The 72,089-nt window shown below is 44.9% G+C and overlaps 4 protein-coding genes across 10 annotated transcripts in view; 3 read left to right on the forward strand and 1 right to left on the reverse strand.

Moving 5' to 3' along the window:
* Positions 1 to 1,308: 1,308 nt before the first annotated feature.
* On the forward strand, positions 1,309 to 1,950 carry LOC105198616. Its single transcript, XM_011165386.1, has one exon. The coding sequence runs from the start codon at positions 1,309 to 1,311 to the stop codon at positions 1,948 to 1,950; it is 642 nt and encodes a 213-aa protein (XP_011163688.1).
* Positions 1,951 to 33,302: 31,352 nt separating this feature from the next.
* On the forward strand, positions 33,303 to 36,067 carry LOC105202980. Its single transcript, XM_011171676.1, has 2 exons — positions 33,303 to 33,959; positions 34,058 to 36,067. The coding sequence occupies exons 1-2, from the start codon at positions 33,303 to 33,305 to the stop codon at positions 36,065 to 36,067; spliced, it is 2,667 nt and encodes an 888-aa protein (XP_011169978.1).
* Positions 36,068 to 44,533: 8,466 nt separating this feature from the next.
* Positions 44,534 to 45,460, forward strand: LOC120358337 (protein transport protein sec31-like). The gene has a single exon (XM_039452252.1). It carries the CDS (start codon positions 44,534 to 44,536, stop codon positions 45,458 to 45,460), a length of 927 nt encoding a protein of 308 aa, XP_039308186.1.
* Positions 45,461 to 69,946: 24,486 nt separating this feature from the next.
* The window catches only part of LOC105198614 (metalloendopeptidase OMA1, mitochondrial), a 199,584-nt gene continuing 197,441 nt past the window's right edge, over positions 69,947 to 72,089 (reverse strand). For 6 of the 7 annotated variants that reach the window (XM_026139378.2, XM_039451796.1, XM_026139380.2 and 3 more), the window contains one exon: positions 70,113 to 70,268. In XM_026139378.2, coding sequence (XP_025995163.1) covers positions 70,252 to 70,268 — 17 coding nt within the window. In that variant the 3' untranslated portion in view covers positions 70,113 to 70,251. Of the gene's footprint in view, positions 70,269 to 72,089 lie in introns of all 7 variants that reach the window. The other variant, XM_039451793.1, reaches the window with a different exon arrangement.

Below are 72,089 nucleotides of genomic sequence, written 5' to 3' on the forward strand. Positions count from 1 at the left end.
AAGAAGAGGAAGGAATAAGAAAAGGGTCGGGAAAGAAGGGGATGAAAAAAGAAAAAAACGCGGGGGAAGGGAGAGAGAGGGCATAGGAAGGGGTGGCAGGGAGATAAAAGGAGGGGAGATAAAGGAATGGCATTAGAGGAGAGGTGCGGGAGAGAGAAGAAGAGAAGAAGATGATGAGAGGAATAGAGCAATAAAAGTGGTGTTTTGGAATGTGGCGGAGTTAGAAAACAAGGACGTGGAGAGATATTGCGGAATGGGATATAGTAATTTTATTGGAGACGTGGTTGAAGAAAAGAGGGTGGGAGCGAATAAAGGAGAGGCTGCCGGGGGGATATAGGTGGAAGGCGCAATTGGCAGAGAGAAGGAATAAGAAGAGGAGGGCGATGGGGGGGATGTTGATGGGAATAAAGAAAGAGATAGAGGTAATAGGAGTGGGAAACGGAGAGTTAATGAACGGTTTGATGGTAGGGAAAGTACGATTAGGAAAGGAGATATGGAGAATAGTGGGGGTTTATAGTAATGGGGACTTAAAAGAAAAATGGGAGATATTCAAAAATTGGGCAGAGGGAAAGGAGGAAGGGTACAAACAATGATAGGAGGGGATTTTAATGCGAGAATCGGGAAAATGGGATGAGGAGAAATGAGAGAGAAGAGGAGGAGAGGAGAAGACAAAAAGGTGAATGCGGAGAAAAGATTTTTAGTAAATAAGCTGAAGGAGGGTGGATGGTATATATTTAATGGTTGTGGAAAAGGAGATGAAGAGGGGGAATAGACATATTCAGGGGGGCGGGGGGACTCGGTTCTGAACTATGTAATGGGGGGGGGAATGAGGTTTGGGATAGAGTGGTAGGAGTGAAAGTGGAAGACAGGGTGGAATCGGACCATTTTCCGCTGGTGGTAGAAATTAAGAAAAGGGGAAAGGTGAGGAGGAGAGAGGGGAGGGGGAAGAGGAAATAAAAGTGAACAAAAGAAGGAAAGAAGGAATTTGGGGAGAGAATGGAGGAAGTACGAGAAAAGAAGGGAGACTGAGTCAATATTGACTGGGAGAAATTGAAGGAGGAGGTACAGAGAATACTGAGAGGGGAACAGAAGAAGGACGAGAGAGGCAAGAAGGGAGGATGGTGGGACTTGGAATGCAAGGAGAGTAAAAGATGGGTGAGAAAAGAGCTGTGGGAGTGGAGGAGAAAGGGGGAGGGGGGGAGAAGTAGGGAAGCAAAAAAAAGCACAATAAATTGAACAGAGGGACAGGTGTGGGAGGTGATAAATAGAGAAAGAAGGAGAAGGAGGAATGTGAATGAGGGGATCGGGATGAAGGAATGGGTGGAGTACTTTAAGGGACTGTTGGGAGGAGTAGAAAAGAGAGTAGTGGGAAGGACAAGAAGAGAAAAGAGAGAGGACGAAGGAAACAAAAAGGAGCTGTCAAAGAAGGAGATAGAAAAGGCGATAGGAAGGGCAAGAGAGGGGAAGGCAGCAGGGGGGGACGAGATACCGGGCGAGGTGTGGAAGTATGAAGAGGAAAGACTAGAGGAAGCTATATGGAAGATATGCGATAGAGTATGGAAGTGTGAGGAGTGGATCGAAGACTGGAGTGAGGGTATGATAGTCCCGATAAGGAAGAAGGGAGAGGGGAAAAAAGTGGAGGACTATAGGGGAGTAACGCTGATGCCGTCATTATATAAGATCTACGCAACGATAGTAGCAGATAGGGTGGAGGAGGAGATTGAAGAGAGAAATAAAGTGCCACAGAATCAAACGGGGTTTAGAAAAGGAATGGGAACAATGGCTAATATATATGTGCTAAACTATTTGGTGAACAGGCAGCTAAGCAAGGAGAGAGGTAAATTAGTGGCCTTCTTTATTGACTTGAAAGCCGCGTTTGATTCTGTGGACAGAGAGGTGTTGGGAAGGACAATGAGGGAGAGGGGAATTAGCGAGGAGATGGAGGTGTGAGGAGATGATGAGGGAAACTAAAAGCAGTGTGAGGGTGGGAGGAGAAATAAGCGAGGTTTTTTGGACGGGAAGGGGGGTTAGACAAGGGTGCCCATTAAGTCCAGGGCTATTTGATTTAGTGATGGCGGACTTGGATGAAAACATGAGAAAGGAACTATGGAGAGAAGTAAGGGTGGGGGAGGGGGAGAAGGTTTATACGTTAGCATATGCTGACGACATAGTTCTGTTGGCTGAGGATAAGGATGGAATAAGGGCGATGATGGCGAGGTTGGAAAGATATATGAGGGGAAAAGGGTTGGTGGTGAATGGGGAAAAATCAAAAATAATGAGATTTGGAAAGGGAGGGGGGAGAAGGAAGAAGGTTAGGTGGTGATGGAAGGGGAGAAAGGTGGAGGAAATTAGGAGTTATAAATACTTGGGATACATATTCCTGAGAAACGAGGGGGAAAAAGTGAAGGACAGGGTAAAGAGGAGCGGCTACAAAACAGGCGGCCAAAAAACTGGAGGAGGACCACCGGGCGATCATCGACCCGCAGATTCCCCTTACCTCCGCCAGGGTACAGAAAGCCAATGAGGTAGCAGAGGATCTCTGCGAATCGTACAACAGAGAACCGATCAACGCAGTCGCCGCCATTATAACCCAGGGGCTGGCGTCGATTGCGAAATCGGTGAAAAGATCCGGGCATATCCAAGGCCCAATCAGAAGGGATCTTTGGGATGCATACGCCAGACTAATGGCGTGCACAAACTCTCTCCTGTCCAGGAAAGCAGTCAAAGACGAAAGAGCCCTCCAGGAAAACGCGGAGTCGCGCCTGCGAGAGGCACAACGAGCGTGGGAGAAGGAGAAAGAGGAGATGAGACACGAGCTCGCACTCCTGCAGGCGAGGAACGCCCGTCTTAAAGCCAAGGCCAAGCTTGACAGGACGGCGCAGTCATCCCCCCCTGGAGAGAGCTTGGTCCTTACCACGGGAGCGCACATGAGTTGCTCGAAGAATGAGGAGTTGCCGGCGGCTCCCGCCGAGCTCTCCCAAATACCTGACGTCGAGATGGGACCTCCAATGGAAGCCTCCCCCCCCCCTGGGTAGCTCCAAGGGTGGGAAAAAGAAAGACAAAACCCGTTGTCATATCTGACAAAATATTAAAGGAGCCTATCTACCGTCCGGCCATTGGCGGGGTTCAGCGTCAGCTGTCGAATGCGCCGGACAAGAAGGCGGGCGAGACAAAGCCGGTTCGAGAGAACGGTGAAAACCTGGGCGTGAAGGGCAGGCAGCTCCCCGAGACCACGCTGAAGGCTAAGGTCCGGGAGATCTTAGCCCAAGTCCTCCCGGTGGTCCTCTGCAAGCTGGGACTCCCTTCGGAAAGCCAGGGGGTCACACAGAGCAGAATTGCCCCCCAAGCGATGCCCATGGACACCAGGGAAGCAGCCGGGGCCGTGCCCTGTGTTGGAAAAAAAGCCGAAACGCAGCCTACACGAGCGGCCCTGGAGGCACCATGGACTCGTGGTATCCAGGTCGCAGTAGAAGAAGGCAAAGGAGGGAACGACCGCGCAAGATAGCGCAAATCCCCCGATCGGAGCACTTGCCTCCAACGCCGGTGCCCCTAAAGAGGCTACCAAAGGAGCGGGAAAGAAGAGGAACAGCGCTGCAGTCCCCCTTGCTGCGCCAAAGAAAAAGGCGGAACCCTCCCGGTCGGCCGGGTCGCTCAAAATTAGGCCGGCGAACACAGCGGCGGTCTCGGTGACTTGCTCCGACCGGGATAGTTACGCCAAAGTGATGCGTCTCGCCAGGGGGGAGATCAATCTCGAGTCCCTCAGGATAGCTGACCTATGGCCTCAAAGGGCCGTGACTGGAGCGCTGATCCTGGAGATCAGGGGCAGCGGCAACGCTGAGAAAGCAGACGCCCTGGCCAACGAACTCCGTAAGGTCACGGCCCACCGAGACGACGTCAAAATCGCCCACCCCTCCAAATCAGTTGAAATCAGAGTGACCGGTCTGGACGACTCTGTAACGACGGAGGAGGTGGCGAGCGCTGTGGGGAGCATTGGGGGCTGCTCCCCGCAGGACGTCAAGGTGGGAGGGATCCGCCGGAGCTCTAACGGGCTTGGCACCTGTTGGCTGCGTTGCCCCGTGAAGGCTGGAAAAGCAGTGCTGGCCGCCCCACGCTTCAGGATGGGGTGGCCCAGTTGCAGGGCGACGCTGCTGCCCTCACGGGGGCTCCAATGCTACAGGTGTCTGACCGCCGGACACACGCAAGCGAACTGCAGCAGCCAGGTAGATAGAACTGGCTGCTGCAATAGATGCAGGAGCATTGGTCACCAGGCCAATGCTTGCGTTAATAAAGCGTGCTGCCCGGTGTGCCTCGACAGGGGCAAACCGGCGGACCATAGAGTGCCGAGCAAAGCCTGCTCCTCCACCTCTAGGAAAGGAGAAGTGTCACGGGCCAAAGAGGCGCAACCCGCGCTCAAAGGCCCACAACAAAAAACGGGAGCGACGGGGGGGACAAAAGGGGGAACGGGCTCTCAACCCCCCTTCAGTCCCTCCCCTCCTCTCTCGGTGACGGCTCCTTCCTCCTCCAAAAAGGGGAAGAAGAGGGCGGCCAAATCACAGTCTCCCCTCTAAGGACCCCTCCCCCTCAGGTGAAGAGGGCTAACTCATGGAGGTGAACATGACCAAGGTCTCGGTCGCCCCTAGGAACCCCTCCTCAAGCGAGAGAAGGCTCCGGGAGGCAGCGGTGTCCCTAACACCCACAGAAGTAATGGAGGTAGAGGAACCTCGGCCATCAACTAGTAATGTCTAAGAAGCTCCTCCAAACAAGTCTCAATCATGCCAGGGCTGCACAGGACATTCTGTTGCAGTGCCTGGCGGAAAGAGGTGGAGGTCTAACTATCGCCGCTGATCCATATAGGATCACCGTTGACAACCTAAATTGGGCCGGGGATACCTTGGGCAGGATGGCGATAGTCAGCCAGCACGCACGCAACGCCCCGCCGATGCTCCCGGTGGAGTCCGGCGAGGGCTTCGTCCTGGTCGAGTGGGAACCCATCGACGACCTCGGGTGTTACTTCCCCCCGAGTCTCAGTCGGGGGGAGTACGAGGCGGCCCTGAAGCGGGCGGGAGAGGTCATATTCAGGCGCTCTCCCAGACCAATCATCGTGGGAGGAGAATTTAACGCTCACGCAGTTGCGTGTGGGTCCCCAACCACGAACTCCAGAGGCCGCCTCACCCTGGAGTGGGCGGCGGGACTCGACCTTGCGTTATTGAACCGAGGTCGGGTCAGCACCTTCGTGGGTGGCCGCGGAGAATTCATAGTGGATCTCACGTGGGCCTCTCCGGACGCCCTTGACAGGATCAGTGCCTGGAGAGTGGAGGCCGCACCCCTCGGGGAGCTAACCAATCATAGATTGATCGAGATGGAGGTGGCCTCCACACCCGCAGAGGTACGGGTGAGAATACGCCGACAAACCGCAGAGAAAAGATGGGTCCTGAGAAAGCTCGACCAGGGGGCCCTCGAGGTCAGCCTCGCAGTATCAACGTAGGCTGACCGGGGGCCGGACACCGAGGCTGAAGCGGATGCAGAATAGCTGTGTGACGCCATGTCGCGTGCGTGCGATGCCTCCATGCCCCGCAGTCGGCCAAAGGAAAAACGCGCTACCTACTGGTGGTCCGAGGACCCAACTCGCCCAACTCAGGCAAGCTACAGTGACCGCCAGGAGGGCTTTTATGCGCGCCTGAGGCCGGGGCATGGAGGCAGAGGTGGAGGAGACGAAGGCGGCCCTCAGAGACGCCAGAAAAGCGCTGAGGGTCGCCATTCGCCGGGCGAAGGCTGAGGCCTGGGAGGAGTTTATCTCAGGCCTCACAAGGGAAGGCCATACAAAATGGCCGTCAACAAACTTTGCCGATGGGCCCCTCCCCTCACGGAGACGTTGAACCCCCACTTCCTAAAGCGGGTGGTCGATCAGCTGTTCCCCACCCGCGGGAGGGACATACCGGCCAGGTCCAATCCCCCTCCGGGTTGGTCAGAGGAACTGGGAATCAGAGACTACAAGTTTGAGGAGGCCTTCGCCCGGATCAGAAATAAGGGCAGAACCCGTGCGCCCGGCCCAGACGAAGTCTATGGCAAAGTCTGGGTCCGGGCCGCACCGGTGATAAGTAAGGACCTCAAAAAGGTCCTCACCCAATGTTTTAGAGAAGGCGTCTTTCCCAGGAGATGGAAGAAGGGTCGGCTTGTCCTGCTAAAGAAAGTGGGAAAGCCAGCGGAGGACCCCTCCGCTTACAGGCCCCTCTGCATGCTGGATGATGCGGGCAAGATCCACGAACGCGTGATTGCCAACCGCATCATCCGGCATATGTCCCGGATAAGTCCCAACCTATCTCCCGACCAGTTTGGATTCCGCGAGGAGCGCTCTACGGTCGATGCCATACAGCACGTTCGCGCCCTCGCGGGGTCCATAACAGGGGAGGCAAGAGTAGCGTTGGCGGTGTCGCTAGATATCGCCAACGCCTTTAACACCGTCCCGTGGGGCAAGGTAGTGGCGGCTTTGTCCAATTACTACGGCCTGCCGCCCTACCTCGTCGAGACGGTGAGGGACTATTTCCGGGACAGAACGCTGGAGTACACCGACAAGGAAGGACTCCAGCAGCAGAGGGACATGACGTGCGGCGTTCCGCAAAGATCGGTTCTTGGGCCCCTGTTATGGAACGCCGCGTTTGACGTTGTCCTCCGCACGGGCCTTTCCCCCGGCTGCCACACGGTTTGCTACGCTGACGATACGTTAGCGGTGGCTGGGGGGATCTTCTGGGAAGACGCGGTTACGAAGGCGAACTGGGCGGTGGCATGTGTTGTCGGCGCAATCGAGGACTTGGAGCTGAGGGTGGCCCCACACAAAACGGAAGCCATCTTTTTCCACGATAGCTTCCGGGGGCGGCCCCCTCCACAAGCCTCAGTCCTCGTGGGTAGAACCCAAATCCAGGTGGGGACAACCCTGAAGTACGTGGGGTTGACTCTGGACGGCCGGTGGGGCTTCGTCAAGCATTTCGACGACATTGCCCCACGGTTGGGCAAGAGAACCAATGCCCTCAGAGGTCTGATGCCCAATCTCCGTGGCCCGGGTATAGGTGCGAGATACGCGTATATGCACGCAGTCATGTCTGGTGCGGGGCGATGTGGGCCAGCAGCAAGATTAAGAAGCATTTGCATTCAGTGCAAAGGCTGCTGGCCCTACGCGTTGCGCGCGCTTATCGCACCTCTCCAAACGACGCCATAATGGTTCTGGCGGGAGTGCCACCAGTACAATTCCTGGCAACGGCCCGAGCTGCCACGTACGCTCGGGTCAAAGCCTCCCGCCTACGGGGCAACGTCATCCCCTCGAGAATCATGGCGTCGTGGAGAGAGAGCCCGTCGGCGGGCGATCGAGGTATGGCGAGACCACCTCGTCGAAAACCCGCCGACAGTGGGCACCCGGGTTCTGGAGGCCGTCCTCCCCCACCTGGAGGAGTGGGTGGACCGCCCATGGGACGGTCTATCTTACCAAATGACGCAGGTGCTCACCGGACACGGTTGTTTCGGTGAATACCTGTGTCGAATGGGGAAAGAGCCGACAACGCCACCATTGTGATGCGGAAAGGGACTCTGCGCAGCACACGCTGGAGCATTGCCCAGCGTGAGACAAGCAGCGCAGAATCCTGAAGGACGAAATCGGAGAAGATCTCTCCCTGGGAGCCGTCGTTGCTAAGATGGTCCTCAAGGAAAGTTGTTGGAAGGCGGTCGCCTTTTTCTGTGAACAAGTGATATTGCAGAAGGAGGCGGCCAAGACGGCGAGAGAGAGACAGCGAGGAAGAAGATCCGGAGCGGGTGGCAGGCGACGACAACGACGCCGACCCAACCCCCGTGGAAATGGTGGTAGAGGCGGGGATCCCCGCCCCCCACGTGATCGACCGGGCCCCCCCGACGGCGGGGGTCCCTGAAGGAAGCGCAGAAGGACCGCCGACGCTGCTGCATCCCCCTCCCTCCAAATCATTGAAGAGGAGTGGGAGAGCAACGGAGATACTCTCGCTGTCGGGGGTGAGGAGCTCCTTGCCTCCTCTGCTAAAAGCCCTGCCTACGGGACCCGAAGCAGAGCAAGGCGGTCCCAATCAAGTCAGGCTCCCGGCGGGGCTGACCCTCCATGACATCGGGGGAGAGTCCCCCCCCTCTCGTCAGAAAAGGGTTGGCCCTCCCAGCTCCGCCGGGGCGAGGGAAGTGGGGCAAGTGCCTCCTCCCCCCACGAGAGCAACGGGAGCTCGCGCCGACATAGCGCAGCTAGGCCCGGAAACCATCTGGCGGGGGTCGGACCCCCGGGCCTGTACCCCCAACACCAACAGGGGAAGAGGCGGGGGAAGGACGGTGTCCCTCTCTCCCAACCTAGGACAGAACTAGGCCCTTAGGCCCTGCCAAGAGTGTCTACCGCTAAGGCGCCCCTGGCGAGAGAAGTCGGCCGTTAACAGGCCGACCGGGTCGGGGGGGCTCCGGAAGTATGCTGCACGCGTTTCCTCCCAGTTATGGACCAGGGCAAGACACCCGGAGGGGTTTTAGTGGGTAGGCCCTCGCCGGCACATCGCTGGTGGGGGAGAGCCCCACATAACCGCCAGGCCTCCCCCGAGGTCTGGGATATGCGGTAATGCATTTCCTCTCCGTTACAAAAAAAGGGTAAAGAAGAGAATAGCAGCAATGAGGCAAGTATGGGGTATAGGGAAGAGAAAGTTTGGGAGAGATTGGGGGAAGCGTGTATGGATGTTCGACGCTATGATATGGACGGTGATGGCATATGGGGCGAAAGTGTGGGGTTGGAGGGAAAGGAAGTAAGTGGAAAGGATTCAAGAAAGGTACTTAAGGTGGTTGCTGGGAATAAGTTGGAGGACGCCGGGATACATGATCAGGGAGGAGCTATAACGGAAGAAATTAAGAACGAGGGCGGGCAGAAAGGCATGGGGATTTGAGGAGAGGCTGGCGGAAAAGAGGGGAAGTGAGCTAGCAAAGAGATGTTGGGAGGAAATGAGGGGAAGAATAAAGAAGGGGGAAAAGCTTTCAGAGTGGGAGAAGGAGAGAAAAGAATTTTTTGAAGAAAGAGGTGCGGAGATGATAAAAGTGGAGGAGAGGAGAGAGGAGGGAAAATTTGACTTTAGGGAAGTGGAGGAGAAGGACAGAGAAGAGCAAAGGAGGGAGAGATGGAACAGAATTGTTGGATCGAGGTATAACAAATGGTATAAGAAGGTGAAAGGAGAAGGGATTCCGGGATATCTGAAGAAAGGTTGGGCGGAAAGCAGATGGGCAAGGATAGCGAAGTATAGAATGGGAGAGGGGGTAAGAGAGGGGGTATACTGGGGAAAAGAGGAAGATAGACTATGTAGAGTGTATGAAAGAGAAGTGGAGACGTGGGAACATGTGTGGGAAGAATGTGGTAGCTGGGGAGCAAGGGGGTCATGGGAGAAGTGGGTTGGAGGAAGTATTAGGCGAGGGGGCGAGGGGGAGGAATGGGTGTTAAAATTAGAGTTTTAGGGAAGGGGGTGGATTGGAGACAGGGGTAATAGAGGGGTGGAGACAGAAGAAGAGAGAGAGAGAGAGAGAGAAAGTGAGTGAGTGAGTGAGTGAGTGAGTGAATAAGTGAGTGAGTGAGTGAGTGAATAGATGCTGCCTAGGAGGGGGGATAAAAGTGTAAATATGTAAATATGTAGATTTGATTAAGGAGGAAAGATAGAGGCACAAAACTGGCGACGAAAATGGAGGTCCCGTGTGTGTGTATAAGGCGAGCGATAGGTTAAGATAAGATAAGATTATGATAGGTTTAAGAATAGAGTATAAGTTTAGCATATAAGATTAGAGTTAAGTATACTATATAGTGAGAAAGATTTGTAACCTGGAAAGAAACAAATAAATCAATTACTACTACTCAGTCTTAATCGTGCTCGAGCAAGAATAAGACGTCGTCGTGTGTAAGACAAAAATTTTGTCACTAAAAAATCATGAGTTCTAATAAAAAAAAAGTTATTCTTTCTTCTGAGGGGGAAAAAGAGGAAAACATCCTCTCTTCTTCCGAGGAAGAGGAGGAAGAGAAAGAAAAAATTGTGGAGGAGGAAAAAGAACTGTTTGCCGAAATACAGGAGAACTATAATATGATGCAATACCTTCTGCACCTTCTCCCTCCGAACGCAAACATAAACAATATGTGGAACTTAATGCAATCAGAGATCCTCGATGTCTTCGGGAAAGAAGAGGAGGTGCACGAAGAGGAGGAGAAAGAAGAAGAGGAAGAGGACGAAGAACATATGTTATGATAGTGTGGTGGAGTGGTGATGGTGGGTGACGGAGTGTGGCGGCGGCGGCGGACGGTGGGCGATGGTGGTGGCAGGCGGCAACTGTTAAGGGCAGTGGTAGCGGAAGACGGATAAATTTTTAAATTATTTACGAGGGGGTAACCACTCTTGAATTCCGGTGTACAACCCGCTAAAATTCTGTTGAATTTTTTGAAGTCTGTTAAATTCTTCAAAGTCCGATGAAGTCCGGCGAAGTCCGGCGTAGTCCGATAAAATTCGACGTAGTCCGATGAAGTCCGGCAAAGTCCGGTGTAGTCCAATGAAGTCCACGAAGTCCATGAAGTCCGCGAAGTCCGATAAAGTCCGATGAAGTCCGACGTAGTCCGATGAAGTCCGGCGAAGTCCGGTGTAATCCGATGAAGTCCATTGAATTCCTCGAAGTCCGTCGAATCTGATGAAGTCCGACGAAGTCCAATAAAGTCCGATGAAATCCGACGTAGTCCGATGAAATCCGACGAAGTCCGGTGTAGTCCGATGAAGTTCGACAAAATTCGCCGTAGTCCGATAAAATTCGGCAAAGTCAAACAAATTTCGATAAAATTCAGCAAATTTTTATTCAGCGATAAAGTACGGTCAAATCCGTAAATTTGGCGATGTTTTACAATCTGTTTTGACTCTTTTATTGTAATATCACATCTACATTATAACTATATTATAATTTTCATTAAAAATTTTAATTTATATTTATTTTAACGCTATTTTTGTATTTTGCACTAAAATGAGTAATTAATTAATATTTTTAAAAAATTAAAATGAGATATTGCATTAATAATTATCATAATTCATGATAATTTATTGAGATAAAATTATCAAATTCCATATCAATAAATTAAAAAAGTAGAGTTACAGTCTTTTACCGTCTAAATAATATGTCTAGAAAAAGCACCATAATTATATATGCGAAGGGGATTATGTGCCTAAGTTCGCCATAGTTTAGCATTAACTCATACAAATTAAAAGAAAAAAAGAAAGAACCTCTGTATCGTAATATAAATACCTATTTATGTACTCTACCCCGACCAAAATATAATGATTTATTGCCATATATTAATCCAAATATTATTGAAAAACTTTTTTATTTTGCGCAGCTCTGGAGGTAAAAATACAAAACTATATACTTAAGATTATATGTGTATATTTACTTGAAAGTAAATATTTTCACTTAAATAAAACAAATACTTGCACCAAAATATATGATTTAAAAGAAATGTATTTTTCTTTATTAAAAAAAATGTTTCTCTTAATATAACTTATGTTATTATTATTATCGTTTGATAATTAAGAGCCCTTATCGTTTATAAATTTTTGCTAATTATAATAATACATGTTACCTATCCTTTCTTCTTTGTAAAAAATTGGTCAAATTCGTGTGTCAAGACAAACACTTTATAAATATCCATATTTAGAAGCTTCGATACGTAAACAAGTGCACGGTACAACGTACCACTATGGTATGTTAAAATTTGATGGATGATTACAAAAACGCGAGCGACGGCGCAAGATCTAATACTGTGCAGCCTCCCATATCCGAAATAGGAAGACAAAATTGTTCAGATAAGGGAATTTTTGGATAATAGAATAAACATATTTTTATATAAATTCTATGTAAGTATTTAAACAGGAACTTAAATTTTTGACAAAAAAAAGTTCATATATGTACTGTATACTTAAACAGTTTATAAACATTATTACAAAACGTTGTTCGGATAATTGAATATTCAGATAGTAGAATGTTCGGATATTAGAGTATTCGGATAATGGAACTCCGGATATGGAAGACTCTACTGTATTTGCCGTCTAGTACGTGGAAACTATGTCATCAACTGTGTGGCAAAATCGAAAAATATTGCACGTTATGTTCGATATACAAAAGCGAATATCTGCAATACGTGCTTATGATCAGACGCACTGGATCTTTTCCACGGAAATGCATGAATGTCGACATGAAAAGCGCCAACATCGCTAGCAATATGTCCAAGATTAAGAAGTTTTATGTCTAAACTACATTGCCCAGTGCATGCGCACAAAAATCATGCTTTTCAACGACCGAGAAACATAAATAACTTTGGACGAGAGGGTAACCACTCTTAAATTCTGGGTAACCACTCTTAAATTCAACCTATTAGAAATCCATTGAATTTCCTGAAGTCCGTTGAATTCCTCAAAGTCCGATGAAGTCCGTCGAAGTCCGGTGTAGTCCGATGAAGTCCATTGAATTCCGCGAAGTCCGATGAAATCCGGCGAAGTCCGGTGTAGTCCGATGAAGTCCATGAAGTCTGATAAAGTCCAACGTAGTCCAATTAAGTCCGATGAAGTCTAACGTAGTCCGATGAAGTCCGACGTAATCCGATGAAGTCCGACGTAGTCCGATAAAGTCCATGTAGTCCGGTAAAGTCCGGTGAAGTCTTGAAGTCCGAAGTCCGGTGTACACTTATTTTCCGAGTGGTTACCCCCTCAATTATTTATTATTTATTATTATTATTATTTCTCTTTTTGCGCGGCGGCGGCGCGGCGGCGTTAGCAAAATTCGCCGCAAATGATAATAATAGGTCGATTTAAATTCAGACACCGCGGATTCCTCCCCCCCCAAACGGCGGTTATCTTATCACGTGCATAGATATGCCGCTGCCGACAAAGCACCCCTGTTTTTATAAACATTGGCCAGTACACTGCCTTTATTTATCAAAACTGATAACGATGCAAGCACGTGTGCGAGTCATACCTACTCCCCCGCACCCACAGTTTCCAGGCACACCTCGCCCCCTCCCCTCTCGTTGTTCCTGGATTCAAACCGGCATAGACATACTACTAAAATATAAAAAAATGTTTTATACAAAAGTTTCACAATAAAATTATCTCTATTTATTCATGTCAATATTTTTTTTAGAATAATCTTTAAATATTTATTTAAAAATACTTTTTAAATAATTATTTTCTAAAAATGTTATTAAGGTGAATAAATAAAGGTAATTTTACTGTAAATCTTTTGTATAAAACATTTTTCTGATATCTCGAATAGTTTCCAAGTTATAATTGAAAAAGCTGAAAACCGCTGTATACATAAGGGATGATTTCACCCCTTAAAATCGAATATGCGTCGCAACTGATAGTTTTTAAAATCATCTAATTATGTTACCTAAATGTGTATTAAGTTTCATTGAAATCATAGGGATGTGACAACCTTGAGACATACCCTTGTAAGTCTAAATATTTGATTATCAAAAATATTTATTACAATAAAGATAAACAATTATGACTTGGAGTCAGTTTTGAGAAAACAAGACATGTTTTGTCTGCAAAAGTAAGATTTATATAAGACATGGATAGAAAAGTGAAAATAAGTTTGTTAATACGCATTCGGCTTAAGTAATTTTATTTTGTAATCGTATTCATATATACTTGTAACGGTACGCGGTTTCGGTACAACGGTGCGGTTCGAGAATTTCGGGATCGGGCTCGGATAAGGCTCGTTGGTTGGTCAGGCGTTTGTAATGATCATACCCAGTGTTTAAAGTAAAAAGAAATAGAAAACGATTTATTCATAAAATGAGTAGTAGACGTTGACAAAATAATAAGCGCCAAATAAACAAGAAAAAAAGAGTAAACAGAAAAAAGAAAGAGAACGGTTCGCCGGCGTCTAGCTAATAGCTGGTAATCAAATTGCGAACTGAGTAGTGATGCGCAACGGAATTACGCAAACGGAAACTAAAGGTTTGTTCACAATATATAATCAAACAAAAAAACTTACTTATACTTAGGTTCAGCGGAAATAGAACTATTCGCGGAATACTGACAGGTTACGCGGGCGGTTTGCCCGTACGGTTGGAGGAACCGTGGCGTGGTCGCAAGTACGTGCGGGGGCGGGGCGAGCGCGGTGCACGGCCGGTCGTCTCCGCAGTTTTCCCGAGCGCGCCCCTATGCAGATGGGTGGAGGATTGACAGGGCGCGGATGCCCTGCCAATTTTAAGGTTTCGAGAGCGACCCGGTTTTTCTTGTGTCGAGGTACTTGAGTACGACGATGATTGGTCAAGAATGCTCGGCCGGTGATAATGACGAGAATGCTCGTCGAGGATCTCGGACGGGATTGGTCGAGAATACTCGGCCGGTGATAAGAACGAGAATGCTCGTCGAGGATCTCGGAGTTGACTGGTCGAGAATATTCGGCCGAGGATAACGACGGGGATGCCCGTCGAGGAGCTAGGAAGCGACGAAAATGCTCGGTCATCGGACGGATCGAAGAGTCGGACGGATCTAATCTGTGCGTTCCCACTATCGGCTTATATATCCGAACGCGCGGTTGGGTGCGCCAATCCACGCGCTCGGTCGGCCAAGCCGGAGTGGGAGTGTTGCGGAACGCCACGGTCGGCGCGCTTGTCGCCGCATGATTGCGCCGCGAGGTTAGACTGTGCGCGCACGTGGCTTTTCGCTACAGTTTATATCGCTATTTATTAATGAAGGACGACTTAACTACTATGTTTACAAGGGTTTGAGAAGGAAACAATTTAATCCTTTTTACTTTAAACAAAACAGGAAAACCTTTAATACTTTTCACGACCTTTACACAATACGATACACGAGGTAAAAAAACGGTTTCTTTTATTAACAGTCTTCTTCTATATTTCTCTCGCGTTCGGAAAAACATCCAGTCTGGTTTTGTCCAATAGAAGAACGCCACAACTAATCTCCCCTCAGTGGCTCCGTATCTGGAGTCACAAAATTAACTTTGCGTTCTGATTTTCTTTTTGGTATTCCTGAAGGTCCTTAGACAGGAGTGTCTCGTGTAGGCGTTTGAACTACGTCTGCTCTTTCTATGAACGCCGATTTGAGCCTGTCTGTGTTGATCACCGCCGGCTGGCCTTTGTAGTTGACCCTGTACAAAAAATCAGATAATCTTTCTATTACTTCAAAAGGTCCTTCGTATGGCTGCTCTAAGGGTCCTTTTAAACGATCGATCCTGACAAAGACGTGGGAACAGTCTTCCAGCTCTTTGTGAATGAATGTCCTCTGTTTAACATGATGCGTTGTTGACATCGGTCTTATTTGTCGTATCCTCTCTCGCAACTGTTGTATAAACATCTCCGAATGTCCTCTTGGTTCATCAGCTATGAAATATTCTCCTGGTAGTCGCAACGTTGTCCCAAAAACCATTTCTGCTGCGGATGTTTTAATATCTTCCTTCCAACTGTTTCGAAGTCCCAATAACACCATAGGAAGCACGTCCATCCACTTTTTTGTGTTGTGGCACTTGATTTAAGTAAACGATGCCATCGTTCTATCATACCATTAGCCTGGGGGTGGTATGCTGTCGTCCGAATTCTTCGACTTCCTATAAGTTTAGCCATTGATTCGAATATCAGTGATACGAATTGCGATCCCCTGTCAGTTGTAATCACACTGGGTGCTCCAAATCTTGCGACCTAAGTCCTGAAAAATGCGTCCGTAATGGTATCCGCAGTAGTGTCGGCTATCGGTGTGGCTTCTGGCCATCTTGTCGTTCTGTCGATCATGGTCACACAATATTTATATCCTCTTGAGTTCGGCAACGATCCAACTATATCCATATGCACGTGCTGAAATCGGTTTTCAGGGGTCGGTATCTGTTCCGGTCTCCTGTGATTGTGTCTATGTATCTTTGATTTCTGACACGGTAAACAAGTTTTAGCCCAGTAGGCAATATCTTTTTGCATCCTTGGCCAAACGAATTTTTGTGCAATTATTTTTTTTTGTTGTTCTTCCACTCGGATGTGCCAGATTATGTGTGTTGTCGAATATCCGCTTCCGTAATGATGTAGGTACATAAATTCGTATTTGTTTATTGACGTCACAGTATGGTTTTTTCTCCTCCGTCCAGTCGAAATTATTTCAATAAGAGGGATATCTCTGTTTGCAATAACGTCTTCAACTTCTCGTCTTTTTGTTGTTCTTCATAGAGTTCTTCTGTCAAGACTATCACTGGCATATTAATTTCGTTTACCCTTAACAAAGTGTCAGCAACTTGATTTTTGTCTCCTGCAACGTAGACTATTTTAGTAGTCATTTGACTTATAAAATCCAGTTGCCTTCTCTGCCTTTCTGAAGCTTTATCGGAAGCTTGTGGGAATGCATATTGCAATGGTTTGTGATCTGTTAGGCCGGTCACATTTTGTCCTTCTGTAAAATGTCAAAAAAATTTTAACGCTAGATATATCGCTAAGAGTTCTCTGTCATATGTACTGTATCGTTGCTGTGTTTCTGACAGTTTTTTTGGAAAAGAAACCTAATGGTTTGTAATCTCCGCCTTGTTCTTGTTCTAATACTGCCCCTACGGCTACGTTCAAGGCATCAGTCTTGAGAATTAGCTTAGCGTTTTCCTTTGGATGAACTAATAGCGTATTTTCGCTTAGACGATTTTTGCTTTCCTGAAAAGCTTCTTCCGCTTCTTGAGTCCATCATGTCTTTTAGCTCCTGTGAGGAGCTAAAAGACATGATAAACGGCCGGTAGAATGGACTCAAGAAGCGGTATTTATTTAAGGGAGTTAGTATAGCTGCAGCATCCTTGATGAACCTATGATAAAAATTTATGATTCCGAGGTATCTCCTGAGTTCGCTTACGTTTTTTGGCTTTTTGAACTTCACTATAGCTTTGACTCTTTCAGCAGTTGGGTGTATACAGTCTTTATTTATGGTATATCCGAGGTATTTTACCTCTCGCTCCGCAAATTTGCTTTTAGTTACGTTGATTGATAGGCCGTAATCCTTTAAACGCTGAAATACTAGCTTGAGATGTTTCCGATGTTCCTCTTCGTCTTTGGATGCCACTAGCAGATCGTCGATGTAGCTACGGCAAAAATCAAATCCTCTAAGCACTGTGTCCAGAAATCTTTGGAAAGTCTGAGCCGCGTTGCGTAATCCAAATGGCATCCTACTAAATTTATATAAACCAAATGGTGTGGTTACCGCAGTTTTATGGCGGTCTTCCTCGGCCACTGGAATTTGATAATATGCTTTTATTAAATCTATTTTGCTGAAAATCGTACACCCGTGTAATTGATGCGCGATATCTTGTATATGCGATAGTGGGTACTTATCTGCAACTGTAGTGTTGTTTAATTTTCGGAAGTCCCCGCATGGCCTCCATTCTCCGCTACTTTTTTGGACGAAATGCAACGGACTTGCCCACTGTGATGAGGAAGGTTGACATATCCCTTGTGCCAACATAGTTTCAAATTCTTGTTTTGCAGCTGTGTACTTTGCCGGAGTTAACCTACGTGGTCTTTCTGCAGTTGGTTGTCCTTTAGTGACAATATAATGCTTCACATTGTGTGTAGTCTTCTTAAGTGCAGTCGGTCAAGTAATTTCGATGTATTTGCGTAGAAGTTCCTTAATTTTGCAGTCTTCATTAACCGTTGCAATTGTAGTTTGCTTCCCCATGGTTAAACGAGCTGTCACACTTAGCAAAGTTCGTTCGTCAATCAGCTTTCTATTTTTGAAATTCGGTAGGATTCCATGGTGCGCTAAAAATCTGCGCCTACAATGGGTTGAATAACGTCGGCTACCATAAATTGCCATCTAAACGAGCGTCTCAGGCCTAAATCCAAGACACGTGTTCGATTACCGTAGGTTTTTATAACCGTGTTATTTGCTGCAAATAACTGAAAGTCTGTGGGTTATAGTGTTCCTCGCACCAGTCTTTTTGGAATGACTGACATGTCCACACCAGTATCTATTAAGTATGTAGTGCCGTCCTTTTTATCCGTTATTGCCAGACGCTTGCTTTTTGTCATTCCGTCGACGATCGCCTGGATTCGTGACGGTGATTTTAGTTTTCCGGTGATTTTGCTTTGTCAAAAAAGCATGGTGGCGTGCATTTAAACGCCTTGCCTCCGAACTTGTTATGATAGTAGCAGTATTCCGATGACTTATTTTTGTCATTGTTATCTCCTTGTTTTGAACGGTTTTGGTTGGTGTTCGTCCACGGGATCTGCTACGTTGTCTGTCTCTGCTGTTTAGTGCAAGTTTTTTAACTTGTTGTTTTAATTCCGCTATCTCTTTTAGAAGTTTGTCGAAATTATCTTGTCCTCCGCTGACTACTTGAATTACTGTTGAAACTGGTCTGGCCATTTCTATTATCTTGTCCGCTTGTGCCGCTAATTTTGCTAAATCCTGAACTTCGCTGATTGCTAGTATGGTACGTACGTTTTCTGGGAGCTGTTCCATGAATATGCATTTTAAAATCTCGTCTCACTTGACCTGCTGCCAGATTACGTTAAAAAAAGATCGAGAGTTTCTCGTCTCCCATCTTGTGTAAACCCAAGAGTTTTCTTATTTTCGTTGCGCTAGTCTCGCCTAAGACCGTGCAGATGCGTTCTTTCAGCGTTGAATATTTGTCTTGAGTAGGTGGGTTGGCTATTAGATCGGCCACCAAAGGGAGGACAGATTGGTCTACGTGCAGCACCACGTAACGAAATTTTGAATCATCACCAGTTATACAGTGTATTGCGAAAGTGGCTTCCACCTGCGCAAACCACAAAATCGGATTATCTTTCCAAAACGGAGGTAAACGTACTGTTGGTGCTGCGCCGATACTTCTGCCTGTGGATCCGCCCCCGCCGCCGCCGGTGCTCATCGTCCCCGAATTGAGGTTAGACTGTTCACCGATGGGATGTGAGTCTGAGGCTTTCGTCTCTTCTTGCCGCCTGATCGGCGAGTGCTCGATCGGCATTCCTTCACCCTATCGACTCGAGCCGTGTGTTTTTATACAGGCAAATCGCTCTCAGATTGTAACGGGGTCACCAATATGGCTTATATCGCTATTTATTAATGAAGGATGACCTAACTACTATGTTTACAAGGGTTTGAGAAGGAAACAATTTAATCCTTTTTACTTTAAACAAAACGGAAAAACCTTTAATACTTTTCACGACCTTTACACAATACGATACATGAGGTAAAAAAACGGTTTCTTTTATTAACAGTCTTCTATATTTCTCTCGCGTTCGGAAAAACATCCAGTCTGGTTTTGTCCAATAGGAAAACGCCACATCGCCATGCTCGGTGTCTAGTGGACGAAAGACTTGTGGAGGCGCGCGGATGGTGGAAGGGCGTATCGTTACATACTTTATAAATTTTGAACTTAACATTGTCAAAATTTGATACGCAGCATTCAAGGAGGAGTGATATATAAAATTTCTATAAATGTTTAAATTATACGGAGACTGATAGGAACAATTAATATACAACTGATATGCATAAAACACACTTTATAGTAATATTCATATTACATTATATAATTTTAACAATATTTTTATAGGATATATAAGGAAACCTAACCTATACCCATCAACATAATAAACTATTTACTAACCTTTGTTGAGGATTTGTTGCTCTTAGACAAGGAATATTTGTAAAATTAAATAATATAAACTTTGTGAAAACTATGTGTTCACCAAACAAGAATACGAAATTTCATTTGCATTAGCATACTATAAATATTCAACTACAAAGCGTGATGTCGCGCCGTCAAAGGTGGAGCGAGCAAGCGGCCGCCCGGGCGCTTTGACAGATACCGTTAAACGGCACGGTGCCAAACTTGAAGTATATTATAAAAGTTGCATGAAATTTCTATTAACTTCTTGAGTTTAGTTTAATTGACAAGAAGTAATGTCAATTGCAAATTCGTAAAAACATTATTTATATGAGTAAAATTTGTATGAGTGTGTTTGTAAAATAAATTTTATGTGTAAACAAATAAATTAATAAATAAAATCACTATTAATTAAGTTATCTGACTAAATAATATTAAAAACTTCAGTCTACAAACATTTCTAAAACTTCTTTGTCAAAAATTGTATCAAAAACAATATTAGAAAAAATTTGCATTTCATATAAATAAATATTCTATATTTAGGAAATAAAATAAAAGAAAATCCAAATTACAATATGAAAAAGAAGGTGAAGAACACAGAAAAAAAATCGAGGTAAGCAAATAATAAGCTAGATATATTGTTACTTCCTGTAGGGGTCTGGAGTCGTTTCGGGGCCTCCTGAGGTTGCGGATCGACTCCAGAAACAGGAATTGGCGTTCTTGCGGTTTCCCGAGCTCGCTAGGGGGTCTCTCGTAAGCCGCAGATTCAGGGATCCCAGTGACCCTGGCGCCCGAGTTGACACACCGCAACTCATCACGTGCTGAAATTACGTGCGGAATGGACCGGGGACCTTGGCTTCCCCGCCCGGGTCGCGAGGAGTCAACCTCTGTTAAAAATCAAGGTGGCGACGTCTGAGATGCCGCGTTTCGCGCCTCAGATGCCATGGTGGTGTGTGTTCTCGTTTAGTGTACGGTGTTTGTCGCAGCGAGGGGTCGGGTCGTCTTCTCCTTGCAGAATCCTGGGACGATCTTTTGGTCGGTGACTAAATCCCGCGTGTTGACCCGCTGGTTGTCGATGTCCCCGGCTAGCCCGGGTGCATCGGCGCCGAGCCCTCGGGCCTAGAATCAGCCCGTATACCGGTGCGACTGGCAGTTCCTCTCGGGGATGTTCCTCGTTAGCGCGGAGGCATCGTCGCGGGGGGTGTTAGCTCTTACCGAGGCCTCGATTCGGGGGATCGTTCTGGGTGCCTGTTGGGATGGGGGTCCCAGTTGCCCGCCGCAGTCCATTGTCTGGCGCGCGTCGATCGTGGGTCATCCCGGGTGCGCGCTTAATCGCGTGCACTTAGGTTTCGTTCTATGTTCTTCCCTGGTCGGCGCGTGCAATGTATGTGTCGTCCAATAGAGTCGCCTTGAGCCGGTGGTCCCCGGACACCGGCCTGTAGTATCCTTCGGGGCAAGGGTGGGATTCCCCTCGTAAAACAATGCCCCATTTATGAATTTACATGAACCAGGATAGGGATACTTTACTGCGCAGGGGGGGTCGGATACCCCAGGGCCGGCAAGGGGGGACTACAGGGGGAAGGCTACTGAGATATAACGTATTGTTGCCCGGGGCCTTCCTTCATATGAGGCGAGGTGGCCCGGTGAGATTTTTAGTTGGTAAGCGGGTTGGGACGAGCCTGGTCGCTAAAATTACGTGACCGGATTAGCACTGTCCTGACTCGAGTCCAACACTACCAGATTTAGCCTGGTGTGCCATTTCCCTCATCGTATCAAAAAACCAAAAAAAAAGATATATTGTTACTACAAATTACGTTAAAAATTTTTTTATGTATTTTAAATAATGTTTTCAAAATTTTAGAGTAGATGTTTGAAATAACCACCATCCATTTCAACACAAAGTTAAGGGGGGGGGGGTAGGGTTTTGCACTTTCAAAAAATCGATTTTTTTTTATCTTTTTTTGTAATTAAACATTTCAAGAATATATTCCAAAAATTTCAAGTTGATCCGAGCAAAATTCTCAAAGTAATCGAGTAGTTAGTCTCCGCTCATTCAAACTGTAGTTCCGACAGCTGCGGACGCTCAAAACGGCAGAGCGTAGCTGATGAGCAGGTATACAGTTTATTTACTTGGGGATCATTCTCGACCTTCTGGCAGTATTGTTAGACGGGCCCAGTTTTTCGCGCATGCGCGTCAAATAAGGACACAAGCGTCAGTTAGTTGTGGAACGTTCAATCGTGCGTTTGTTTTGAGTGATTTAATAATTTTGTAAAGATCTTTTTTATTAAACAATGCCGAGAATATCTAAGGTTTTGAGAGATGATCGAAGAAATAGTAGAACTTTTTTGTGTAGATCAAAAAAAAGACCAAATCCAAGTAAACAAAAAAAGGATGAAACTAGTACGTCGAGTGCATCATCAAAAAAAATAAAGTTAAGTATTGAAGATTAAAGTTAAGTTATGAAGATTTGAGCAAGGACAAACTTCTGGAAAGATGTCTTGGAGGTTTTACCCAAAATGCAAACGAAAGTTTCAACCAACTTATTTGGAGAATCGCACCCAAAAAATTATCTGGCAGCAAACAAATTGTTGAATTTGCAGCCTATGTAGCTGCATTCAACGAAGGTGCTGGTGCTTTCCTCATCTTTCTTTCTGATATGAACGTCAGCCTTGGGCCAAGCGCTCACGAATACGCAAGATTGGAGGACAGCTGTCGCATCAACAGGGCCGATATACGAGCTGAGCAGCACAGCAAAGAAGCCAGAATAAAGCAAAGACTCGAAAAAAAAGAGGCTGAGGACATCGAAGCTGCTGCAGGGATTGTACTCTATGGAGCTGGAATCGATGATTCAGTGTAAGTTGAAAAAAAAAAATTTTTTTCTTCACTTTTTTAGCTTCTAAAACTTTGAACATGTTTTTCTCAAAACTACTTTTTTAAAGTCCGTGTTCACTCCAATTTTAAAACTACTCAACCGATTTATTTAAAATTTGATACACACATTCTGCATATAAAATACCTCTCCCCAACGGTCAGTTTTAGAATTTTTTTTTATTTAGGGGGTTTTTTACTTACAAAATGGCGGAATTTTTCGTGAAAAATAGCACTTTCACTTTAAATGGCCGCCCAAAATTTTAAAATAAAAAAAAAATAATCTGAGACCGTTGGGGGGAGGATTTATTAATACTTAAACTAAATTCAAATGGTTTTTTATTTCAGATAATTTTCAGCTGAGATACAGTGAACACCGCAAATCGTCTTTTTCCAAAGGCGCTGTGGGAAAAGTTCTGTTACGGACTTGTTTGTGAATATTTTTGCATCAAAATTGTACAGAATATTCTTAAAACCATACTTAATAATGCACAAAAGGTTTTAATAAATTTACTCAAACCATTTTTCTAAACAAAATTCGTAAAAGAAGTGTATTTTTCACGCTGAAAATCCTACCCCCCCCCCCTCCTTAAGCACATGTAATGAAGTTTTCATTCAATCGTTGTATCATTTCGAGCGTGATAGTCGCAAGCACTTCATAAATTAGATCACTCATTGATAGTATTTACAGGCATGCGATACACATATTCTTTTATTATTTTCTGTAAGAAGAAACCATGATATTAAATCTGGTTGATGATGAACCACGATATTAAACCTCGTTGACTACGCTCAAGGATCTCTACAGTCAACCCACATATCAAGATGTTTTCAGTTTAAAATTTACTATATGCGCCTTGCATTGTGTTGCTCCGTCATGTTGAAATCACATAATACGTCGCTTCTCCATGATTAATATTAATTTTATTTATTTATTTATTTACACATAAAATGTATTTTAAAAATACACATATATTTTACTCATATAAATAATGTTTTTACAAATTTACAATTGACATTACTTCTTGTCAATTAAACTGAACTCAAGATATTAATAGAGATGTCACGAAATCTTTATATTACTTGAAGTTTGACTCCGTGCAGTTTAACGGTATCCGTCAAAGCGCCCGGCCGGCTTCGTCGCGCTGCCTTTGACGGCGCAAACATCACGCCCTATGGTTGGATATTTTCAAACGTTCACCATTTAAAAACTATTGACTTCTCAACATTTTACTATTAACATTTTCAACTCAATTTTTCATGAGAAATACGTACGTGCCAGCTGGTGCGAGCAACCTGAATCACCCTGTATATCCATAGTTACATGCCCTCAGCCATCATTTTGATTTCATACAGTCTCCCGATCTTTTAAATTAAACTTTTGAAACTATATAAATCTACTTTCGCAATCACATATTCACTATCACTCTCTAAGTGGTGAATCCAAACGCATCATGGAATATCGGACCGTCGTACGTCGGATATGTCAAGCACAATAAATCGGGCACAATAAATACGTAAATGATGTCGCGTATTGCTAAATGCTGTGATGTCTTTTACGAGATATTTTGAAGATATCTTTTAGATGTCTTTTAAAAATGTATGAAAGATGTCTTTTACCAGATCTCTTGAAGACATCTTTTAGACATCATTTAAAGACGTCTTCAAGATCCTTTGTTTGAGATATATTTTAGATATCTTGAAAATGTCTTTTACAAGATATCTTTTCCGAGATGTCTATAAGATGTCTTTAAGATATATATCCTTTAAAAATGTCTTTAAGACATCTTATTTTAAATTTAGATGTCTTGAAGACATTGATGCTGCAAAATGTTTACTAGATTTCTAACGTGATATAATACTAATTTTCAAATATTAACTTAACAAATGTTGTAAAACAAACGTTAATTATAATTCTGAATGAAAAAGAATTGAGCATATACGTGAGTAAAGTAAACATTTAACCCGGTATCCAAGGTTGTATGTTTGATGCATCTCAAGTACCGCAATAAGGTGTCTGCAATAATTGAAATCCTTCAATATCTTTGATAACGTAACGATCATTCCTTAGGACACGTTCTATGCAATACGGTCCTTTAAACTGCGGTATCATTTTAAGTGAAATTCCGGGCATATTTTTTATGTTTCTTATAATTACTTTATCATCAACTTGATACGCTCTGACTGTTTTATGTCTTCGATCGTGAATGTGCTTATTACCATTTTGATTCTTTTGAATCTTTTTGTCGGTTCGTTCGCGTAAATTATTTACATCTCGAGTTGAATCAAGAAGTCTCTGGGTGCATTCGTTTATGCAGTGGTTAGCGCAGCCACTGCTCTTTTATCTGCTGGTCACATGACCTAAATTTACCAAACGGATGCCTGCGTGAATGATTGCTCGGATTGTATTAGTGGGATATGTACCAATAAAAAATGTGAACAAAATCTTAATTAAAATCTGTTTGCAGTGTGTAAGTAAAGAAAATGTTTTTAATATAACTTTATATTCGAATAATTATAATGTAATGTTTTAAATTATATAAAAGATTATATTTTTACCGTTAAAAAGTAATTTGCTCGGACATTCGTTTGGAACTTTGGATACAGTATTATTATATGCAAATTCTATTTCTTTAAGTACGTTATGCCATTGAGTTTTACGTTCATCCAAAAGCTTAGCGATCATTGGTAAAATTGTGCGATTGGCTCTTTCAACTTGGCTATTAGCTTGAGGCAAAGCGGTGACAACTTTAATATTGTTGTACTCGACGAGACGAGCACACAAAACACTCGCGAAGGGAAAAACAAACGCACAACACGAAATGACACTGACTTTAATCACATGACTATGTACAATTAATTTGTAGCGGAATTATTTAAATATCGCTTGACAGCTCCGCGTCTCGAAATATAACAAAAGCCGACCGCGCTTCTTTTATCAAAACGATCAATCTTTTTTCGACCAGCTTCTCAAGCTCAGCCGAAAAGCGGGCATAACACTGCCTCCCTTTTTAAAACTTATCGTCCCGACAAACACAAAGTCTTCTCATATCTTCAGACCTCCTGTCGTCTCCAGGACCTATCTGAGTGTTACTGCTTTCCTTCTTGAGCTGCTGCTACAAGATTCCGAGCCATTCTTCCTTGAATCCAAACGACATCCTGAAATTCTTGAATACAGAAGAAATCCTCCTCTCTCGAAGAACAACCTCTTCAGACAAATCCTCTCTGAAGAATTCTTTTAAGGAATCCTTTTTCTTCACAAAGATTTCGAGCAAGGTAGGGATATCGTAAACTCAACGTCTCGAAAGACACCTGCTCCTGCCTCGGCATTAGCCCTCAGTTCCACAGGGAAAACCACGGCTCAAAAACCAGGGGCGAGGCAGTCTTCGTTTAATTAACCAAAAAACTTGTCCTTATAATCTTAGCGTATCTTTAAACGCCCAAAAAAGAGCACGGTTCCCAGCAATCGTCTGAACAAGACTTTTTTGTGTTAAAGAAAAAAAAATACATGCAAGAAAAGAATTTTATAAAATAAGGAATTTAATTAAGCTCAGAGTTTTTTTCCTAAAAAAATTTATCTTCTTGAAACCAAGTTAACTTATCTAAATGTACCACTTTATTTTTATGTCTAAGCGATTTCCGTATAATAAACTACGTCATTTAATCTTTCAACAACTTTAAACGGTTCTACCCAACTACTCTGCAGTTTAGGAGACCTACTTATTTTTCTGCAAGGATTGTGAAACCATATTTTCTGTCCAGACTCAAAGTGAATAGAGCGAGCTTTATAATCATAAATCTCTTTCATTTTTGAAATCTAACATTCAAACGTTGTATAACTCCGATATAAATCTGAGAAAGTTTTTCCCTTAATTTCGAAACATAATCTCCCCTAGAATTAACTAAATCGGATAAAGGAAGTTTCATTTCCGCAGGGGTTAAACCAGTGGCCTCATGCCTTGAAGATCCTACGCTAAAAGACTCAAAGACTCATTGAAATTCACCGATCGCAATCTTTCTGATTTTCTGTAATAAACTTTGCTAAATAGTCCAACAACGTTTGATGTTGACGTTCCACTTGACTATTAAACTGTGTATGAAGAGGAATAGTCCTAGTCTTCCTTATTCCAAGCAAACGTGCCAATTCTGAAAACATTCGTGAATCAAAATTTCTCCTTTAATCAGTATGTAACTCCAAAGAAATACCAAAACGAGGATCTATTTGACTTACAAAAACTTCGGTAGTTTTAGTTCTGAAATTTTTTAATGGAAATACCTCTACCCATTTTGTTAAACAATCAATAATGACTAAGAGATATTTGTTTCCAAAAGAAGATTGGGGAAGTGGACCTAAAATATCCATTTGGAATCGGCCAATCCCTAACTGCAGCAATCTTCTCAGGGTCAGTAATAATTCCTTTCTCTGAGACGACATGACCCAAATACTTAACCTCTTTCCCGAAGAAAGTACATTTTTTAGGATTAAGTTTAAGATTCGCTGCTCGTAAAAACAAAAGAACTTTTTTCATATTGATTAACATCTCCTCAAAAAATTTTCTGAAAATGATGACATCGTCGAGATAAGCCATGCAGATTTTGAAAAGTAGCTGCTGAAAAACTTTTTCCATAAGACGTTCAAAGGTAGCCGATACATTACAAAGTTCAAAAGGCATAACTGTAAACTGCCCTTTTCCAATCAAAAAAGCAGTTTTCTCTCGAATCTCAGAACGGATTTTAACTTGCCAGTAACCACTCTTGAGATCCAGAGTGGAAAACCAAGAAATTCCTAAAAAAACGATCCATTAAACCATTTATCCTAAGAATTGGGTAGAAGTCTTTAAAAGCCACATTATTTAATTTCTTGTAATCTACACAAAATCTAATTGAACCATCCTTTTTTTTAAGCAAAACTGCAGGAAAAATCCAAGGACTGTTTGATTCTTCAATAACACCCTGTTGCCTCATTTCTTCGATGATCTTTTCCACCTCTTCTTTCATTTGTAAAAAGCTCGACGAGGAACTTGCTTAATAGAAGAACAATTTTCTGTTTGAATAAAATGTTCAATAATTTTACAATTTCCAGCAACGATTTTCTCTGAGAAAATATCTTGAAATTCTAAAAGAAATTCTGCAAAAAATTCTTTTAAGAATTATCCAAATTCTCAGAACTCATAAGAAAAAGATTCTCAGGAAAGTCTGGAACTGTACCTCCACTAATTCGAGCACAAAAGTTTCTCTATATCTTCTTAGATTTTGAAAAACAAAAATTTGAATCAAAAACTCTTTCTAAATTTAACTTAGAAAGAAAATCAACTCCAAGAATACAATCATCTTCAATTTGTGCAATAAAGACCGGAAATTCTAAGCTATGATCTCCTAAAACTATCTTAACTTTGTAACAATACGCCCCTCCACCGTCTCTGCGCCTCCGTTCTGTCCACCGAACAACGAACGCCGAGTGCAGCCGGGGACCACGTGCGCGCACGACCGAACTTCGCCGTGCGACCACGCGGCGACACGTGCGCCGACCGTGGCGTTCCGTAACGCTCCCACTCCGGCCCAGCCGACCGAGCGCGCGGATTGGCTTGCTCAGCCGCGCGTTCGGATATATAAGCCGGCAGTGGGAACGCAGAGGCAGATCCGTCCGACTATCAGACCCGTCCACAGACCGAGCATTCTCGATCGCTTCCTTAAGACGAGCATTCTCGTCGCACTCCAGTATCCTCGACGGGCATTCCCGTCGGTACCCCCGGCCGAGTACCCTCGACCAGTCAACTCAGATATCCTCGACGAGCATTCTCGTCATCATCACCGGCCGAGCATTCTCGACCAATCACGTCCGAGATCCTCGACGAGCATTCTCGTCATTCTCACCGGCCGAGCATTCTCGACCAATCACCGTCGTCCTCGAATACCTTACTGTCAAACCGACAAATCTCGTAACCTAGTCATCGACAGGGCACAAGCAACCTGTCGATCGAGCGCCCCACTTGCATGGGGCGCGCTCGGGCGAATCGCGGCGGCGACCGCGCCGACAACGACCCGCACTTGCGCACGCGCTTACACCACCGCGCTAGTCACTCCCGCCGCGCCCCGCGACTCCCCGACCGTACGGGCGTACAGCCAGCATAGCTCACCGCATAGTTTAGCCTACATCTGTAAATAAATAGTTAAGTTCTTTCGTCCAAATGTAAACCGCGTGAATAAGCCTTAGTTTTCGGAAGTCATACCGCCGCAATCCGATACCGACGATTGGCTGGACACCGACAGGCTCTCTTTATTTTTGATATCTCTCTATTTCGTTATCTCTTTTATTTTCTCTCATGTTCATTTTGTCAACTCTTTTGCAATTGACATTCTTAATAAATCATTCTCTATCTTTTGCTATGTAAAACATTGGGTATAATCATTACGGACACCTGACCAACCGACGGGCCTTATCCGGCCCGATCCCGAAGTTCCCGCACCGCACCGAACCGACCGAAACCGCGTACCGTTACATGGCGCCCGAACAGGGACCGTTTTAAACACCGACTGAATATACCCAGATACAAGAATGCCGTTGACAGAATGGATAGATCGCTTACAGAGAGAGCAACTCGAAGTCTTGGCCCAATCTTATCAAGTTGAAGGCTCCGGTACCACCGAGGAACTCCGCCACCGCCTAAGAAACCATTTTGTCGCGATGCCCAGTCCCTCCGTACCACCGCCGAGCCCCGAATTAATGAACGCGACCGACCACGGCTCCCATGGCAAGGTAATAAACCAAATGAGAAAGTGGGGTTGCCACTTTGACGGCCGGGACCCGCTGTCCTTCTTGGAGCGAGTGGCCGAACTACAAGAGGAGTATACCGTCGGTATACCGACGACCAAATGAAGGCTGGCCTACCCGAACTTCTGAAGGGCGACGCGCTGGCCTGGTACCGGAACGAGCGGGACAGCTGGGACACCTGGTCCGATTTTTCCAACGCGCTCAGACGGCAATACCTGCCCCGGCGATACCAGGCCAACCTCGCCCGAGAGATCCAGGAGCGCCGACAACAACCGAGGGAGCCTTACGCCAAATACGCGACCGCCCTCCAAACCATGATGCGGCGCGCAGGCGGGTTCACACAGGCCGAGAAGGTCGACCGGCTATACGAAAATATAAGGGCCGAATACAAACTTTACATACGCCTCACCGACGCACAGTGGATCGAATCAATAAAATCAATGGACATGAACTAAAAAATAAAGTAGTGATTTTTCTTTAAAAACCAAGAAAAATGTATTCTAAAATTATCAAACCAAAGCATTTTAAATCGATTAATGCATTTTTATTAATATTTTCTCCGCTGTCGTCAGTCAAACATGAGCAATTTCGAAATCCCAAAATTACTGAAGAAATATTACTGCTATTTGCTTTGAAATTAAAGCAGATGCTCTTATATGTAACCTTGATTACTTATGTACTTTCAATCCAACATATTTTAACATTCTTTTCCATATGTAGTTATAAAATTTGGCTATATATATTTACTTGTGTTCACATTTTATTCAAACATAGAAATATGTCACATAATCGTAACTTCTTTGAATTGTATAAAAAATTTAAAGCATTTGACCGAATAACTAAAGCACGGATATCATTCTATGACACTTTTAGTTCAAATATTTGTAAAAATTGAATGCCCGAAAGTGCCCGTTCACAAGATATTTTCACATTTTTGGTGCAATGATTTATACGGATTGCGATTTACATGGAGTGTCAATTATGCGGATTGTCAATTTTTTATTATTTCTAATTAAAAATTATTTTAATTATTATAAAAAACATACTTGTAATAACAATAAATAAATTTTTTTAAGTTTGGTTTGCATATATAAATGTTTTATGTAAATTATTACAAAATATTAATTGAGAACCATGATTCTCAATTAATATTTTGTAATAATTTATTTGACAATAATTTATTTTGTAATAAATGTTTATATCTTATTCTGTGGTTAAAGCATCATTTATTAAAATCATATCGATTCTTTGTTGGGTACTTAATGTATTTAATGGATTGAATTCATTTGTGACAAGAAGCGCTACATCTAACGCTGGCATCAATCAACAGATGGCGCACAGTCGACTTCTTCTCATATTTAAAATTAAACGACAAACGGTATAAATATGTTGTAAGATATGATACAAATATGGAAGGTTTCTTCTTACGCGTATATCTTTGTTCTTTGTGCGATATTATTGATGCTTAGTAAGGATTTTTAAGTTTTAATTCAAGTTTGAATTTATAAGTATCTTTGACAATTTATTTCATTTAATCTTTAAATTCATTTCTATTGATACACTTGTTATCGTATTTTATTCGGCTTTAGAAAAATGGAATCAATATCTTATTACGAATTATTCAATCTTTTGAGGACTCAAGGAAAAAATCTCAAAGATCATGAATCATTACTAGAAATGGTTTTAGCAAATAATTCTTTCAATTTCTCAAAATGTGCTAGAAATTATTTATATGATCCCCTAAGAATATTTTGCAATAATTTATATAAAAAATGGTGTAATGCAAATCGGACTTATGAAAATTTCATAAAAAAGCATCAAACATGGTTAGATAAAAAATTCAATATTCCAAAGGAGAGTTTAGAAATACATTTAATACGAGCAGGTTCATCCGGTTCATCGAGGCCAGTGAAGAGAAAATCATTTTCGGAATTATCTGACAAACAAAAGAAGAGACGAACCGAAATATTAAGGATGAATAATAATGGAGATGAATTGGCCTTTGCTACAAAAATGAAAATGCAACAATCAGGAAATAAAGATATTTCGAAGATATTATCATACCCTATGATCAGAAAGTATCGGGAATTTTTAAATAAAACAAAATAGAGTTAAATTTCAGGCAAATTTATTTTATCTTCTTCAAAATATGATCCATCTGAAGCAACACACATGTGCCAACGCTTGACCCAGTCCTCCATGCATCCCTGGTAGGCCGACGAAGGGATGGCCTTTAGTTTCCTCGTCGCATTCTCTTTGATCTCCTCGATCGACTGAAATCTCTTTCCACGAAGTGGCAACTTCAACTTGGGGAACAAAAAAAAGTCGCACGGGGCCATATCAGGTGAATACGGTGCTTGCTTGACGGTATTTACTTGATGTTTGGTCAAATAATTCAGTACAATTCGGGCTCGGTGCGATGGTGCGTTATCATCATGCAAAATCCAAGAATTGTCGGCTCACATTTCCGGCCGTTTGCGACGTACAGCATCTCTCAAACGCTTCAAAACGGATAATATTCTTTGTTGACTGTCTGGCCCGGTGGAAGGTACTCATAGTGCACAACGCCTTGGCAATCGAAGTAAACAGTCGACATCACCTTCACTTTTGAGCGGCTTTGACGCGGTTTTTTCGGTTTCGGCTCGTCTTCGAAGCGCCACTCGGACGATTGTTGCTTTGTTTCCATGTCAAATTCATAAACCCATGTCTCGTCGCCCGTAATTATCCGTTTCATGAAGGTTGGATCACTTTGGGCTTCAGAAATCATCTCTTCAGCAACTGTCTTTCGGTGGTGTTTTTGCAAGAAATTCAGATCCTTCGGAACGAGCCTGGCTGCCACGCATCTCATACCCAAAACATCAACCACAATATGCTGTGCCGTTCCATATGCAATGCCAAGTTCACTAGACATCTCTCTTAAGCTGGTATGACGATTTTCAAGCACCATTTCTTTCACTTTCTTCACGTTTTCATCGGTGTTCGACGTCGATGGACGTCCGGAACGAGGGAAATCTTCCACCACTGCACGACCACTTTTAAAGTCTTTATACCACTCGTATGCTATTGTTTTTGATAGAGCAGATTCGCAAAATGCTTTTTGCAACATTTTCAGTGCATCGGCACACGAAATTTCGTTCGCAACACAAAATTTCAAACAAACTCTTTGTTCAACAAAATTATTCATGATAAAATGCGGCAAAATGAAAAAAGTTGATTGATGTAAACAAACGCCAGGCAGACACTAATGATCGGATGGCACTAAAACCTGACAGATGTGCGTCTTAAGGTCGTACCAACATAAGAAAAAAAAATAAACCGGTTCCCGCATGCGCGGTACTTTTAAATAAAAAATTCCCGGTACTTTCTGATCATAGGGTATCTGTATAATATTCTCGTTATTATCAAACTCATCTATTTCTATATTATTTTATTTAAAGGCGTTAGTAACATTTTATGCTTTGATTATTCGCGGCATGTGAAGCCATTTTTGTGTTAACCAGCGCCCCTATATTCTAGGGGAAGCGACGCTATATAGCGAGCGTTGAGTGAACGCGCGCTCTCTCTCCAGCGTCGTCTCCCGTGTAATGCACATCAACGTTGTCGAGCCAACAATCCTTTGTAAGAAAAGTAATGCTCAAATATACTGTTTTTTAAGCTAACGATTGCAGTAGCATTAATCATTTCTTGTACATTTTGGTCCTTCGAGCCGGATCTTTCGGCAAATTGCGAGGATTGCGGGCTCGAGTACGGCGTCGGTGTGCAACTATGAGGTTAGATGTACTTCGATGCGACTGTTGCGACAACGAACTGTAAGTCTGTTCCGTATAAAGCGTAAAATTATTCGTTTTTTGAAGTCAACTCACTGTACTTCTCATTACTTAGAAGTCAATTCACTGTACTTCTCGTTATTTGAAGGTCAATTCATTGTACCTTTTCGGAAGCCAACTCGTGTGCTTCAGCTTGTGAGTGCATAATTATTGTCACCTCACTTTCAATCGATATACGCGATCATTGTTCACGATGTCCTCGGAAGCGTTAATAAAGAAACGAGGCACCGTAAAGGCAAGGTTAACTACATTTCATACGTTTTTGAAAAAGGCTGAAACCGATCCGTCTAAAGCTCGAGAGTTACCATTGAGGTTAGAACGCGCCGAGAAAATATTGTCCGAGTTTGAAGAGGTTCAGCAACAGATCGAGGAAATCACCGACGTTGATAACGATGAGCGTACAAAATTCGAAGACAATTTCTTTACGGTCATTACATTGGCAAGAGAATTAGCGGCTAGATTACGACCGAGTTCGTCACGAGAACCATCTGTCGCACCGATGACTACGACCACCACCGATATAGCGACACATGCAAATTCATTACTTAAATTACCGAATATAGATCTTCCGAAATTCAATGGTGAGTACGACCAATGGGTTACCTTTCGCGATACGTTTGAAGCCATTATTGATTCTAACACGAATTTAACGAAAATTCAGAAGTTTTATTATTTACAGTCGGCGGTGAAAGGTCGTGCAGCACAGTGTTTTCAGTCTCTAAGTTTATCAAACGAAAATTACGACGCGGCGTGGAGATTATTAAAGGCACGTTTCGAAAATAAAAGGCTTATAGTGCATCATCATATACAAGCGTTACTTGATTTACCAATAATTTCGAAAGAGTCGTGTGTAAGTCTCAGAAAATTGATGATGTACAACAGCACTTATGTGCTTTAACTAAACTCGAGCAGCCTGTACATACGTGGGACACGCTGTTAATTCATTAGATTACGCCTAAACTGGATCCCAAATCCAAACGGGAATGGGAATTTAAATGCGAATTTGCCTCATTACCAACGATGACGGAATTTATGGATTTCTTGAACAAACGATATTCTATTTTGGAAACATTATTATCATCTAACAAAGAGAAGGACAACGTGCTGCCCGACATCAAATCATATAAAAAATCCGTAGCTTTAACTGCACAATCAACGAACAAGCAGTGTCCATTATGCAAAAATATTCATTGGTTGTATGCATGTCCATTGTTTCAGAAATTATCGCCACAAGAGCGAGCACGAGAATCAAAACGATTAAAGGTCTGCTTAAATTGTTTGCGGCTCCATGCCGATCGCGAATGTACGTTTGGTGGTTGTCAACGGTGCAAGCGGAAGCACAATACTATGTTACATTTTGATACTAATGATAGTTCACGCGTTAAGACGACTAACGTTGAAGAATCGGAATCTTCACAAGCCACGAATGTTAATGTTTCGTCACAGGCAAGCAATACAGTCACAATGTCACATTGCGCTATCAAGAGTGGAGTATACGCGTTATTATCCACGGCAATTGTTCTTATACGCGACAGTAAGGGTGAGTACCAAGAGTGTCGAGCCTTACTTGATTCAGCTTCTCAAAGTCATTTTATGACAGAGGATTTATGTCAACGGTTGCAATTAAAGACATATAAAACGAATCATTTAATTAACGGTCTTAGTCAGACAAATGTTTTCGTAAATCATAGAGCTATCGCGATGATAAAATCGAAATATAATAATTATCATACAGACATGGTTTGTTTTATAGTAGAGTCTATTACTGGAATGCTGCCACCAGACGAAATTGATGCACGGCAAATTACAATTCCTAAAAATGTCTTTCTAGCAGACCCGAAATACAATATTCCTGCGAGAATTGATTTATTAATTGGCGTTACATTATTCTATGAATTATTACAGGAACAACGCGTAAGGCTAGGTAATAACCAACCAATATTACAGGAAACGAAATTAGGTTGGATTATCAGTGGTCCATTTGCTCCTTGTAAGTCCTCGACTCAATGCACTACGTCACAGTGTCATTTGTCTACGAACTCACAAATCCAAGAACAGCTCGAACGATTCTGGAAGTTAGAAGAGATCGAGCATTCAACTCCGTACACAAAGGAAGAACAACTTTGTGAGAATCATTTTGTCTCCACACATCAACGTGATCAAGACGGTCGATTCATCGTGCAACTACCATTAAAAGACAAGGTTTCTTCACTTGGAGAATCTCGGGAAATTGCAGAGAAGCGTCTAAGATCAATTGAAAGAAAGTTAGAGAAAAATCCTGAGCTGAAGGAAGCATATATTAATTTCATACAGGAATACGAGAGACTAGGACACATGAGCGCGGTGGAGAATTCTACAGGCGATGATAAAAATGCGAACTACATTCCACATCACGCAGTTGTTAAAGCAACGAGTACTACCACTAAGGTACGTGTGGTCTTTGATGCGTCCTGCAAAACGTCGTCCGGCAAGTCGCTCAATGACATACTGTCAGTAGGACCCACGATTCAAAATTCATTATTTGATATCATGCTGCGATTCCGGCAACATAGTTATGTTATCACCGGCGATATTCATAAGATGTATCGACAGATCTTATTAAATGTCGATCAACGAGATCTGCAGCGAATTTTATGGCGGACAACTTCGGGACAAATCCAAGCATACCGCTTAAACACGGTCACATATGGCTTAGCCAGTGCACCATTTCTTGCAATACGATGTCTATATCAACTTGCAATTGAACATAAAGACACGTTACCTGAAGCAAGCGCGGCAATTCTACAAGATTTTTATGTCGATGATTTAATCACAGGCGGAAATAATTTAAATCAATTGAAAACTTTAAAAGAAGACGTCACGAGGATCTTACGCGGTGGAGGCTTTGAGATGCACAAGTGGAATTCGAATAAGAATTTAATCTCCAATGAGGACAACGACAGACCTCAGAATCCGTAAACTTTAATAAAGAAGTAAACACACTGGGCATTATATGGAATCCAAAACGAGATACCTTTCAATATCGAATCAATTTAAAACCGCATTTATCGAAACTCACCAAGAGAGTTATATTGTCGGTTGCTTCGCAAATATTCGACCCATTGGGATCAATTGGACCAATAACCGTTCAGTCCAAGCTACTACTTCAAAATCTCTGGCGGTCCAAGGTTGGATGGGACGATCCCGTTCCTGCTGAATTGCAATCAAAATGGACACATTTTCGTGCTCAACTGCAGAGCATCTCTAAAATCTCAATTCCACGATACGCCTTTAGCAACGATTGCGTTTCTTCAGAGTTGCATGGTTTCTGCGACGCTTCAGAACTCGCTTATGGTTGTTGCTTTTACATCAAAACTGAAAACTCACGGGGAGATGCAACTGTAAATTTATTGTGTGCGAAGTCGAGAGTAGCACCAGTAAAGTCTATTTCATTACCAAGACTAGAGCTTTCGGCAGCATTGTTGCTTGCCCGACTATCAACAAGTAACTAAAGCTTTGACAATTAAGCCAACATCAACGCATTTATGGAGCGATTCCACGATTACGCTTGCATGGATAAAGGGTGAACCCTCGAGATGGGTGCCATTTGTGGCAAATAGAGTCACTGAAATTCAAAAACTAACTGATCAAATAGAGTGGCATCACGTTGACTCGAAGGAAAACCCTGCAGATATTATATCCAGGGGAATGAACCCTGAACAGTTAAACAGTTGTCTCCTCTGGTGGAACGGACCGAAGTGGTTAAAGACGAAAGATTGGCCATCACGTAACGAGAGTGTCATTCCCGATGGAAGTCTACTCGAAGAACGAAAATCTACTACTACGAAAATATTTCATACTCGAGTCAACAAAGAAAACGAGTTGTTCTTGAGATTCTCATCATTATTAAAATTGAAACGAATAATCGCATATTGTTCGCGATTTAAAGAAAACGTATTGCATCATGAGTCCAGGACTGTAGGGCCGTTGACGGTATCGGAGCTAGAACGTGCAATGACCATGCTAGTCTTGATCGCTCAAAGGCATAATTTCGCGGACGAGATAGAAAGTTTGAAATCTTGCGGCCAAGTTAGTAGAACAAGTAAATTACGTTCATTACTCCCGTTTTTAGATAAACGTAACGTTATGCGCGTGGGAGGGAGGCTCTCTAACACACCTATCCCTTATGCTCAGAAATATCCGATTATTTTATCATCAAAACATCCTTTAACACGTTTAATAGTTTTACACGAACATTACAAGCATTTACATGCAGGGCCTCAAGCCCTCTTAGCAGCAATTCGAACTCAATTCTGGCCGATTCACGCGCGAAGCGTTGTAAGGGATGTCTTGCGAAAGTGTGTGATTTGTTTTCGTACAAAACCTCCTATTTTATACCAACGAATGGGTGATTTACCGACAACACGTACTACAACAAGTAGGCCATTTTTAAATGTAGGAATCGACTACGGCGGGCCCTTTGTTATAAAAATTTCGCGAAACAAAACCGACAAGGCTTATATGTGTATTTTTGTATGTTTTTCGACTCGAGCGGTACATTTAGAGTTAGTTGTAGATTTAAGTACAGCAGCATTCATGAGAGCCTTACAAAGATTTATAGCTCGTCGGGGCAAATGCGCAAGTATATATTCGGATAATGCGAAGAACTTCGTAGGAGCAAACAACGAGTTGCGAGAAGTTGCTGATATGTTACGGAATCCAGAGCATCACGCGAAGATCTCAGATTTTTTAGCTGAAAATTCTATTAAATGGATTTTTATTCCCCCTCACTCCCCACACATGGGAGGTCTTTGGGAAGCGTCTATCAAATCTGCAAAAGTTCACTTACGGAAAATAATTGGAACCACACCACTTAGCTACGAAGAATTATATACTATACTGGTGCAAATTGAAGCATGCCTAAACTCGAGACCTCTGTTTCCGATATCCGACGATGGCACAGATTTGGCTGTTCTGACTCCAGGTCATTTTATAATTGGAGTACCTTTGACGTCGCCTCCAGAATTGGATGTATCCAACACGCCAATTAACCGTTTAACCAGACATCAATTGTTAATCCAGATGCGACAACATTTTTGGACTAGATGGTCCAAAGAGTATTTAACTCAACTTCAGCAACGCCAAAAGTGGACACATACGAAAGTCGACATAAAAGTGGGCACAATGGTAGTGCTACGAGATGACAACACACCTCCTTTGCAGTGGCGTCTAGGAAGAGTTATCGACGTACACCTTGGAAAGGATGGACTAATTCGGATAGTCGATGTAAAAACAGCAAACGGAATATTACAGCGCAGCATTCCAAAAATCTGTATTTTGCCAATTAATTCACAAGTTAATTAAGTTTATATTTGTTTTCTTGCAAGTCATCGGCTTGCAACGCGGTCGGGATGTATAATATTCTCGTTATTATCAAACTCATCTATTTCTATATTATTTTATTTAAAGGCGTTAGTAACATTTTATGCTTTGATTATTCGCGGCATGTGAAGCCATTTTTGTGTTAACCAGCGCCCCTAGATTCTAGGGGAAGCGACGCAATATAGCGAGCGTTGAGTGAACGCGCGCTCTCTCTCCAGCGCCGTCTCCCGTGTAATGCACATCAACGTTGTCGAGCCAACAATCTTTTGTAAGAAAAGTAATGCTCAAATATACTGTTTTTTAAGCTAACGATTGCAGTAGCATTAATCATTTCTTGAACAGTATCTAATGGATAATCCTGAAGAAGCATCAAAGATATGGGCATTTTGCGAGGGTAAAAGCCAATATAAAGAGAAAATATATTCTAGGGAAAAAGCTTTAGCATTAATGATATCGCTGAATTTATCAAAATCGAAATACATACAATTACGAATGACATCAATAGAACACGGTGTAAATCTATATCCGTCTTACTATCAAATACAGTTAGCTAAAAGAGATTGTTATCCACTTAAGGAAATGATGATATTTACAGAAACACACGCAGAAATCGAATTACAAGCATTATTAGATCTTACTGTTCAAAGATTATGGAAAACTCTAAAAATTGATACTAATGAAAAATTATTAAATTTGAAATTGATTTCTAAATGGGGTTTTGATGGAGCTAGTGGACAATCGTTTTACAAACAAGTATTCACGGATAATATCATTGATATAGATAAACCAAGAGATGAATCAGTTTTTGCAATTAGTCTTGTTCCCTTGAGATTGGTTAGTGGTGACAAAATTATATGGCAAAATCCACAACCATCTTCAACAAACTGGTGTAGACCAATAAAATTTGAATTTATAAAAAAAAGTGACGAAATTATTAGACGCGAGAGAGAAAATATTGATAATAAAATAAATAATCTGTCTGTAACACATTTGAATAACGATGTTATCGTAAAACATGAAATGATATTGACGATGATCGATGGTAAAGCTTGTTCAGCCATAGCAGAATCATCATCAATGAATTGTTATATATGCGGGGCAACTCCAAAGCAGATGATTTCTTTTGATATTGTTCAACAACGAACAATAAACATAAATAATTTGAAATTTGTAATGTCCAGTCTTCATGCATGGATCAGATGCATGGAATATTTGCTTCACATTTCATACAATCTTGAAATACAGAAATGGTCTGTAAGAGATCCACAGCAGAAAATATTAAAATTAGAAAGAAAAGAAATATACAACAACAATTCAGACAGAAACTCGGATTATTGATAGATGTAGTGAAACAGGGTGTTGGAACAAGTAACGATGGAAATACGGCTAGAAGATTTTTTGAAAATCCTTCAGTAACTGCAGAAATCACTGGATTGGACGAAATAATAATAAGAAAATTTTCAATTCTGTTACAGGCTATTGCGTGTGGTGAAGAAATCGATCCTGACAAATTTGATATTTTTGGGAAGGATTTAGCAAAACTTGTTATAAAAAAGTTATAAAAAAGACTGGTATTATATGCCAGCAAGTGTGCACAAAATTTTATGTCATGGTGCCAATATTATAAGGAATGCTCTTCTTCCTATAGGCCAATTATCTGCAGAAGTTATAGAAGCAAGACATAAGGAATTTCGACGATTTCGACTAAATAATACAAGAAAAAAGAACAGAAAATGTACAAATAAAGACATTATGTTTTCCCTGTTGATCTCATCTGATCCATACATAACGAGTCTAAGACATTCAAGTCGAAGTAAGCCGAAAAAAATGTTTCCGGAAACTTTTGAATTGTTCAAAGAAACAATAAATGAAGAGAAAAATGAAACTTCAGATAATATGAGTACGGATAGTGAACAATCAGATGAGTCTATCTGAAATTTTCAAATATTTCTTATATTGTACTCCAATTCATAAGGGTTGGCGAGGGCATCCCTTTAAAAAAACTTGCCCAGAACTAATTCCTTTGAATTTTAATTTAGATGTTTGATTAATTTATTTTGAGTTACTTTGTTTTCAGAGAATTATTATTTGTTGCTAAAATTTAATTTTATTATAAGGGTAGGCGACGGCATCCCTTTAAAAAAACTTGCCCAAGGTTGGTTATTTCCCCACCTTCACGCGGTACCAAGTGTTATCACTGAGAGGGAATAAAATTTCGAAGAAACAGATATTAATTATTTTCATTTTTTTATTATGAAAAATAGAGTTCAAAGATTCAAATTTTCAGAAAATATTATTTATTCACACTTAATTATGTCTTAAAATGCATGAAAAATATAAATTTTGAGCTGTAATCATGAGAAAAATGTCATGTCCACTAATTCAAACGTTTCGATCCACTGTGCGACGCTACCGACCTTGCCGACCTGGCAGAGCAGGCCGCCGAGTTCGAGGAGATCTCCAAGGCTCAGGAGAGCGAGAACCGGGCAGAGAAGCGTAAAGTCACCACGGCCGCCGCCACCACCGCTGAGCCTTACGACCGAAACACCGCCTGCTGGCGGTGTAAGCAGCGCGGCCATAGCCGCTTCGACTGCAAACGACCGACCCGAAAGTTCTGCTCGCAGTGCGTCAAGGATGGAGTCCTGACTAGGGAGTGCTATCCCCGAGCGGGAAACGCGCCGCCGGCCGAGGACGCGTCCGCCCCTCGGCCCGGATCCGTATAAAGTACCAGCCGCGACCGCACATCACGGTGCGTGTCGGACCGCGCCGATTCTCGGCCCTGCTGGACACCGGGGCCGAGATCTCGATGATTAACCGCCGGGTCGCCAAATACGCCAAGACCTTGCGTATCTGGCCGGAGGTCCAAAACGAGACCATCCACCTGGCCGACGGGACCACCGCTACCACGCCCGGGCGAGTCCGTCTCCCACTACGCATCGCCGGGCGGAGGCTGGATCACACGTTCCAGCTCCTCCCGTTCCTGGAGAGCGATCTGCTGATTGGGACGGATTTGTGGTCCGAGCTTGGTCTCACCATCCCACCACCGCCGCCACCTCGAGCCCGACGACACCGAGAGCCTCGACCCACGCATGGGGTCACCGCCGGGATGACCGAACGCACACCACAGGAGGAACAGGAATTACAGGCCTTTCTGGCCACCGAGCTCGCCAAGTTCGAGCACGTTCAGGGACCCACCGACCAGGCCGTACACCATATCCGAGTGAAAACCGAACATCCCATCAAACAAAGGTATCAGTCGCGGAACCCCGCGATGCAGCGGATCATCGACGAGGAAGTCCGTACAATGGAGGCCGCCGGGGTAATCGAGCCTTCCAACAGCGCGTGGAGCTCCCCGGTGGTCATAGTCAGAAAGAAGGACAGCCAACACCGCTTCTGCATAGACTTCAGGAAGGTCAACGAGGTAACCGAGCGGGACGCCTAGCCCTTGCCACATATTACACCCACGCTAGACAAGTTGCGAGGAGCCAAGTACCTCTCGACTCTTGATTTAGAAAAGGGGTACTGGTAAATTCCTCTGACGCCGGAGAACCGTCCTATCACGGCCTTCACCGTACCGGGTCGCGGCCTGAAGCAATTTACGGTGATGCCATTCGGCTTACACTCGGCCCCGGCCACCTTCCAACGACTTCTCGACCGGATTTTAGGGCCCGAACTCAAGCCGCACGTGTTCGTGTATTTGGACGACGTTATCATCGCCAGCCCGACCTTTGCAGACCACCTAAAACACCTAGAGGAGGTGTTCCGTCGCCTGCGCGAGGCACGCCTGAAATTAAACCCAGAAAAATGCCACTTCTGCCACACCGAACTTAAGTACCTCGGGCACATTGTAGACCGACGAGGTATCCGCACTAATCCGGACAAGGTCCGAGCTGTCACCGAGTGGCCAACTCCCACCAACATCCGCCAGATCCGTCAGTTTGTGGGACTGGCCTCATGGTATCGACGGTTTACACCGAACTTCGCCGCCATCGCGGCACCCTTTACCCAGCTCACGAGGAAAAACGCTCGGTGGCATTGGGGTCCGGAGGAGGAGCGCGCCTTCCAAAGTTTAAAAGAAGCGCTAACTACCGCACCCACCCTCGCGTGTCCGGATTTCTCGCGACGGTTCCTGCTGCATACGGACGCTAGCCAGCACCGGCTGGGCGCCGTCCTGTCGCAGTACTTCGAAGACGGCAAACGCGTCATTGCCTACGCGAGCCGTTCACTGAACGGAGCCGAGAAAAATTATAGCGCCACCGAGCTCGAGTGCCTGGCTGTAGTGTGGGGAATCCGACACCTGCGAGGCTACTTGGAGGGCTACGAGTTCACGGTCATCACCGACCACCAGGCCCTCCAGTGGTTACGCCGCATGGATTCTCCCACTGGGCGACTCAGACGTTGAGCACTCGAGCTCCAACAATACTCTTTTGACGTCCGTTACCGAGCCGGGAAGCTCAACCGCGTGGCCGACGCGCTCTCCCGCCTGCCCTCTGTGTGTTGCAACCGAACACTGCCTGCGTGTACGTGGTACCGCCGACAGTTCCGCCACGTGCGTGGGCGCCCAGAGAACTTCCCCGACTATGAGATTCGGGGGGGGCCGACTCTACCGTCGTATCCTTCACTCGACCGATTTCAAAGACAAGCCGGCCGAGGCTCAGTGGAAGCGGTGCATTCCACGACCGGAGCGACCGGCCGTACTGACTCAGATGCACGACGCCCCCACCGCCGGGCACCTGGGAATCGCGAAAACCATTGCCCGGGCCGCGCGGCACTACTATTGGCCGGGGATGTTCGCCGACATCGCCCGGTACGTCCGAGACTGTCAGAATTGTCTGCGATACAAACACGCGCAAACACGGCCAGCCGGACTATTACACACGTCCCACGTCGACCCGCCATGGGCACAAGTCACGATGGACTTGATGGGACCCCTTCCGCGGTCCGCTAGTGGCCATGCGTGGCTACTAGTGATGCAAGACCGCTTCACGAAGTGGGTCGAACTAAGTCCACTCCGGCGAGCGACCGCGGCGACCGTTGCGCAACACGTCACCGATCGCATCGTCTACCGGCACGGGTGTCCCCGGCAGGTCATCTCGGACAACGGTCGTTCATCGGGCGACCGATGAAAACCCTGTTACAGGAGTTAGGAATAGAACACCGTACCACACCAGCCTACGCACCCTACTGTAACCCCGTTGAACGGACTAACCGGGCGATCAAGACGATTGTAGCACAGTTCGTGGGGAACAACCACCGCCTGTGGGACCAACAGCTAGGCGCACTGCAGTTCGCCTACAATACGGCTCCGCACGACGCCACCGGATACTCGCCCGCCTATTTGAACCACGGGCGCGAATTAGAGGAACCGACCGGACTCCGCGATCAATGACCAGTACTGGCAGCGACGCCAACCGCCAATCAACAACGACTAGAAGAGGCTTACGAAGTCGTGCGTACCAACCTGGCACGTGCCTTCAACCGGCAAGAACGGCACTACAATCTGCGAAGACGCGCATGGAAACCGGCCTTAGGAGATACCGTATGGAAGCGAGAACATCTGCTCTCCAATAAGGGCCAGGGGTTTAACGCCAAGCTAGCCCCTAAGTATACCGGACCGTTTGAAGTCCGCAAAAAACACTCACCCGTGATCGTGGACATCCGAGACCCGCAGGGCAAATGGCACCGTCGAGTCCACGTGCAGGACCTTAAGCCCGGCACACGCGAAGCCGCTACCGAACAAACCGATACCGAGGATGACGAAGACGAACAAAACGATCACACCGGAGTAGACGACGACCAAGCAGGCGACGACCGAGTAGACGACGACCGAGCAGACGACGACCGTGCAGACGACGACCGGGCAGATGACGACCGAGCAGACGATACCCACGGCAACCATGAGACAGCAGAATCCAATGCCGATGACCCTGCCAGGAGTTGAACACGTGAAAATCACGTCCAGGAGCCATGCCATCCCGAGGGAAGGAGCACCCTCTCCCAGACCCGGAGAGGTATATAAGGCAGACCAACCGACCCGAAAACCGCAGAAAGTGATCCGTGAAAATGGAACAGCTAGACGCACTGTTAACGGAGCCTACCAACGACGAGGAGTTCGAGGCATTACGGTCCCGAGTTATGACCATAGTGCCTCCTCGCCCGGACTTATTCTCGGCAACGGCCGACCAACCGCCAACCGCGCCGCATCCTGCCGCCGGCCCGCACGGACTGCCCAGAATGACCCGGGACGCGACCACCAGGCGACCGAAGCGTCGGGTCATCAGCGTGCGAGCACCATCACGCGAACTAGTCGAGGAGGCCAAAAGAACGGGCCCCCGTCAGTGCCTCGTCCGCACTGCAACGGCACCAAGAAAGGACGCCCCGGTAATAGGGGTGCGGATCCAGCGGTCCTCCGCCACTAACGCCCGGAAACTCGCCGCACTCCTGACAGAACCTCCATCGCGGCCGGCGATACGTCGACCGCCTTCGTCACTATCCGCAAGTCGGAAGACTGCGACACCGGCAAGGCCAACATCGCCGGCTGTCGTTCCGACTGCGCCTCCGGCCGACGCTACCAAGCCGGAACGACCAGAGCAGCGGGGGAAAGCCAGCTTAGTGGAGCTCTTTGGGGACACGCTCTCCGATCTAGAGGAGGAAAGCGCCTCGACTCCGACACCGAACCCGCACGGCCAGCCACCAACCACACCAGCGATGCTCTCCATCAAAGCTGCGGAACCAGCAACCGCACGACCAGTCGCCGCAGTTCCAACCAGGGCACCGAGGACACCGCCAGCAACACCGGCCATCGTACCCTCCACGCGGGACACTCCCCCGTCTATACCAGTGCGAGTGCGCGAGGATCAGATAATCCATGTGCCGTATCACGCCGCGCGGATCTCACGGGTGTACAAAGTGCGACTCGCGACTTGTCGGTACACGTTGCGCTCTGACCGCGCCGGCCGCTGCCACTACGTGCGGGAATTCCCGGCGTAGTTGCCAAAGTTCGCCACTTAAACGGGGAAGGGTGATGTAACGATACGCCCCTCCACCGTCTCTGCGCCTCCGTTCCGTCCACCGAACGACGAATGCCGAGCGTAGCCGGGGACCACGTGCGCGCACGACCGAACTTCGCCATGCGACCACGCGGCAATACGCGCCGTGGCGTTCCGTCACGCTCCCACTCCGGCCCAGCCGACCGAGCGCGCGGATTGGCTTGCTCAGCCGCGCGTTCGGATATATAAGCCAGCAGTGGGAACGCAGAGGCAGATCCGTCCGATTATCTGACCCGTCCAAAGACCGAGCATTCTCGATTGCTTCCTTAAGACGAGCATTCTCGTCGCACTCCAGTATCCTCGACGGGCATTCCCGTCGATACCCCCGGCCGAGTATCCTCGATCAGTCAACTCAGATATCCTCGACGAGCATTCTCGTCATCATCACCGGCCGAGCATTCTCGACCAATCACGTCCGAGATCCTCGACGAGCATTCTCGTCATTCTCACCGGCCGAGCATTCTCGACCAATCACTGTCGTCCTCGAATACCTTACTGTCAAACCGACGAATCTCGTAACCTAGTCATCGACAGGGCACAAGCAACCTGTCGATCGAGCGCCCCACTTGCATGGGGCGCGCTCGGGCAAATCGCGGCGGCGACCGCGCCGACAACGACCCGCACTTGCGCACGCGCTTACACCACCGCGCTAGTCACTCCCGCCGCGCCCCGCGACTCCCCGACCGTACGGGCGTACAGCCAACATAGCTCACCGCGTAGTTTAGCCTACATCTGTAAATAAATAGTTAAGTTCTTTTGTCCAAATGTAAACCGCGTGAATAAGCCTTAGTTTTCGGAAGTCATACCGCCGCAATCCGATACCGGCGATTGGCTGGACACCGACAAGCTCTCTTTAATTTTGATATCTCTCTATTTCGTTATCTCTTTTATTTTCTCTCATGTTCATTTTGTCAACTCTTTTGCAATTGTCATTCTAATAAATCATTCTCTATCTTTTGCTACGTAAAACATTGGGTATAATCATTACGGACATCTGACCAATCGACGAGCCTTATCCGGCCCGATCCCGAAGTTCCCGCACCGCACCGAACCGACCGAAACGGCGTACCGTTACAACTTTCTTTCTAGAAATTATAGAAACTTTCTCTCCAGTGGGATATCTCAATTGAAAGGAATTCACGCTAACATCTTCAACAAGTGGTACTACAAATTTTTTATTTAATATAGAGACGTCTGAGCCTGTATTAATTTTAAAAATACAATCCTGTTCATCAATTAGACCAGGATAACAAAAATAATCTTTTAACTTAATTTTCCTACAATTTTTAATTTCTGAAAATGTGTCTCTTTGAATGGTCGAGTCGACCCTGCTAAGCTCTACCAAACCTAGTTTCCCTTTGCTAAAGAAGAAACCGCAAAACATTCTGATCTGTAGTGTCCCTTTGCACCATTGCCAACATTCTTTGTAAGCCTTCCACTTATTAAAATTTTTCTTTTCAGAATCTTCTGAAGAAATTCCTTCTTTTCTATTTCCTACTCTCATTTGCTCTCTAGGATAAAATTTTCTATTTCTGCCATCTTTATTTGAGGAAATGCGAGAAAAACTACTCTCCTGAATAGCTTTAATCATTTTTGCTCTCTCAATTGCAGAACTCAAGGAAGAAATTTCCTTTAGTTGGAGAGTGCGTCTCAAAAATCCTTCAGAGACTCCAATAACAAATTGAGCACAAGCAATCCTGTCGCGCACCTCCTGAGGACACTCTGGATAAACTAAACGTGAAAGTCGTCCTAAATCGGTTCCCAACGAAGCTAAATCTTCTCCAAATTTTTGTTTACAATACATAAACTGAACGTAAAAAGTTTGAGACAAATGACCTTCTTCAAAACGTAATTCAAGCTTTGATTTAATTTCCCCATAACTTAAATTTTTTAATTCCGTTATTCCGTCTAGAACTGAATGCGCTTTCTCCCGCAAACTCAAAGCTAACGCGACCGCCTTTGTAAAATCTTCCCAATTACTTGCCTGCGCAATCAATTCAAATTGTGTAAAATATTTGCGCAGCGAAACACTCTCGTTGAAAATATCTGGCTTTAATTTAAAATTGACGCCCGCGTTTCCGAAAAATCTCCGCGGTTGGCAGACAAAAAGAAAAAAGTAACGACTGGCCTGAAAATTGTTATAGCCACTCCTTCAGACGCTGTAGTTTCTCGTCACGCTCCTGAAGCAATGCCTGCATTTTCTCCTCACGTTGTCGCTGCTTCTGTCCCTCAGCACGAAGCTGACGTAATTCCACACCGACCGCCCAAAGAGAATTTGCTTCGGTGAAGAGTCGAGGTTTAGGTGTACAAACACGCATTCTCTTTCAAAGAAAACGTCCCTCCGCTGTCGCAGGAGTCGCTGCCGTTAAATCTTCTGAGATGTCCATGGTCTTTCGTGGTCCAAAATCGGACAAGCCCCCAAAATGTTGTATTCGACAAGACGAGCACACAAAACACTCGCAAAGGAAAGAACAAACGCACAACACGAAATGATTAAACTCTTTTATAAAAAAGAAACACTGACTTTAATCAAATGACTATATACAATTAATTTGTGGCGGAATTATTTAAATACTTGACAATTCCGCGTTCCGAAACAGAGCAAAAACCGGTCACGCTTCTTTTATCAAAAAGATCGAGCTTCCTTCGGCCAGCTTCTCAAGCTCAGCCGAAAAGCGGGCATAACAATATGTTATATATTATGTTCTCTTACATATTCTTCAAATTCTTTGAACGTAAAGCAACTACCACGATCCAAGATAATTCGTAATGGTCTACTATAATGCTCGAAATATGATCTAAGACATTTAATAACTTCAGAAGTATTAGTAGTTTTAGTAGCATACAATTTCACGTACTTTGTGAACGCATCGATTATAAGAAAAACGTAGCGCATTTTAATTGAGCTTGATCTGGACACGGGAACCAAATGATCAATGTTTTTTGTTAAAAACGGTTTATTTCCTTTCAGAATATTATGTAATTGTTCCTCTGTTTTTCCTGTAATCAGGATAAAAGCAATACATTTCAAACAACCTTTAATATATTTGTCAACTTTCGACCTCATCTCAGGGAACCAGTAGCTGTATCTAATGTTACATATAGTTTTATCTATTCCTACTTGTCATTGGAGTATTAATATAAGACGCTCGTTTCCAATGCAGTGGGTACACAAAATAAAATTTGTCCCTGGTATTTCCTAAAAATTAACCCGTTCTTCATTTCAAAAGATTTACTTTCAGTACGCCCTAATTCTGCCTAAATCTTCGCAATTGTAGAATCATCGCTTTAACATAACGCTATCAAAAGAATTGTCTTCAATCACAAATATTTGTCTACTGAACATATTGTTTCTTATGAATTTTTAGTCCGGATTAAAATATGACCTTAGTTTTTGTCTAATATGAAAACTCCCCGAGATAGATAAAATTGAAGTAACACGTGACACCGCCTTCCACGGATCGAGATGCTGTTTTATTGACAGTCCCCTTTTGCCTCTCACAGATTGGAGTGTTTTTTTTTATTTGAGTCCCCTTGCCTCTCACTATGCAAGGTTGTTTTATGAATCGTGATAGATACTGTTGTGCCCGTTTGACCAAGCTTGAGAAGCTAGCAAAAAATTAATTGATCCGACCAAAGAAGCGGGCCGGCTTTTGTTCTGTTTTGAACACGGAGCTGTCGACAGATATTTAAATACTTCCGCTAACAATTTTCTTGTATAAAAACTATTGGATTAAAGTTAATGTTCCTTTTTATAAAAGAGTGTCTTGTCCTTTTGCATTGTAAAAACAAGTGTTTTTGCATAAGTGAATTGTATGCTTGTACCGTCAAGTACAACATTTTGGGGGCTCGTTCAATCGTTCTCGAACCTCCATAGATCATGGACGTCTCTGAAGATTTGACAGCAGTGAATTTTGACAGCACTCCTTCGAGGCCAGAAGGACGTCCTCTTCGAAAGAGAATGCATATTCGTACGCCTGCTAGACTTCAATTTTCTACCGAAGCAAATTTTTTTCGGACGGTCGCCATAGAATTGCGTTAGCTTCGTGCTGAATGACAGAAGCAGCGGCAATGAGAGAAAAAAATGCAGGCGTTGCTTTGAGACTGTGACAAGAAATTACAGCGTTTAGAGAAACGGCTACAACTGTAACGCTGGTGGTTTTCGTGCGGTGCGGTAGGAGTCAGGATGCCGTTGCGGATAAGCTCGCCGGATTGACCGGGTTCGATAGAATAATCGCACTCGGAATTAGATGACAAAACACTAAATCTTTATTCAAGAAGTGATATTTACATGTAGTCAGATAGTTTGTTGACTCGAACGCCTCGTGACAAGTGGACTTAGCCTAAGCGGGGACGCGATTAACTCTCGCGACGACCAATCGCCTCTGAGCGATCCGAAACGCTAGCTTTGGTAACGGCAAATGTACGGCGCCGCGCAGAATAACGAAAATGTTAAATGAGAACCGAGACGAAAAAAAACAAGACAAAAATCAAATTACTATAACCGCGATAATACTGACGGAACGATAAAACTAATAATAATCAAACTTAAACTAATCGCGTGGTTTTAAACGGACACGGTGTCCGGGGTGATCGGGGAGCCGCGTAACGCGGGATCGGAGCAACGGTGGCGATTCCGCGCCTCACCCGAGCCGCCTCGTGCAAAGTGAGACGAAGATATCGTCAGAGCGCGGATGCCCTGACGATGCTTTAGGTTACCGGTGAGTCTTCCCTGAGGGAGAAGACGGAGATAATTGACCAGGGACACCTAGTCTGCGGACTCGACGAGGATGCTCGTCGTGGACGGTGATTCGCCGAGGATACTCGATTACGGAGCACGGCGAGGATGCTCGCCGTGATTGGTTGCGGAGCGGTGTTCGGTATAACGGTGTTAGCCGAGGATCCTCAGCTAATCGGGACGACGAGGATTCTCGTCGAGGGGTCTGGATGAGGCGAGTATTCTCGTCCTCTTGGGAATCGGAGTTGCGGTCGAGGATTTTCGACCTGTCGGGTTTGGCGGACTGGGAAGATCTAACTCGGCGTTCCCACTGCCGGCTTATATATCCGAACGCACGGTTGGGCGGACCAATCCGTGCGTTCGGTCGGCTGGCCCGGAGTGGGAACGTTGCTGAACGCCACGGACGGCGCGCGTGCTGACGCGTGATCGCGACGGCAGGTTAGCTCGGTGCGCGCACGTGGTGTTTGCTGGTGCTTTGCTCGGGTGGACGGAGCGGAGTGGCAGTGCGCGCGAGGTGGAGGGGCGTTTCGTTACATCACCCCCACCCCCTTTGCGAGTAGCGAACTTTGGCCACTACGCCGGGAATTCCCGCACGTAGTGGCATTGGCCGTCCCGCCCGAATCTTAGCGTGAACCGGCGCGTGGCGAGACGGACCTTATACACCCGCAAAACCGTAGCCGCGTAGTACGGGACGTATACGGTTAGATCGTCCCGTACGCGCACGGGTATGGGCGGTCGGTCTGGTCGGTTGCCGGTCTTGGTGGTGGTTGTGGTTGGCGGACTGGAGGCCCCGATGGTTGCCGGTGCGGTCGGCGCTGTAACTGCTGGTTTGGTTGCGGCTGCTGGTGCGTTGCCGGTGATCCTGGCCGAGGAGACCGCTGGTGCTGGTGTTGCGGCTGTCTCCTCCCGTGTCGACGCGGTCGTGTCCTCGCGGCGTGGGCCGGTTTCCCTCGTGTTGGCTGAAGGCGGAGTGGTGGCTGTGGCTCCGTCGTCGTCGTCCAGGTCGGACAACGGGTCTCCGAACAGTGCTATCAGCTGGCGGCGTGCTTGCTCTTGCCATGTTCCTGTAGCTGGTCGGCCGGCTCGTCGTGGCACTGGCGATGGTTCGGCCAATTGTGCAGCGAGCTTTCGCGCGTTGGTCGCTGAAGAACATTGCACCAATCACCGTTTGTCTAACCACTCGGGTCGTCGAAGGCGCAGGGGTGGGTTTGGCGGGTTTTGCCCTTTGCACCAGGTCTGGCGGTAGAGCGCGGATGGCGGTGGCCGGTTTTGCTTTGGGGCGGGCGGTGGCGTCCCCGGAAGAACGAGTAGGCTTCGTCGACAACCGGAGCGGTGTTGCGTACCGAGCGAACCTGGCGCGATGTTGCGCATCGAACGCTCCGTGGTCCCGGCGGCCGGACTTGGTCGTCGGTGTGGCGGTGACGGAACAGATTCGGTGGGCCTGGCGTGGTGTGCAGCATCATCCTCTGCCATAGAATCTCAAATTCGGCGTCGTTGGCCAGTGCGGTAAGAATTGCATTTAGCTCTGGATCCATGATAGATTAGAACTTTCTGCATCTCCTAGATCACGATGGTCCCCCTTATATACTGTTTTGGATTGGGGGAGGTAGCTCCTTCCCTTCTGGCGGTCATGCTGACCGGGCGTGATCGGCACGAGCCCTGTTGCTTGCCGGGTCGTCGTTCCTTCTTGCAGCATTATCGCCGGCATCGTCTGCTCTGGATTTGTCGGTCCCGCCATCGTCCGTCGTGGCGTCTACCTCGGTGTCGTCTGCGGTCGCGTCGTCTGCTTCCGCGTTGGCTGCTTCTACGTCGGCTGCTTCCCCATGGTCCGTCTCTGCGTCGTCTGCCCCCCGGGTCTGTTCGTGCCGGTGACCAGGCTTAAGGTCCTGCACATGTCGGTGCCACTTACCGCGTTTGTCGACCCCGTAGGTCGACGACGACTGGAGAATGGATTTTTCGGACCTCCAACGGTCCGACGTATTTGGGCGCCAATTTCGAATTAAAGGCTTTGCCTTTGTTCGAGAGGGGATGGTCTTTCTTCCAGACTAAGTCCCCTATGGCGGGTTTCCATGCCCGTCTCCTCAAATTATAATACCTTTCTTGACGGTTGAAGACTTGGGCGAGGTTTGTTCGGACCACCTCGTATGCCTCCTGGAGTCGTCGCTGGTTGGTGGCTAGAGCGGTTACTCGGCGCGCGTCTCTCGTCTGGGCCTCGTGGTGGCGTCTCGAGCTCCCGCCCGCAGTTCAAATACGCGGGCGTGTAGCCGGTGGCATCGTGGACGGCGGTATTGTACGCAAATTGCAGCGCTGGGATGTGCTGATCCCAGCGGCGGTGATCCCGGCCTACGAACTGTGCGATCATGGGTTTGACCGTCTTGTTGATCCTCTCGACGGGGTTGCAATGAGGAGCGTGTACTGGAGCCGTTCGGTGGCGGATGCCTAGGTCGCGCAGCCGTTCGCGCACGTGCCCCACCACGAATTGCGTCCCGTTGTCGGAGATCAGGGTTTCGGGGCAACCGTGGCGGTAGACGACGCGGTCCGATATGCTCTGGGCGATGGCGGTGGCGGTCGCTCGTCGCAGCGGTACCAACTCCACCCACTTGGTGAAACGGTCTTGCAAAACCAGCAGCCAAGCGGCCCCGTTGGTGGACCGCGGGAGGGATCCTACTAGATCGGTGGTGACCTGTTCCCAGGGCGCCTCCACGTGGGATGCGTGCATCAGTCCGGCTGGTCGGACTTAGGCACTCTTATGCGCCTGGCAATTGGCGCACGCCCGTACGTGGCGCGCGATGTCGGAGGACATCCCCGGCCAGTAGTAATATTGCGCGGCTCGGGCAATGGTTTTGGCGATGCCCGGAGGTGACCGGCGGCAGGGTTGTCGTGTACCAGTGCCAGCACGGCCCCTCTCTCGTCGCGAGGTACGCATCACTTCCACTGTGTCTCGGCGGCTTCGTCCTTAAAGTTGGTCGAATGGAGTATACGGCGGTATAATTGATCGTGCCGAATTTCGTAGTCCGCGAAATTCCCCGGTCGCTCCCGTACGCGGAGGAACTAGCGGCGGTACCACGGGCACACGGGGCGCGCTTGGTTACTACACACGGCCGGCAACCTGGAGAGAGCGTCGGCGACTCGGTTTAGTTTTTCCGCGTGGTACCGGACGTGTATTGCTGGAGCTCGAGCGCCCATCGGCCGAGTCGGCCGGTGGGGGAATCCAGGCGACGCAGCCACAGGAGGGCCTGGTGGTCGGTGACGACCGTAAATTCGTATCCCTCCAGGTAGCCGCGCATGTGCCGGATGCCCCACACCACGGCCAGGCACTCGAGCTCTGTGGCACTGTAGTTCTTCTCCGCGCCGTGGAGCGACTGACTGGCGTACGCGATGACGCGCTCCCCCTCGTCAAAATGCTGCGAGAGGACGGCGCCAACACCGTGCGTGCTGGCGTCTGTCTGGAGGACGAACCAGCGCGAGAAATCTGGGCACGCGAGGGTGGGTGCGGAGGTTAGTGCGCGCTTGAGTTCGCGAAAAGCGGCCTCCTCGTCGGGCCCCCACGTCCATCGGGCGTTCTTTCGCGTGAGGCGGGTGAGTGGCGCGGCGGTTTCGGAGAATCTAGGTGTAAAGCGGCGGTACCATGACGCGAGTCCCACGAATTGTCGGACTTGTCGTACGTTTGTTGGGGTTGGCCATTGTGCGACGGCGCAAACCTTATCGGGGTCGGTGCGGATCCCTCTGCCATCTACGATGTGGCCCAGGTATTTCAGCTCGTTTAGGCAGAAATGGCATTTCTCCGGATTCAACCGGAGCTAGGCTTTGCGTAGTCGAAAAACTTCCTGCAGATGCCGCAAATGGTCGGAGAATGTTGCGGTCACGATGATGTCGTCCAAATAGACGAACATGTGCGGTTCTAATTCTGGGCCCAGGATCCGGTCGAGCAGGCACTGGAACGTTGCCGGAGCCGAATGCAGTCCGAAAGGCATGACGGTGAACTGCATCAGACCCCGGCCCGGAACGGTAAAAGCGGTAATTGGTCGGCTATCGGGTGTGAGCGAGATCTGCCAATACCCCTGCTGCAGGTCGAGTGTAGTGAGGTACCGGCCCCCGCGCAGCTTGTCCAGTGTGGCGGGTATTTGTAGTAGTGGGTATGTATCCCGTTCAGTGACTTCGTTTACTTTCCGGAAGTCGATACAAAAACGGTGTTTTCCGTCTTTCTTTCGTACTATGACCACCGGAGAGCTCCATGCGCTGGTAGATGGCTCGATGACCCCGGCTCCTTCCATCTTGCGGACCTCTTCATCAATGATGCTTTGCATCGCCGAGTTGCGTGGCCGGTACCGTTGCTTGATTGGTACGTCCGTTTTCAGCCGGATCTGGTGGCTGGCTTGGTCGGTCGGTCCTCGCACCTCCTCGAATTTGGCCAACTCCGTGGCCAGGAAGGCTTGGAGCTCTCGCTCCTCCTGTGCGGTTCGTTTCACCATGCCCGGTGTCACCGAGTAAGCCGTGTGTTGTGTTTCTCGGAACTGGGGAGGTGACGGGGGTACAGTGATCTGCAGTTGGGCCCATAGATCGATGCCTATAAGCATCGGGCTGTCTAAGGACGGAAGGATCTGGAAAGTGTGTTCGAGCTGACGTCCGGCGATTCGGAGGCGGAGTTTGACGCGGTCGGGCGTGGTGGCAGTGGTGCCGTCGGCCAGGTGGATTGCCTCTTCCTGTTCTTGAGGCCATATTCGCATTTCCTTTGCGTATCCGGCTACCTGTCGGTTGATGATAGATACTTCGGCCCCGGTGTCTAGTAAAGCGGAGATCCGGTGTCGCCCCAGGCGGACCGGTACATGCGGTCGAGGTGTGTAATTTAGGTGGACTCGGGCCGAGGAGCGGTTGCGTCCCCGGCCGTTGCGGCGTTTCCCGCCCGAGGGTGACAGTCCTTTGTGAGGACGCCGTCCTTTCCGCACTGCAAACAAAATTTGCGTGCGGGCCTTTTGCACTCGAATCGGCTGTGTCCGCGCTGCTTGCAGCACCAGCAGGCGGTTGCGCGGTCGTAGGGCGGGATGTCGGCGGATGTAGCGGTGTTGACTTTTTTCCTCTCGGCACGAACCTCACTCTCCTCTCTCTCTGGCGCTACGTGAGTACTTACAGTCGTGTGTCATTTCGTTCTGCAATTTTTGGACTCTTTCTGCTGTTTTCTGCCCCGCGGGGCGTCTTTGTTGCAGCTCTGAGTTTCTTTAATTGGCTTGCTCTGTTTTTTCTGCTTGCAAAGTTTGTGCGACTCTTGTCCGGGATTTTTTGATTTTTCTCGCTGTGATCTTCCGGAAAAATCTCTACTTGCGACGGCATAGACGAGTCGACGGACAACGCGGAGGACTGTGATTGACTACCGGGTTTTCTATTGGTGTACGATGTCGGAGCGTGATCTCGCCGGAGCCGACGAGAATAATGTTGATGCGGCGCGCGATGAAAATAAAAATAAGAGACTAAGGAAAAGGATATCTCTTACGAATGTGTCTCTCGCCCCAAATTCGACGAGCGTAAGCGCGTTTCAAATCCTCGCTTTGCGTCAAACTGTAAACAGACAAGGTGGCTAAGATTCTACTAAGTAGCAAGGAATCTTTAGAGAGACGGAGGCAGATCGAGTCTGCTTTTTGCGTCTGCAGGGACGCTTTTCTCGAGCTGTCATCGGCCTATTTGAATGCTTTAGAACACAAAGCGTCCGCTCCTCCACTATCGGAGGATCTTAAAAGCCATATAAATAAGGCAGTTACTGACGCTTTCGACTTCTTGCGGACGCGAATCGATCTGGCTGGCTCGGTGGATGGAGCTACCTGCGTTCCGAGCACGTCTACAAATATAAGCGCGAAAACCTACGCGTCCGCTTGTTCCGCGAAACCGGTGCTCCGCGTGTCCCGTGGTCCGGTACTGGACATTCCAAAGACGACAAATTTTATTGTTACTCCCTCCCATGAGCCGGGCTTTGCGACCTCCCGCGAAACTAGAAACGTCCTTGAAAAAACTCTTAAGCCTTCCGAGTACGACTTAAAGGTATGTAAAATATCATCAGTTAGGAAGAACGGTATTCGTATCGAGGCCTATTCTGTGGATCTGGCTAAACTGAGGAAGTCGCAGGTGCTGGACAGGACTGGTCTCAGGCTAGAGCAGGAGGCTAAAATAAATCCCAAGTTAATAGTACACGGTATCCCCTGCGGTATGAAGAGTGAAGATCTCAAGAAGGAGATCGCTTCTTTAAATTTGAAGAACGTTGAATCGCCGGACATTAGGGTAATTTATATTTTCCCACCCAAGGGTAATCGCAGATCCACGAGTTGCATCATAGAAGTGTCACCCGGAATCCGTGCTCAGCTGCTCAAGGATGAACTCATTTTTGTGAATTAGTCTGTTTGCAAGATCGCTGATTATGTGAAGGTTCTGCAGTGTTTTAGATGCTTGACTTTCGGTCATTTCGCTAAGCATTGCAAGTTTCCACCTCTTTGTGGCCATTGTGCGGACAGACACGAATCCAGAGATTGTGCCTCGAGGGCAAGAAATCCAGTGTGTGGCAACTGTAAGAGATGGCTTTCTCACGAGGAGCGATCTCACTCAACGTTGGATTGCAAGAACTGCCCTATCCTGCGGAAAAGGGTCTCCGACCGTATCAAGATCATTGACTATGGACTGTGAAGAGACGGAGTACATTCGAGTGTGTCACGTAAATTGTCAATCGCTGCTCGCGCATATTGATGAATTTAGAACTTACTTTGTAAATTCTAGACATCATATCATTTGTCTCTCAGAAACTTTGCTTAAACCTGCAATCTCGAATCATATGATCTCACTGAATGGCTTCTATCGGCTCAGATGTGACCGTCTCGGGAAGCAGGGTGGGGGTGTGGGTCTCTATTTGCGTGAGCATCTGCGCGTCAAACTGCTACAGCACTCGGGTAATGACTACTGTCATAGACCTGAATACATACTGGCGGAGGTGATTCCGGATGGAGCGTCCAAGATCCTCCTTGGTGTGGTCTACAGGCCTCCACACTGTGGGTATCTGACCGATTTCTTGAACATCTTTACAGATTTATCTACCTTATACAAGCATTCGAACATCTTCGGTGACTTTAACGCTGATTTATGTTCACGGTCTTACGATTCGGATCAGATTCGGTCTTTTGTTGAAGCATCTAACTTGTTCCTGGTGCCTTTTGAGCCAACACATCACACTCGTTCCTCTTCTACGTGGCTTGACCTATGCGTGGTTGACGACGGTGACAAACTTATCATGCAGGGTCAGTACGATGTCACCTTCCTCTCGACGCATCAACTGATTGAAATCAAGTACGGAATCAAAATAGCTTTTGCAAGAAGAGCATAATAGCGCGAGATTTTCGCGCCTTCAATGAAGACTCTTTCCTGATGAGCTCAGCCTGTACGACTGGGAAGCCTTGTATCGCGAGGATGATGTAAACATGAAGGTCAGCATATTTAACAGCTATGTTCTGGGGTGCTTTAACAAACACGCCCCCTTGAAGGAAATTGTCCCGAAGCATCTACCGTCTCCTTGGATCACGAAGGAGATTAGGGGGAGGATGGCAGAGAGAAACAAAAGTCGGAGGAGATGGAGGAGGAGTCGTTCAGAGGTGGATTATGTCACCTTCAAGAGACTGAGAAACAAGGTTCAGAATATGATACGCACAGCGAAACAAAACTACTATCAGGCGACCTTCAGCGCGTTGGAGGGGTCCGGCGCCATGTGGAAGAGGCTTAAACATCTAAGGTTGATCAAGTCAAGGGCGAAGAGAAGACTGCTCTTTTCCACGGAGGACCTTAATAATTTCTACACCAGCCACGCTATGGCGTCGGAGCAGCGAGAATGCAATGCTGTCTACCTCGGAGAAGAGTCGTACGATGACTCCAAGTTTTACTGGAACAACATTGAGCCCCACCAGGTTCTCAGGGCCTTAACATCATTTAAGTCTGAGGCGGTTGGAGAGGATAGGCTGGCACCGAGGCTGCTGCGGATAGCACTACCGTGCATTTTACCAGCGGTAACTCACATCTTTAATTACTGCCTTGAAGCTAGAGTGTATCCAGATCTGTGGCGCACGGCTGTCATCTGCCCAAAGTCAGGTCCCCTTCCCAAATGAAGGATTATAGACCGATTTCCATTTTGTGTGCTGTTTCCAAGGCCTTGGAACGTGTTGTGGCAGACCAAATCAGGGTCTATCTGGGGGAGCATGACACCTTGGATCCAAATCAGTCTGCGTTCCTGAAGGGCGCATCCACCCAGACTGCCTTGATCAGATTTCTCGATGATGTGCGTCAAGCGGCGGACTCGCATAAGGTCACCGTCTGCGTTTTTTTTGATTTTACGAAAGCGTTCAATTATGTCTGCCATCACATATTAATTGAGAAGCTGAGGAGGCTGGGTTTCTCGTGTTCCTCCTTGCGCTGGATCTGTGCTTACCTTTTTCTCAGGAAGCAGGCGGTGAGAGATCCAATCACGCGTGGCAAGTCTACTGTCAGAGACATCGTATCTGGGGTGCCACAGGGCTCTGTTCTTGGCCCCTTGCTGTTTGTTCTATATCTCCTGGACTTCAGGGGAATCTTAAAGGCCTGTAACTACAGTTTTTATGCGAACGATCTGCTCATCTACATACACACTGAGGCTCGAAATCTGTATGACACCATACTGTTAGTAAACGAGGATATCAAGAGCATTACTGCCTGGGCCACTAGTAATTGTCTATTACTGAATCCTTCCAAAACTACCGCAATGGTAATGGGTACGGCGAGGTACGTGAACAGCCTGGCTTTGAATGAGCTTCCCAGCATAGTAGTCAACAACACTAACGTACCTTTTGTGGACTCGGTCGGCTACCTTGGTTTTACTATCACAAACAACTTATCGTGGGAGAATCAGATTACGAAGACTACGTCTAAAATTTTCGCTTCGCTACACCAATTGAAGCTGTGCAAAAGTCTTTTGCCTATCTCCCTTAGGGAGAGGTTGGTAAAAACGCTGATTTTTCCTATTCTTGATTACTGTTCTGCTGCCCTTACAGATATCACGCGTGAGCAAAATCTTAGGTTGCAAAGGGCCTTGAACGCCTGTGTGAGGTTCATCTATCAGGCAAGGAGGGACGAACACATTACTCCCTATTTTGAGAGACTCGAATGGCTTAAGGCATTTTCCAGACGTAATTACTTGGTGGGCAGCCTTGCCTTCTGTATACTGCGTACGAAAAACCCGGCTGTAATCCATAAAAGTTACGTTCATCGTAGCGACGTCACGTCTCGCGACACCCGGGCTCCGAGCGATACGTTATCATTGCCACAATATAGAACCGAGTTATTCAGGAGGTCTTTCAGGTGTGCCTCTATTGAGCTATGGAACGGTTTTCCATTGAACATTAGAAATGCCAAATCCTTACATGTTTTTAAGAGCGGACTCTATGATTTTCTGCTCAGTGCAAACCGCTGATTTGTCGTCGTTTCTCACTTTCTTTCCTTTTATTGACTCGGCCTTGTGGCGCTCTCTGGTCTCTGTGCAGCTATTATTACTATTATTACTATTACTATTATTATCATTATTACTATTATTATTGTTACTATTTTTATTTTTTTTATTTTTATATTCTATTTTTATTATTTTTACCTTAAGTGTAAATTTGATGTACATATTTTACATGCATTACTGTAAGTAATCATAGTTTCTTTTCTGCGACTTCCAACTTTAATAATGATTATCTTTAAAAATGTATTTTGATGTTGCGCTTGAGGGGATCTTATCCCAGAGCGCGTAATAAATACTGATTCTCTCTCTCTCTCTCTCTCTCTCTATCTCTCTCTCCCGGGCTCTGGAGATATCTTCGAATTCGGCGGCCTGGTCGGCTAGGTCGGCGAGGTTCGTAGCGTTGCTCATGCGCACGTATAGTTTGTACTCCGCGCGCAGGTTCCCGTATAGGCGGTCCATCTTTTCCGCCTGGGTGAAACCTCCGGCGCGCCGCATCATGGTAAGCAGGGCGGTCGCGTATTTAGCGTATGCCTCGTTGGATTGTTGTCGTCGCTCTTGTATCTCGCGCATCAGTTTGGCTTGGTATCGCCACGGCAGGTAGTGTCGTCGCAGGGCGCTGATAAAGTCGGCCTATGTTTCCCAGGCCTCTCGCTCATTCCGATACCATGCCAGGGCATCCCCCTTCAATAATTCCGGCAGTCCGGCCTTCATCTGGCTGTCGGTGTACTGATATTCTTCTTGTAGTTCCGTTACGCGCTCCAAGAACGACAGAGGGTCGCGACCGTCGAAGTGGCAACCCCACTTGCGTATCTGGTTCATGATCTTACTATGTGAATGAGACTCGTTTCCGGTGACCGGTGGGGACGGGTTCGCGGTTTCCGGTGCGGGCTCACCGGTTGACTGATTCGAATTGGTCATTGCAAGGAAGTGACGGGTCACGCGGTATCGTAATTCGGCAAGCGTACCGGTCGTTTCTATTTGATAGGTTTGCGCTAATAACTCGAGCTGGTCTCGCGGTAGCTGCTCGGTCCACTCGGTAAGAGGCATTTATCTCCGGGTGCGATTATCGGTTTAAAACGGTCCCTGTTCGGGCGCCATGTAACGCTAGTGGTTTTCGTGCGGTGCGGTAGGAGTCAGGATGCGGTTGCGGATAAGCTCGCCGGATTGGCCGGGTTCGGTAGAATAATCGCGCTCGGAATTAGATGACAAAACACTAAATCTTTATTCAAGACGTGATATTTACATGTAGTCAAATAGTTTGTTGACTCGAACGCCTCGTGACAAGTGGACTTAGCCTAAGCGGGGACGCGATTAACTCTCGGTGGTCGCGACGACCAATCGCCTCTGAGCGGTCCGAAACGCTAGCTTTGGTAACGGAAAATGTACGGCGCCGCGCAAAATAATGAAAATGTTAAATGAGAACCGAGACGAAAAAAAAACAAGACAAAAATCAAATTACTATAACCGCGATAATACTGACGGAACGATAAAACTAATAATAATCAAACTTAAACTAATCGCGTGGTTTTAAACGGACACGGTGTCCGGGGTGATCGGGGAGCCGCGTAACGCGGGATCGGAGCAACGGTGGCGATTCCGCGCCTCACCCGAGCCGCCTCGTGCAAAGTGAGGCGAAGATATCGTCAGAGCGCGGATGCCCTGACGATGCTTTAGGTTACCGGTGAGTCTTCCCTGAGGGAGAGGACGGAGATAATTGACCAGGGACACCTAGTCTGCGGACTCGACGAGGATGCTCGTTGTGGACGGTGATTCGCCGAGGATACTCGATTACGGAGCACGGCGAGGATGCTCGCCGTGATTGGTTGCGGAGCGGTGTTCGGTATAACGGTGTTAGCCGAGGATTCACAGCTAGTTGGGACGACGAGGATTCTCGTCGAAAGGTCTGGATGAGGCGAGTGTTCTCGTCCTCTTGGGAATCAGAGTTGCGGTCGAGGATTCTCGACCTGTCGGGTTCGGCGGACCGGGAAGATCTAACTCGGCGTTCCCACTGCCGGCTTATATATCCGAACGCATGGTTGGGCGGACCAATCCGTGCGTTCGGTCGGCTGGCCCGGAGTGAGAACATTGCTAAACGCCACGGACGGCGCACGTGCTGCCGCGTGATCGCGACGGCAGGTTAGCTCGGTGCGCGCACGTGGTGTTTGCTGGTGCTCTGCTCGGGTGGACGGAGCGGAGTGGCAGTGCGCGCGAGGTAGAGGGGCGTTTCGTTACACAACAATTTTCAGGCCAGTTGTTACCTTTTTCTTTTTGTCCTCCAACCGCGGAGATTCCTCGGGATTTGGAAAACGCAAGCGTCAATTTTAAATTAAAGCCAGATATTTCCGACGGAAGTGTTTCGCTGCCCGAATATTTTATACTGTGGCGCCCGTCCGGCCGCCACTACAATACACTCACGCGGTCCGACTAATTCCACGGCGCCACCGTTACGCGACGCCCAAACTCAAAAGTCACCAGTACGTCCGTCCAACCATCACTGGACACGCGCGCGCACCTAGTTCCGCGCTTTAACTCAGGAGCCCTAACTCAAGCACAGATAAAGCCAGGATATAAGAGGCTCCGGAAGCCTCAAGAGATCAGCCTTCGCTCGCCAAATCTCAGCGAGCATTTTTACCAAGACAACATTCCGTTGCATTCAGAAGAAGTTTTTCGGCAAAAGCCTTATCGCCCGACACATCTTCCATCCAAGTGCCACTGATTAAACAACGGTCCCGAAATCGAGAAAGTTCCGATTGAGCTCAGCTCTCGGAAGTCTCCTCCTCACATCGAGGTCGGCTCTGTGAACGCACCGATAAAGCCCTACTCTCGGGAAGTAACGCGTTCTCTTTGCATTGGAATCGGCTCTGCAAGTACAGACTTTTGTTACCGACGTCGAGCTCGGTTCCGTCAATAAAGCAAAAGTCAATACCACTGGTGTAGAGCTCGGCTCCACCAACGGAAACCCAGTAGAGGTTGGTTTCAATACGATTGCCACCTCCAAGACAAATCAAACCTTCGTCACTCTTCTTAAAAGACAAGGACCCAAGACGTTTGCGACCCGTGTCACCTGCCTGGTGTGTGGACTTCCCCGGTTGACCACTGTCACCACTGGCCGATTCACCTCATGCCTTGCCGCCAGCGGCTCAGGTCTACAAATACAAGACCAAGTGCACCACTCAGACGTATGCTCAGAACGTCAGCCGGAATTGACAGACTCCCTCTGAGTGGCTATAGAAGTGCAAACACTGCACTCAAGAGAATTAGCCACCTTGTCGTAAGAAACAACAGACGAAGAAACACGGTAACATCCCTGGACGATCTTCAAACACTGGACCGGCGTAACCGAAACTTCAAGAAAACAAACATCCTCCTCACTAAAATACCTAATTGGAATCAATAAAAAAGAACATTACGGATTTAAGTAAATTGGTGACAGCCCAGACACCAAATACACAATTTGAATTAATTGCGCAGGCGAGTAACTGAGAAGATTCTATAAAGGCGGTCGCGTTAGCTTCGATTTTGCAGAGAAAACGCGTTCAGTTCTAGATGGAATAACAGAATTAGAAGATTTAAGTTATGGTAAAATTAAATCTAAGCTCGAATTATGTGTTTTAGGGAAGGTCATTTATCTCAAATTTTTCACACGCAATTCACAAATCGTAGACAAAAATTTGAAGAAGATTGTTTGGAGTGGAATTTAAACGACTTGCGCGTTTAGATTATCCGGAATGTTCTCTAGAAGTGCGCGACAAAATTGCTTGTGCTCAATTTATTATCACAGTCTCTAACAAATTTTTGAGACGCACTCTCCAACTTGAGGGAATCATTTCCTTGAATTCTGCAATTGAGAGGACAAAAGCAACTAAAACTATTCAAGAAAATAATTTTTCTAAGAAAAAGGAAAATGATTTTGAAGGGAAGCTTAATTTTTCCAAAGAGGGAAAATAAAGAAATACAAAAACTTTCGGTTTAGGTTTTGTAATTAAAAATAGAGGAAGTGAGAAAAAGTTACGATTTTGGGTTTAGAATTTCTTCTTTTTGGAATTGAAATTTCGTCTCGAGAAGGGAGAGAAACGTTCTCTGATTCCTCTTTCTTTCTGGGCGTTAGATTGGGAATGATATGGGCAACGCTCGGTAACCTGTGGCAGAAGCCCAGGTTAGAGCAGAAAGTCGTCGTGCTTCCCTGGAAGTCCACGCTTAGAAGAATGGGTTCGGAGAATCGTTCTTTCCTTGCAAACTGAGAATGAGTTTCGATTCTTTTCGGAATTTCTTGGTTTATCACGTCTTCAAAGTAGGGGATGGGCTCAAAGTGGACTATGCTCGGTTTCCCTAAATAGGAGCCCAGAGTTATGTTATTTAAAATAGAATACTCGTCAAATTTTGTTTTTGATTTCAGTTCTGAGGCTCATTCCATTCAGTTCAAATCTGGACAAAAAGTATAGCTTTATAATCCTCGTAGTAAAATAGGCAGAAAAGTCCTATTCAGATGATTGCTGGGAGCCGCTTTCTTTTTGAGCGATTTAAGATACGCTGAGACTATAAGAACTTAGTCTTCTAATTTTAAACAAAAAGAAGACAGGCGAGGCACGCCCCGGTTTTCTCCGTGGAACTGAGAGCAAATACCGAGGCAGGAGCTTGGTGAGTCTTTCGAGACGTCCATAGTAGATACCCCTACCTTGCTCAAAATTTTTAAAGAAAGAAGATTCCTCAAAAGAATTCTTTAGAGAGGATTTCTCTGAAGAGGTTGTTCTTCGAGAGAGGATTTCTTCGATAAATGTGAATTCCAGTACTGTCGTTTGGAACCAAGAAAAAGTGACTCGAAATCTTGTGGCAAAAGCTCAAGAAAGAGAGCAGTAACACTTAGATGGGTCCTGAAGACGACAAGAAATCTGGTGATCATTTATGAAAAAATGGTTGTGGGGCGACAACTTTTGAAAAAAGGGGCAGTGTTGTGGCGTTCGGCCGAGCTTGAAAAGCTGGTCAAAGGAAGATCAATCGATCAGACTAAAGAAGCGCGCCGGCTTCTGTTCTGTTTTGGGACGCGGAGCTGTTGACAGATATTTGAATATTTCCGCTAACGATTTTCTTGTATAAAACTATTAGATTAATGTTAGTGTTCTTCTTTATAAAAAAAGCTTTTTTCTTTCGCGTCATGAGAACGAGTGTCTTTGCGCGAGTAAATTGTGTGCTTGTGCCATCGAGTACAACAATACATTGCATACTTTAAAATTGTGTATTTGTATCCCATAATATTAAGCAAATCCAAAGAACCATACAAGTGTCATTACATGACTGCAACAACCTGCAATCCGAGCACCACTTTGACAAGTATAATAGTATTCACGAATAGAATCTCGTCCTTTTTGCTTTATCTATCGAAACAAAATGTAGTGATACTGACCTCCATGGTAACGAGATTTCATATGCGCCTTAATCAATGTAGGTTCTTCAACTGAGATGTTATAGTTTTCATAGTTCAAAGTTGCTGATGGGTGCTTCGATCTTGGATTAAACTTCTGCACCAAGAATATTTCTTCTTTCTAATGTTCTGGGTAGTATAAAATCGTATTGCGTATTTGATAAGGTCCAAGACTCAAGTTATATAGATCATCTATCGTAAGTTCAGAAAATCCAATGAGTTGATTATTTTCTTCGTTATTGAGTAATGTATACTTCAAAGAATGATGCTCTAAGTTAAGGAAGATTGAATTCCTGGACGATGATTTGCAAATTAGGAACATGGAGTCGAGATTTCAGAGTCTATGCTATGCCTTTATGTATGATATTACTCAGAATTAGTTTGTGAAATAAATTTAAGTGGGCAAAAGCCCTCCATAAATGAAAAATAGCTGTAAATAGATCGTTTATTCTCTAAACAATGAATCCATACGATACTGTATATCTTCAATATTACATGAACTTCAATCACGTGTTGTTAATTATGCAATATATCCTGATTGGAAATCATCACTTTCAATCCTTTATATCTCCGGAACCGCGCTTATGTTCATCTTAAAATTTCTCTGGGATTAATGTTCCTTTAGACACAGAGTGTCCCATTTTAAATGATCCAGCCAAATATCTCAAAAATTAAACCCAGTAGACAAAAATGTTTTAGATAAAAGTTGTATGATTTCAAAGGGGACATAAAATGGTGTCATTAATTTGATCTTAAATTGCTTGAAAGTCACGTAAAAATCACCTTCAATTTTTTTAATGGCTTGCCTATTTTTTATTGCATATTCTTGTAGCTTATCTTGAGACCTTTCCAAAACACTATATTTTTTTCTTTTTTTGTTAAGTATTTTTTTAGTTACAAGACTTGAAAATCATAATACCGCCGGCATTAGCGTTATTCAAGATGTACTACATGGAGGTTGCCACGGTCAGATGTACATCCCGTGTGCGTGTGTGTGTGTGTCGGGACTGATCCGGCCGATTAAAGCAAGATCGGAACTAATCTGGCCGATTAAAGCAAGATCGGAACTAATCCGGTCGATTAAAGCAAAATTGGTACTGATCCGGACGCAGACAGCCTGACACTGCTTATTTCCGCGTTTTGCGCATGCACCACCGATTTACACCAACTTCTCCTGTTTTTTCGTCGAATGGTTTGGTGACACACGGTGTGACACTCTACGCGTTTCCGAATGAGCTTACCGGAACGCACACCGAGTACTCACGGGTGTTTCCGAACGGCTAGTGTGCATTAGTGGCACACTAGTGTGTGTTTCCGAACGCAGTCTAAGATACCGTATCTTAATCCATCCAACCGGGATTGATCCATAATGACTGATGGCAAAGTTTGATCAGTAATTTGCGTAAATTTGCCTTAGCCGTCCCATATCAACCAGGATAATAAATCTATCGGCTCTTACTTTATTTTGTAACTTAATATACGCAAGACGCCGGATTATAATTTGAACGAAATTATTCATATTGTTCTGGTACTTGGAGAATGCCATAATAATTATCGACAAGCAACAGTATTGTACCGTAATCGATTTCTTCATAGTCGACATCTAAATCGTTGTACAATTTCCAGATTTGTATTGCGTCAACGGCAGCGTCAACGTTAAAAACAACAAGGACGTCGTATTTACGTACCAGAAAGGGATGATCCAACAGTACTTCCCGTATTAGGAATGATAGCTATTTATCTACGCGTATCAACGAAGCAAATCAAAAGAAAATTAGGTATTCCGAAATCAACAAGTCACAGGATCTTGACCACTCATAACTTCCATCCTTACCATGTCACTCTGACACAACAATTAACACTCAATGATTTTCAACAAAGACTAAAATTTCGTAGATGGACACAAATAATGTTCAATCGTGATCGAATGTTTTTCAGATTTGTTTTATTTAGTGACAAAGCAATTTTTTACAACACTTAACAATTAAATCGACATAATTCTCATTATTGGTCTGTTGAAAACCCACGTTGGTATAGAGAAGTTAATCATCAACATTGCTGAAGCCTCATTGTATGATGTGGCATATTAAACAAAAACCTTATCGGCCCTTATTTCTTTGACAAAAATGTTAATGGTAATAATTATTTACACTTTCTATAACAAAGATTGTCGGCATTGCTTGAAGATATCGATCTGGATACAAGACAACGTATGTTCTTTCAACAGGTGCGCCTGCGCACTGGAGTAGAAGAGTTAGAAACCATTTAAATCTCACATTTCCGAGTAGATGGATAGGACGCGGTAGACCAGTGTCATGGTGTCCTAGATCTCCAGACTTGTCAAGTCTAGATTTCTTTTTATGGGGATACTTGAAAAACGTGATATATTCAAAAACACCCACAACAAGAGAGAATATGTTGAAGCGTATAACTTTTGCCTGCTGTAGCATTCCAAGAAATACACTTTTATTGATAGTTGACAGTTTTGAACGTCGAGTCCAATTATGTGTGGATAATAATGTACAGATATTCGAACACTTATTAAGATCATAATTCTTTCACATAAAAACTAGATTCTGATATAAATCAGTTGGATCAGTCCCGATCTTGCTTTAATCGGCTGAATCAGTCCCGATACACGCACGCACGCACGCACGCACGCACGCACACACACACACGCGGGATGTACATCTGTCTGCGGCAACCTTCATGTGGTACATCTCGAATAACGCTAATGCCGGCGGTATTATAACTTTCAAGTCTTGTAACTCAAAAACTACTTAACAAAAAAAGAAAAACTCATAGTGTTTTGGAAAGGTCTCGAGATAAACTATAAGAATATGCAATAAAAGATAGGCAATACTATTTAAAAAATTGAAGGTGACCACGTGACCTTCAAGTAACTATTCAAGGTCAAATTAATGACACCAACTTATGTCCTCCTCGAAATCATACAACTTTTGTCTGAAACATTTTTGTTTACTGGGTTTAGTTTTCGAGACATTTGGCTGGATTATTTAAAATGGGACATCTCGTATAATACTATTTGGCACAAAAAGTTTTGAAATTCAAGGTTCAAGAAATGGGCCATTACTCTTTCTCAATATTTCTTAAGTGTTTTAATTTGTATAAAAATTCTGAAAAAATTTTTCAGATAATCAATACTTATTGTTTAAATCAATGTTGAATAACGTCGATTCTTCAAATCATTACATGCAGAAATCATTCTACTTGTTAACATGTAATGAATGATAAAAATAAAAGATGCAAAAGTAGAAATGCAATTAGTTAATTTGCTTTTCACATCATTGCATCACCGAATCAATATCGATTCGATCTTTAAACGAAATTTTTCAGAATATAAGATTATTTATTACATATGTAATATAATATAATCCAAAAATATTTAAAAAATGTATGAAACTTCTATTATACTCTTTGCATATGCAACTTTTGGTTCCTCAAAAATGTTGTAATTTCGATATAAGTTTTGAATCAATCTTAACGATGTCGAAACAACATTGTTTCAAGGAATTTTTTCTGACTAGGTCAGTACAGTGTTCACAGGTCATTACATGGGATCAAGAAGTTCGCAGAGGTTAAGCAACGTTTATCGGGGTCACAGCTTGGATGAGTGACCGCTTGGGAATTTTCGACAAAAATTCCTAAAATTTTATTGCGAAAAATGTTTTAAGCAGTAGTACTAAATGCACCCAATTAATTAAATACACATGAGAAATGCATAAAATATACGTCCCTTTCGTCTAGCGTGCACACGTTTATTAGGCATCTTGTAGACGTATATTAGAGATCCAAAAGATAATATTTCAATGTCTATTTAGATGCGTCTATAGACTTACTTCAAACGGTCAAATAGATGTCTATTAGACGTCTATCCAATTTTGTATTTCTCCCTAAATTGCCACACGTAACGCGTTGACGCGTCCCGTGTGTATTGAGCCATACTTCTTAATCTGAGAACTTGAATCAATTTCTAGCATCGTAAACCTTGGCCTTTTCATTAAATTATAATAAAGTATAACAATAACAAACTTTATAATAACATCTTTATATTATATTTTAATAATATTCATTTACATTCAACATTTGTTTATTTCAATCACGAAAATTAACACATCAATGACTTTTGAGCATACTTAATTTTAAAATAATATTCGAAGCTCTAAGGTTTACATTCATCTATTGATTATCATAGTATTGAGAGTAAACTCTTAAATATTAACAATTAACACTTAAATTTAAGTGTAAACATACAATCAAATTGAGAAACAAATACAATCTTTTAAGATATACAGTCAATTTTAAGTATAAACACTCAATCATTGAGTGTACACATCCACTGTTTAAGTATAAAGACTTAACCTGCAGTGTAACACTCAAAATATGAGCATATACACTCAATTTTTAATATAAACACTGAATCTTTGGATGTATACACACATTGTTTGAGTGTAAACACTTAACTTGCAGTGTAAACACTTAAATTTGAAAGTAAACACTCAAAATTGGATGTTAACACTTAAATTTGAGTGTAAATACTCAAATTTTGAGTGTTTTTTTCTATTAGAAAAGATAATATATATTATATTATTAGCCAATTGGAAAACATTCAATATGTATAGCAAATTACGTTTTTTTGATACAAATACACACTATAGTTTCTCAAACTTTTTCTGTTAATAACTTTTTAATAAAAACGAAGCAATAAAACTTTTGTTGAGTGCCATAACAACATTAAACAACAAGCTTAAAATCATTAAATTGGGGTGACTTCTCCCATCAATATATTTACCATCATATTTGCATTTTATATTATGGGGATTTATTTATTTTATATATGTATTTTATTACAATCTATATAAATACATAAAAGTACATATTTTATTTTTATAACATTAAAATATTACACAACTTTTGAGAAAAAATTACCTCTTCTAGCACAATAACAAAATAATTGATGTTTTCTATTTCTTATCTTAAATTATCCCTCGCTGTTTAAAATAATACTCTTGTTCTTTTGCCGATCGTTTGTAAAATTTATCTCTTGGATCTACTTTAGGCAACACTGGACACTGTAAGTTAAATTGAGAAATTTTTTATATGTGTTATTTTTATTAAATGCAGAATGATTAACAACAGATGGAAAAAAATTGAAGGAAATGTTAGATTCTAAATGATAAAATGAAAGTGAAAATCAAGAATAATAAAACTGCAATTAAGTTTCATTTTTTAATAATAAATATTTATGTGCTTTAGAAATTTTTTATGTGAATACTTCAATATTTAGAAGTATAAATAAAAACTAATAAAATTTCAGTAGAAGCTTTGTTTTTTAATGTCTAAATATATTAATGTGCTTTAGATATTTTTTATCCTTGGAGTTTGCCTCCAACGAGCACGTCCCCATTAGAATTGGACAAAAGCCGGGTCGGCATTAAGTAATTCGAAGGGAGTGGAAAAATAAAATACCGTAAAACAAAAACTGTCCTGGTTCTCCAAATTGGGGCTTGAGGAATTAAAACGGTTCTCTAATACTTGTAAAATAAACCAATTACCAAGAAACCTAAACCAATTACCAAAAACTTAAACAAAGCCTCGGAACAGTGGATAAATTAATTAAACAATGAAAAAAACAAAGAAAATAGTTAACAAATCTGACTACGTGGAACGTACAAAGAATTAGTAAACACATCGACCTTATTGCAGAAAAAAAACAATTAAATCTAGACATTACATCGTTAACAGAAACTAAGAAAAAGGGCATTGGTACAAGCAGCATGAGAGATCCATATATTAATGGGAGTCTCCAAAGAGAAAAGTGACTAGAGGAGTGTCACTACTAATAAAGAGGAAGTTAAAAAATAAGATCGATAACTGCAAAGCAATTGACAAAAATATTCTAAAAGTTAACTTAAAAATACGTGGATACAGCATTACAGTAATAGCGGTATATGCTCCGTCAGACAACAAAGAAATTGCTAAAAAAATAAGTTTCTTGACGAACTAGAGGAAACCCTAAGAAACGTCAGCAATAACAGAGAATGGTACTAGGGGATTCCAACTCCAGGACAAAAAAAATCACAAAAAACACCCTCTCCACTGTTGAGGAGGTACGCCTTGGGCGGAATCAGCGGTAGGGTAGTTGCCCGGCTGATTCGTCTTGGAGCTTGGGATGCGGGAGTGCGTACCTAGGGCCCTCTTCCACGGGGATCCGACGCACATCCGGCATCCCGGTTCGGGCGGCTGGGGCTCGACTTCAGTCGAGTTTTGGCTGCTAACTCCGGAAGAGGGTCCCTGATCTCGGGCGGGAACCCGTTTGGGCTAGGACGGATCGCGGTGCATGCTAGTTCGATCCCGTGATCCGTCCCGAGGCCAGACGCCGGAAAAAGTTGGGTTTTCGTGAGTATGCCGGCCACGTCTAACAAGGGGAGCACCAGACATTGTCCCCTCCGATTTCGTTGAACTTTATATATGTTATAAACCTATCCTCCCACTAATTCATCTTAAGTAATAGGACCCGTCTCTCAAACATTCACAAGAAAAACGCGTTTAAAGATTTACGTGTGCGTAATGTACCGTGTAGTAAGAACAGATTGATACCTAAGCAGCATAGCCTAGTCGCTAAGGCGCCTGACTACAATGCTGCATATTACTGGTTCGAATCTTACTTTTTCCATTTTTTTTTAATTTTCTTGTAACGTACTATTGTGTGTGGTATATGTTTTTAAATATTTAGCCTATAAAACAACTGTTTTAATTATAAAATTAATTATATTTCAGAATTATAAAATTCATCTATTTATTAATGTTTTTAAGGTTTTGTGAATAAAATTTATGTAATTTCAGAATGAGTTAATAAAATATTTTATAATACATAATGAAAGGAAAGTAAG

The sequence above is a fragment of the Solenopsis invicta genome, chromosome 7, assembly GCF_016802725.1.
Source record: "Solenopsis invicta isolate M01_SB chromosome 7, UNIL_Sinv_3.0, whole genome shotgun sequence".
NCBI lineage: Eukaryota > Metazoa > Arthropoda > Insecta > Hymenoptera > Formicidae > Solenopsis > Solenopsis invicta.

Bases quoted from the DNA above. Each gene is read 5' to 3' on its own strand.
- LOC105198616 (XM_011165386.1), top strand. From the start codon at position 1,309: ATGAAGGAATGGGTGGAGTACTTTAAGGGACTGTTGGGAGGAGTAGAA.
- LOC105202980 (XM_011171676.1), top strand. From the start codon at position 33,303: ATGTCCTCGGAAGCGTTAATAAAGAAACGAGGCACCGTAAAGGCAAGG. The intron at 33,960-34,057 runs GTAAGTCTCAGA...TTAATTCATTAG, and splicing joins TAATTTCGAAAGAGTCGTGT to ATTACGCCTAAACTGGATCC.
- LOC120358337 (XM_039452252.1), top strand. From the start codon at position 44,534: ATGGAACAGCTAGACGCACTGTTAACGGAGCCTACCAACGACGAGGAG.